Source organism: Mastacembelus armatus, chromosome 24 (genome assembly GCF_900324485.2).
Source record: "Mastacembelus armatus chromosome 24, fMasArm1.2, whole genome shotgun sequence".
In the NCBI taxonomy this organism is placed as follows: domain Eukaryota; kingdom Metazoa; phylum Chordata; class Actinopteri; order Synbranchiformes; family Mastacembelidae; genus Mastacembelus; species Mastacembelus armatus.
The window spans coordinates 16429382-16488509 of NC_046656.1; the positions used below are offsets into that span (position 1 = coordinate 16429382).

Here is a 59128-nt window from a genome sequence, read left to right on the forward strand (position 1 = left end):
GAGAATTAGGGAAGAGGTTGCCATGGAAATATTTGCTGGTTGCCATTCACCAGCACAGGTAATTGTTCCTCTTCACTGTCTCTCTCTTTCACACACATCCTTTTTCACACACTCATTCACCACTTTACTGACTGTTGAGGGTGTTTTTGCAAAATAGACAAAAATGTTCAAATTTGATTTGAACAGCATTAAAAAACACGTTATGCATATGTTGCATTTGTATTTCTTTTTTTCAACTCAATACTATAGTTGGGTGCAAAATAATATGCAAAATCTGTGTTGTAATCTTGATCCTGTGAATGTGGCTGTACTTAAATGCACCTACAAGTTTTTTATTTATTTTTTTTCTTACAGTAGTCTCTGTTTGTATATCCATTACCATTAACAACCTAATATAACCTTGACAAAAATTTGGTAGAGTAGACCTGCACTTGGACTGGATTTATATGTAGTGGCAGATTCATCCTGAGCACAAATGGTTTTGCAGTAACTTACATTCACAAACACACACAGTCATAATTTCTGACCAAGCTTCTTATTCCTTAACCTACACACCTGTTATGACATTTCCCTCATCACCTCCTTGCATATATTTACCAGCCCGGTTTCTCCCATTAGCTGCCAGACTGTCATGTTCAGACTGTCATGTAAAAATGCTGATTCTTTGGATGCTGAAAAAGTTGAAACTACTGCTGTATGAATGTGAAACTTCTGGTTGAGCATCAGAGTCAAGGTGACCTGACACAAGCAGCAATCACACCTGTCACAGCTACAGAGATGTAACTCTCAATTTTGCTGTGCAAGCCAAGCTTTACGTTTCCTCTTCCTGTTTTCAGAGTGATTGTCTAGATACTGAACAATTTTTAAATTCATTTTCACCTCCATTTACTATTTTTGCCCAAACGCAATATAGTCATCATTAAAAGCAATTTCCTTTCTTAATAACAAAGCTACATAACATACTGGAGATTTTGGGTTGAGGTAATTGTTTCACTCACTGAGACTCAGGCAGAAATATAAAACCTCTGCTGAAGCACACGACTGTGACTCACTTGTTTTTTTTTTTTTGTTTTTTGTTTTTTTTTTGTAGGCTGTCAGATGATTTGAGTCAAGATGAGGAGAACAGCTGGGTCTCTCTGCCCTCCAAACAAATTTCACCTGACAAGTCTGCATTAAGGACAAGACAGTAGCTCAGATCAGACAGATGTCTCACACCTAAATAAATATGAATATAATATAATATAAATATACAGTAAAGGTTAAAAACAACATTGTCTGCTTCGTGGTGTCATTTATAGATATACACATTTTGATTCACTTTCATCTACATATACATACATTTAACACACTACTCTATGACCTGCATTGTAATTGTAACCATGTTAGCAAGCTGACTTTTGGCTCCAATATGCCAAAGTATAAATCCATAGAACTGAAAGCATGGTGGTAGATTTGTGTTGTTTTGAATGAGACAAATAAGAAATGAAAAAAGCTATTGACAGATGAAGTGTGGACTGTCTATACATGATCTTCATCCCTGATTCTTATCCCGTATCTGACATTGTGGAATGACCATAATAGATAAGATTATTATCTTTATTCTTACTTCTATCTGAAAAAGGGTGAGGAAAAAAAACATTACAAAAGCTTACACATTGTGTCTCTGAAGCTGAATTTTAGTGTGAGAAAAAAGCAAAATGTCACATTGATTTTAAAAGAGGCCCAGTTATGTTGCAGGCTGTTTTTATAATTTTCCTCTCCTCTGGGGTACTTGAAATGAATTGAAAGGACTTTGCTTCCATCACTCCACATTAACACCATCACTCTGGTCCTTAGCCTCACACTTGTACCAGCCTCAACCCTGTGTTTGAAGTCAGCACTGAGTGAACTGCTGTGGCAGCTATAGATCCTGCTGTACAGCATCTGGGATACTTGTTGCCTAGCAACCATGCTAATTAAATCAGTCTATGCTTTGAGTTAATATGAGTAATAGTTACGGGAAAAAATCAAGTTGTTCAACACTTTCATGCTGCATCTATTTTAAGTCCAGTAAGTGGACACTGATAATGGCTCTATCAAGCACAGGTGGTTGATTTTCTCTACTGAAAATAAGCTTTGACTATTACATAAGAAAAACAAGCATGTTTCATTATTATTGTTTTGCATTTGAATGAAGCAATCACATGTAATGTTGCACTGTTGACTCTGTGAGGTTACATTCATTTTTATGAATATAAATGGGTGATTGTTTTGTCTAAAGAAACCTATGGCTTTGTTTTGAACTTTTGTACTGATGTTTCTCTTTTAGGAGCAAATGCGAAAGCAGTGATGATGTTGCTGTAGTGATGCATAGCCAGATGTTAGTCTGTGGGATATTTGAACATGCAATAACTCTCACTCTCAATTTAACAGCTCAAAAACAAATACTGGACTGTAGTTTTAATAGCAATTAAAACAATGTTGTGGACAAGAATTTCTATCTCCTTCTTAATGTGGTTTTATTCCTTTCCAATGCTACTGAATTAGTTGCATCCCATGATTTGGACTCCACCAGTAGTACAATATCATTTTTCATAGTGGACTTTCCATGAAGATGAAGATGAAAAAACAACGACAACACCAGTGACGACAATTCCTGATTAGATTACACAAAAGCAAATCTGATAACAAGCAGAGACTTTGTTCTCCTGCTTTTGCACCTTAAATGCTCCTCATGTGCTCCTTCTTACACAGACTGCAAAGAAGATTAAACCCTGCTGTTACAATCAGGATTGCAACTGCTCTAAATTGCAACTATGATTCTTTCTTTTCTATGTGAACAAATTAGCTGAAAGAGAGAGCGTTTGAAGCTGATAAAAGCAGGTTTGAAAGTACTCTTACAGCCTGAATTGAGAGTTTCATTGTTTGCATATTGCTAAGTGTCCAAACCTAGTGGTTGTCCTGCTGACAGACTACATTACAGCGTTTGCATTGGCAGTAAGTCTCTGATCTCTTATTAACACGTCTAGACATTCACTAGCCCATCAGTAACAACAACAGAATCCTTGAAAATATGTCAAAAACCACTGCTTTCCCTGAAACGTCAGCTGGGATGACATGTGCACTGATTCTCTGTATATAATACAATTAAATCTTAATTGGAGTCACAGTGATGTGGCAAACAAATACAATAGAGCCTATTTTTTGGTCAATGTGTTTAAATTTAAAAATATCTAATAATAATGACTGAGCAAACAATATCACCACAAAGTCCATTTAGTAGCTCAGAAGAAGCTGACTAAAGGCTTAAAGGGCCTTTAACATTAGAAATATCATGTCACTCTGAACTGTGAGCTCTTCTGATTTTTTTTTGACTTGGTATTACAATATCTCTTTTTCCTGAAACTATATTTTCAGCCAATTCATTGACTTTATGTGACTTTGTATTACTGCACTCTGTCTCTGTTGTCATGATCTGAACAGTCACAGGAGTGAAGAATGAACCAAGACCAGAGTATTTACTTTAACTTTGAGGCACTATATTCATTCATTGCTGTACAGTATATCTACTGTAGCAGCTACTGCCATAACTGTCCAAATGCTGTCATGACTGTATATACACATGAATATAGGCCTAAACATATTACTCACCTCTTTCCCAATTCTAAGAAAGAGGAATAGATATTGTTTGCATTCAGGTGTGACTGCACAATTTGCCTGATAACAGCATTGGGTTGGATGCAGCATAGATTCAAGTTCTTTGTGGACATAGCAGTGGATTGTGGGTAATCCTAGGGGAATTACAGCTTGACAAATATTTGAAGTGCAGCCCAGCCCAGCTCTGTTTACCTCAGCCAACGCTTCAGGTTGAGGTTGCTACAACTGAATTATGCATCACAGAGAAGACAGAGATGACAGCATCGAATTCAGAGAAAATTCAAATTGAAAAGCACATCACGGAGCTGCTGATGATGTACAATGTGGGTTTGTGTCTCTGGTCTATGGCTATATTTTGCAATGATATTCAGATAGAGAACTTAATAAAAGGGGAGTAAATGGATCCATGACTTTGGTGATATTCTTTTCTTTCTTTTTTCATCAAAACTCACCAGTAATATAGTTCAATTTTTATGTCTGTTGCCGTTTGGGTTGGAAAAAGCCAATCTAAACATGTGTAGCTGCATACTGTACATCTGCATTTTTCTTTTTATCAAATCCAACTACATTTAAAGTACAAATGACAACATCTACCACATTAGAAGAAATGCGAATATTCCAAAAACAGAATGCCAGCAAAGGGCAAGTTAACCCCAAATACTGCATTAAAACTTCAAAGAACAGTCACACGGGGTTCAGTGAAAGGACGGACATTGAGATGTGTTCATTTACAGTAAAACCATTTAACAAAATGTTTTTTTAGGAGGCTCAATAACCTCTCCTGATTATTTGCTAAGCAAATATATTATCCAGTATCAGTGCATCTCTCGGTATAACTGGATTTTATGATGTATTCATTTAACTACCAATGCCAGCTGTAATCAAAAATGGGCGATTCATCTGCCTTCTCAATCATGTTGTGCCATTGTAGTAGTCTTTAATTATAGAATTAAAAGTTGGACTGAGCAGACATGTTTATCACAGCATTGTAAATATTTGATATCAAATTGATTTTTATTCAGTAAGAAAAGTACAGTGCGTCAGGCATCTGCTTGTGTGCAGTGAAGTGGCCAAGAGTGCCTCTGGAAAAACCAGAAAGGTTTCATTTAAATCAAGAACACCCCAGCGTCTCACCAAGCAGCTTGACACGTCAATGTCCTGCCGAGGCCTTGTCGACCCAAGAGCCTTAGCAGAGCGTAAACCTGTGGTGCACTGTGTCAACTGTTGCAGATCGGAGGCCAGCAGGAACATTTCATGGGTCCACAGTTGGAATAGTGCTGACCTTGTTGTTCCTGCTGATTCTGCGTTCAGGACGTGGCTTGGGCAGTTTGGTCTGGATCAGCTCCTCAGGTGTGTTACCCAAGGGAGGCAGCAGTCTCTTCTTGCTGTTCCTGGTCTCAGGTAACCACTGAGGTGGCAGCTCAAATGGTCCAAAACCAAACTGTGTGGAGTCCTCAGCTTCTGTAGGTGTAGCTGGTGCCACCTGTGATGAAGAAGCATAGGCGCATGTGTGGACCGGAGAGGCCCGTGGTGCTGTGATTACAGGAGGGGTTTCTTTGGTGATGACCAGCCCTCCTCCAGTGCCCTGCAAAGGGTCATTTTTGGTGGTCACCTCCCCTCTGAGGCTCCCCAATCTTGACCTGGCCTTGAGGTTCTCTTTTGGTCCAGAGCAACTTCCTGATCCTTGAGAAGGGATCTCATTCTGCACTTCCTCCTCATCCTCCTCTTCTTCAGAGGGTCTGAAGATCTGCTGTTGGCCAATGTTAAACATCTCCAGAAGCTGACTCCCAGAGCGTCCAGTTGTCTCCAGTCCTACCGGCTCCCCTATCACCCCCTCTGCTCCTAAAGATGCCAGACCCCCAGTGCTGACCACATTACGGCGACTGTAACGTCTGTGAATCCGGGCCAGCAGATCCAACCAGCTATGACGTGCTGAGCGGTTAACAGTCAGAAACAAGAGTGGGTTGGTGAGCAGGGATACCTTGGGGAGCCAGAGGGCTGTTAGATACAGCAAGATGGGCAGCTCCTTGGTGTCTGCCAAGATGGTGCGATAAATGACCATGGCCCCATAAGGGGCACTGCAGGCAGAGAATGCCAGCACCACAGCCAGCAGAGTGGCGTGTAGCTCAGCCTCTCGCTGGGATACATACGGGATGGAGATGCTGTTCTGTGGAGTCCGCAGTGCTGCAATAATCACCTTCTTCTTTTGGCTGGCACTGAGCGCTCTGCGGATCAGCAGCATGAAGAGGAAGACCAGGGCTAGAGGCAGGATCATCGTGGTGATGTTGTAGATCAACACATAGACCATATGACCCAGGGAGCGGGCATGGTCGTCTGAGCAGGATGAGCTCACGTACACATCTGTAACATTGGTCACAGCAAACACAGGGAGACTTGCTACCGTTGCATGGACCCAGATATAGATGACCAGATCTCGGGATCTTGCATCTGAGATCTTTCTCTCTAACGGATACAGAACCGAGTAGTATCTACAGACAAAAAGACACTTTATTTCAGTGTAAATATTTCTATATAGGCCTTTTCAGAGGGAAACGTTTTGACATATCACTGTACAAACAGTACAGGAAAAACAATTAAATGGCTGATGTGTGAATTTAGTTTAGCTTTGTTGTGCATGCTGGCTCACTGTCACACTGCCATGACTTACTGAGACACTTGAATAGAGCCATCCTTAATATTATTAGTAACACCTACTATAAGAAGTTAAAATGTCTGCTGTGAAAAAATCTATTATCTGACTTGAGTGCTGCCTGAATGCAGTCATCTTAATGAAAATCCCTCTTATTAAGATCATTTATATTAAAATAAAAAAGTGAAATCAATAGTGGATACTGTAGCTGAAAAATCTCACCCTGAAAATACATTTCTACAAAACACACACATTTTTCTACAAAAAAGAAAAAGGCACAGTTTTTTATATAACCTGTAGGCAACAAATCCTGCAGCCTCTGAAAACAACTATGGTGTAACTATATTACAGGGAGGAGGAAAAATAAGAAGAGGAAAGGGCCTTTCCTTAAATTAGAGGATTTTCTCTCATTTATCTGTGGTGTAATAAATTATGCATACGTTGAAATCATGTGTGTGTAAAGCACACCAACAACAGTATAAGTAGATCTGCTTATACCTGTATTACACAATGACATGTAGATTGTCTCTCCTCCTATTGTTGTCCCTTAATCATTAGAAAAACAAATTGCTTCAAGGACCTTCTTATTTTCCTGGATTTTCTCTTCATCAGCACAGGCTAGTGTTTGAATATGAATATTTTCGCGTGTGCAGCAGTCAGTTACTGTGCTGCAGTCTCAGGATGCATCTATACCCAGCGCCTCAATTACTCTCCTTGAGAATAAATAATTCATTGGTTTTTATAGCATTCTGAATGTGTTAGCTGCTATGGGGGCAATGTCAACTTTGCAGCAGTGAAACCAAGGCTGAGATGAGACAACAAACCCATGTTTAAATGCTGATTTGATGAATTCCTAAATGAGCTTTAAATTTAGCAGAAAAAGACTTTTTTTAATTTCTAAAAACTGGAGTTGTGCAGTATAAATGTTTACACTGCCATTTAGAGGAAAAAGCAGGATGTTCATAATGTACATCCTGATGTTACAAATAAAATAAATATTCAGGGGCTTCTGTGCTGTTTTGTGCAGCAGGGATTAGGTAAACCTACCTTCCAGATCAAGTAAATCAGCATTACTTCTAAAGGTTAGTGTGTCAGTCGGCCAGTATGGGGGCTGCAGCAACCATCTCAAGCTGCTTTCAGCTGCAGCCTTTGGCGCTGCAGGGAGGCCTGGGATGCGGCCATTCAAGGTGACATACACATACTATTGATCACAGCCCCTCACCCCCTCTCATTTACGCCACAGGGTGTAGATGAAGATTGACAACACATCCTGCCCTACAAAACAACAATCTGTCAGAATTTAGCACCTGTTTGATGTTGCTCCTCTTAGGCTGTACAGATGTTTGTGCTTCCAAGAGTCAAGAAGGGAATTACTCCAGCTGACGGTACCAAACACTGGAGTGATAAAATGATCAGCGAATCAATTTACCTATCCACTTCTTACAAGTGGCACTTCCAAATCGTGTGAAATGAGTGGGAGGGGCCCACTAGCTCTTTTCAAACACATATTTTAAAAAAAAACAAAAAAAAACATCACTCATCCTACTCAGGGAGCAACAGCTCTACCTGTGTGTAGAGGCTTGGATTTTAATGTCAAGTGCAAGGACTAAAATTGTATGATCTCACATTGTTGTGACTAACTGTGCATATAAACTGAAAAACAACCTAATACCAAACAAGTTTTCCAAACTGACCTGTCGAGTGCGATGGCGCTGAAACTGAGCACAGTGACGGAGCAGAAGAGTTTATGGAGAAACTTAATGGTCTTGCAGAGCAGCAGAGTGTGAAGCCACCAGCAGCAGCGAGGGCTGGCTCCAAGTGCCACGTCGAAGGGAACGCACACCAGACTGGCACAGATACCCGAGCACGCCAGGTTCTTGATGAATCGATTGGTCACGGATTTAAAGGCATTTGTGCAGCAGGTGCACCACAGCACCGTGGCATTTCCTAACGTGAGAAGGAGAGAGGTGCAGATTTAACATTTTGTTTTCTGATTTCCAAACTTTAATAGAAAAATGTAATTTGTTGCATCATTATGTTTGTGCAGTTTAAGTTTTTAAGACCTACTTACAAGCCACATAAACTCACAAATATCCTGTTTATTGGACAGAGGTTTAGGAACCTGCTAGGAAGGCACGTACCCAAAGATATTTTCCTGGCAGAGAAGTTCAGACTGCTGTTTACCATTCCTATTTTTAAACCTTCCATGGCTGAGGACCTGCATCTTTTAGTTTTACTTTTTTTCCTCTTATAACCACCTGTGCAAAAAGATAAAATTCTACATTTTTAGAAATATTGACAGAATTTTTTCACCAAGTAAAATCATTGCTGTCACCTTTCCAACTGAATGTAAGGACCCTTCGAAGTACTCTGAACACTGATGTGAATTCTTCCTTTAACAACTAAAATATTTATAAAGGTTGAGCACCTGGATTTTTCATGCTTGTTTAGTTTTCCTCCAGACACTCTAATTTCCTCTCACAGTCCAGAAAAACATAGCTGTGTCGCCTGGAGACTCAAAATTGCCTATTGGTATAAAGGAAGGGTTACTGTCTGTCTAATACGTGGGACTTTAGCACAGATGGATGGCTGATTGATCTACCATGTCTGACTTGTATCCAGAGCACAGAGATCATGGTTGAATAAATTAAGAAATAAAAGGATAACTGCGGGATGAGCCTAAATCCGCTAAAAAATAAACTGAGACAGCACAGATAGTTAATTAAAAAGGTGCACTTTGTATTTTCTGTGCTGCACTGACTGCAATGTCAGGTCACACAGGGACGCCTGATCCCAGCATCTCCACATGTAATTACCCACACAATGTTGTGATGTGCTGTCATTGTCAGAAACAGCAAGATGTTCTCTGGTGACGAAAGCTGTTTCATTATTTCTCTTAAGGTTATCTTGAGATGCAAGATCCAGGGGGTCACAAAAGTCAGGAATCTTCATCCGAGCACTTTTCTATAAAAATTTCTATAACCCATAGTTGTTGAGTCTTTCAAAAGGTCTGTAATAGAATTGAAGTAAAGCCTGTTTAAACCAGTAACGGGGTGTTTTTCTTCTGAGGAAAGTCTCAAAGGTGCAGCAAGAAAATGAAAAGTAGAAAGAAAAGGTTTACACAAAGAAGTGAGAAAAGATGAATGGAACTTGCACTTGACATTAAACTCAGGATTGCAATACATGTTATGTGGGATCCCAGTTTCAACACAATACAAAACAACACAACATGTTTTTGTTGCATACAAAGAGTAAAAACTGAGATTGTAAACTTTTTTCCATATATTAATAAGCAACAAATGTTTTATGATATGATATTATTTTAGCTTATGGCTTAATCTAGTTGGTACGGTTGACAGTCCTATGCACAGCTGTGATAAAAGTGACAAGTCTAGATAAAAATGACACAAGTAATAATTGTAGTGGTCATTAATATTTGTGTTGCAGTTTTTAAGACCAAGTGCTTCACCAACACAAACATAACTGTGACTAATATTAACTAAACATTATACGTCCTTCATGGAGACAACATTTCAAACTCTTGCTCTTTGTCCTTTTCTGGCTGAAATAGTCACATGGCACTTGAGAAACACCTTGGCAACTATACTCACAGCAGCCAATGGGGAAGAAGAACAAGCACTAACCATGATTGCTTTTTATTGCAGTCCCACTATACGTAGCAGCATAAAAACAGAATACTTTAAAGCTTAAAAGTGATTTTTCTCTACCGCACACATGAAAGTAAGCTAGGTCGCCTCTGGACTGGTGTTAATCAAAGTTAAACACATAGTATTGTATCAAAGATTCTGACACCTCAAATGCATTGGCTCCTTGTGGAGATAGAAAGAGATTAAATCACTCCCCCATCAGGACAACAAAAGGGTCTACATACAACATATCTCATGCATTTCTGATAAGTGCTGTCTGAATATCAACAAAAGATGTATCCTGGCTTATATCATAGTATCAAAAAAGCTTTTTGATCAAATAAAAAAAGGCTTGGGAATTGAGGACATACATTTTTGAAAATATAAACCTCAAAGACAGCCTTCCATCATCACGTTTTTATTCAGTGTTTTATTCTCTGGGTTATTTATGTATTCATAGTCAGGTTGAGCGTCGCCTGCTGATGAGATTGCTTTGGAATGAAGTAAAAGCATCTCCAATCAGCAATGCAATGAGAGTTCATACTCTGCACTTTATTTTTAATGTATTCAGTCTCATATTCTTGCTTTCCATAATTAATAGTTATGCACTCACTGTTATGTGTGACAATGTAAAGCCCATTATTTTATTTTATTTCTGTTATATGTTACATATATCTGTCTAAATATGTGAGGTCATTTGGAGATATTGAATCAGAGCAATAGTTTTTTGCATTATTTCATAGATTTTCATCATGGTGCACCATTTGTGCAGCTGATACAAGCTCCAGCCTCTCACTGAGTCCATACTTTTCCAAACAGCACTAGCTCTCATGGCTGAGTGTTTCATGCAATGAGGAGATAGGATGCTGCAGCCACATTTGTGACACATAACACATTTCAATACAATTTGCATTTTAGGCAAGAGGATTATATTTATAGCTGCTCATATAATGGCAGAGAAGTCCAGCATGTGTGAGACACGTACTGGTCCAGTCTATCAGTTCACACCACTCCTTGTCACAGATCCAGGTTAAAAGTGTAGTAATATAGTAACTGACTGCAATTTCAGGCTAAAGTGACATTTACCACTACAGCTCATGCCAATGTGTCATTTTCTCCTTGGTTTGCAAATATAAACCATGTTTAATTGAAGATATTACAACACATTATACATTTTACCAAAACGTATGATTTTCTGACCTGACTCATAAGGTTAACGCTGTTTAACATCCATTAGTCCTGCTGGGTTTCTAATTCTAAACTAAATGACACTTAGCGCCCACATAGTGCTTATAATCGGTCAACTTATAACCAGTGTAGTTATCAACTGACTAGATCAATGGTAGCAATGGTTTGTGAAACTGATGCAAAAACACAGGCTGATATTTTGTTTATAACTTCACATCTTTTTGTTTTCTAGAGCTGATTCCATTTTCCATGCATTATTATTACATATAGGCTGCAGGGTAGAGATGTGTGTGAGGAAAACAGATATAAAAGCCTTGGTTATTATGATGGGACAATGCAATCGCGTTATAGGTCTCTAATGACAGTGAATGGGGGTCATGACTAAGACCCTTTTAGCCTACTTCCTTCTAGTCACCCAAAGAGTTAAGGGCATTCATGATTTGAGTACTTTTTCTTGAAAATTGCGTCAGTTATTTTAATTGCCCCATTAAAGAAGTCGAGTTTGTGTTTTAATCAAGTGGTTCCATAAAAACACTCAATAGACTGACCTGTCTAGCTTGAAGGATTGTGTGTGATTTTGGGCCTGTGTGTAAAGTAGTGTGCGCTATATGTCATTCAGTATAGCAGTCTTACCGAGAAGGGAACCTATGAGGATGAAGACCTGAATGGTGGTGGTGAAGTCCCGGTAGGCTTGCTCTCGGACGAGGCGCTGCTGCTCGGTCCCCTCTGCAGGTGGGCTGCTGTCCCAGCGGGTCGGTGGGCTCGAAGCGTTCAGGAGACCCAGCCAGAGGTGGGCTGTGGTGAAATTGGCTGCACCGTCCCCCACCGTCGCAGCCCGGCTCCCGCTATCCATATCGGTTCACCCCGAGGTCCCGACGGTTTTCCAGAAGGCTGAGGGGGTGTCAGAGTCCAGCATGAAAGAGGCACATCTGAACTGCTCAGTGTTGCAAAAAATTAAGGAAATAACCTACAAATCAGAGCGTCTGTGCACAGATGTCAGTGACGATAATGCAGCAATGACATGATGTGCTGTCAGTAAATAAACTGGGGGAAATATGGGGTAATAATTATACATCAGAGATCGGGGAAATGAAAAGCCTAGGCTGTGAGCATCATGAGCTCCCTACGCGGATGCATGGCAGAAATCAGTCAGCCTGTGAAATCCGTGCGCGGTGAGGTTGGTTGGATGCTTGGACCCTGACACCCAGCGCACCGAAAACCACATCGGGTTGCGAAGTGTCCATTGCGGGAAAGAGGCTTGCACACCACCTCACCGTCACCTCTCGCAGTCCAGTAAAATACCGAGCCTGTCACGCTGGTGCTCCTGCTGCTTCACTGGCAGACTGGTAGGCGTGAGGAGCCAGCAACTATTTCACAGCGTGAGGTGCAAGACTGGAGACACGAGCCCCTCCTCTCCTCACAGCACCAAGAAACACAATCTTATGAATGACCAATGAGGCGAGGGTGTGATCAGTAATGGGAAAATTAACATTTGGATAAGCTTATATGTTTTCACGCTCTAATAAAACGTATTTCAAGAGAATAATCTTTCTGAGATGATCGACCTGGACGTCACTTCATAACACTACTGCTGCTGTCTGGGCTCTGACGGGACTCTGTGACATTCCCCTTTGGTTCGATGAAAATACCAAAACACCAGAGGACAGTAAAACAACACAGCATCTAATAGTTAAGAATAACAGAGACAACAAGGATTAAATAAGTACAGCAAATTCATAAGAATAAGAATAATACCTTTATTTGTCCCACAATGGGGAAAGTGCATAGCTGTTGCAACCAGCAGCCGGCTCGCACCAGCGCTCGAAGTAATTAATGACAACTTTCATCAAGTCATAAAGTGCAAAAATACCACAATACAGTCAGCAAAGACCCTAATCATGATGATGAATGTAGAAGAAGAAAAAAATCAGTTTCTTTGTCTCCAAATTCAGAACCAGACAAAAAAAACAACACACAGATACTGGGTTAATTTTGGCACAGTGGCAAGGAGTGATTGATATACACATATCTGAAATAATTAGTGATCATATTCAACCACACATTATGTCCATGATATACAGAGTTAATACACAACACATATGTTGCGTTAGGTCTAGGAAAGTCATAAACTCAAGCTCTAGACCGGAAAGTAAATTTTCATTAGAAACCAAAGGCAAAGCTAAGCATAAGCTAAGCATTCTGCAATGCAGGACACACTTGATTCAGTTCTTGCTATTAGGTGCTCTGGTCCAAATGGTTCTTAAAGAACTCCTGAACTTTTTCCCACAGGTCCAGCTGAGAGTCACTGTGGGCTTTTGGCTCCCCACCAAACACCACATTACTCCCTACAGCTGCATGAAACCCAGATGGACAACAGGGCATGTGAGGGACTTCCAAAAAGTGCCCAGCTTTAGGATATGTGACCACCTCAAATGATTCTTTGCCACTGCTTCTCAGTGTTGCAGCAGCTTGCTTTGCAAATAAAGCACTGTTCCAGTTGTGGTCATCTTCAGAAACAGCAAACAGAAAGTGGCAGCTGGCACGTTCAATTGGAATCAAAGACGCCCTATTCTTTTCCAAAGTAGGATCTGGTAAGACATCACGTACATCAAAAAGCCCAGAATCTGTGTTTTTAATATTCTTTAGGTCTGGGGGAAGTGCAGGAAAAACCATGTCTTTGTAGTGTAATGGAATTATACTGTTTGCATTACTGCCATTTATGCAGACGGTTGCTGAGATCCCTGAGAGCAAAGATGACATTGACAAAGCCAAAGCACCACTATGAGAGATCGATAAGATGCCGATCCCAGGGCCTTTGACCTGTACAGAGAGATACTGTGTTAATAATAATAATGTTTAGACTATAGAAAGAGAGAGATACTAAAAATTACATATCACAAATTCTTAAAGGTCAAGGTAAAGTCTCTTGTTCTGCCTCACCAACAGTGCAAAATGTTAAAATGTGATTCAAGAATAAAAAACACAGCAATCAGGGCAGTCAGTAGATGATAACATGGACTGAGTATATACAGTTTAAATATGGACCTACAACTCTTGATATATTCTTACTTTATGTAACAAATCAGACTTAAACTTTCCATCATTAACATCACATGAAAGCATTAACATGGAGTTTGTAAAATAACTATTTTTTGCTTTGCATAATTTAATGTGCAATAATAACCTGTGGCTGTCTCCTCAGAAATTTTACAGCTTCTTCAAAGTACTCCAAGTCCAGGTTTGTAGGTTTCTTTGGTAAATCCTTGTAGCCATAATAGGCCAAGGCCAGAACAACAAAACCTTTATTTGCCAACAGGCTGGCTCTGGGTTCAGTTAGGCCTCCACCCAAAGTGTACAAATCTATAATTCCAGAGAATGGACCCTTTCCTGCAGAAAAAAAGAATAAAAAGTGAAAAGTTGAGAATACTTACATTGCACCAATTTCTTTCTCATCAGCACTAAACTAACCTGGTGGTATGAAGAGGACTCCTCGTATCCTGCCCTCCTGCACAGGTATTCTCTGCATCCCCTCTGTCATGTATCCTCTTTCATTGGTTTCAGAGGCTAAGAGCTCACCAGTGTCTCCACTCAGGGCTTCTATCACCACTACTGATGGGCTGAGCACATTCTTTTTCAGAAATTTACTGTGTGGAGTGACCGGAGCCATGGCCCAAAACAAACCCATTGGCTCCACTCCAGTGTAACTTCCTCCCAGAGAAGGTGCACAGCAGAGATCAACTTCGCCATGTTTGTCTGCTTCATATAGGGCAGTGGCTTTGAAAGTTTCCCCTCTGTCATCAACAAGTTTGGACCTCAGTTCTAGTGTTTTGTGAGGAGCAAGTCCCTCCACTTTTATCTGCACCACTTTATCAAAGAGACAACGAACACTGGGGAGAATTTTCAGACGGATCTGAGAGGCCATGTCAGCTCTTCAGGATGGTAACGGTGGATCAGTGTAATGCCCGAATGTCCTTTTTCTTTCTATCGACCTTTATTTAGGGTTGTTGATATAAAGCACAGCGTTGTCCTTGCATCAGCTAAGGGAACCAAAAATGAAATAAATAAATAATCTTATTTATTAATAATAATAAAACAATAAAGCAACACCTTGCCCTTGTTTTACATTTTTGCACAAGCTAAACCAGGGCTCACAAAATTTTTAAATCCCTGGTAGCCCTTCGGGCAGACACTCTTCAGTTTTTGGTAGCCCAAAATAAATGTAAGTAGCCCGACTAAAAGAGAGATTATTTTTAATGTATAATAATGTAAAGGAAACAAAACATCAATCAAAAATGTGTTAAAACAAATTACAATAACTGCATAAATTAGTAAAATTACAATAATCAACTTAAATATTTGTTTCTAAGTGAAAGTCCATGAAACCAAAAAGCTGCGCTTTCTTTTTGCCTCATAGGCTGATTTTTCAGAAGTTTTCCGCTCTGTGGTAGTCTGCTTTTCTTTGGCTGTCACTTCTTCACCCTGACCTGTCTTATTTGGCTCAGCAGAACTAAAATACTTGCGCAAATCCATGTACCGCTTATTTTTACACACGCACACACATAACGGTCAGCGATTTTTGAAATTCTCTCCACTGCGCAATCAACCTCTATCACACGTTTAAGCTTGCGGAGGGAGTTTTCACTTGTCACTTGGGGATAGGCTAATAACTGACAGGACGACGTCAGAGGAATTGGTGCGCAACTATTCCGTCAAACAGTACTGCAGTTCACGCGATCGTAAAGTGAAAATAAAAACAAAAAACAAGCACGAATTCAAACGTAATTTCAATACTTCACATATTGACACGTTAACTGGCCGAAAGGTCAAGGCACACATCAGTAACTACTTAGCAGCTAGCTACAACATGAAAGCTAACTACAACAATTTAACGTCACTTCTGTGTTTATGCCTTAACTAGCTAGCTAGTTAGTTAGTTGGCTAGCTAGTTAGCAAGGAAGCAAACTTGGTAGCGTTAGTTGATTATCATTATTGTCTTTGTTTACCCAAACGAAACAAACCCGCTGTGCACAAACTAATTCGGACCATACTGTCAATTCCCAAGAAAACTATATCATCACCCACAATCCACAAAAAAGACTGAAATACGTACCCTTCCGATAATAACGCACCAATACAACTACAAGGTTGGAAGCAGCAATGACACAAAGCAACTAGACGCAACCACTTTGCGACTTGAGGGGAGAGTGTCCGGTTTCAGGCCACCTGCATCTGGTGTTTATATATAGTGGTAAAGTGACTCCGTATATTCGTCGTGTATTAAAGTTTTATTATAAATGTGTGGATGTCCCAGTCGAAGGAGAAATGTATGCAAGTTTGAAAATAACCACATCTGCTCAACCTCCTGCAGCATGTAGATATTTTTGGTAGTTTCCACCATGTTCTTACCGTATCGTTTTTATATATCAGTGTTTAGGGTGTGTAGTCAACACCATCTAATATGTAAGTTTAAATTCGTTACCTTCATATATTAAATAAATTAAAGGTGTCTTTCAAATTAGTTATTGCCAATAAGTATGGTTGACTTACATGTATGTAGGACAGTGAAGTAACCACTAGATGTCAGTAATAGTACAGCGTATTAACGCTATTAAATATCAAAACATTAAAAGGTCTTTCATGGGCAGCATGGTGGCTGAGTGGTGTTGCCTCTGTTGCCTCACAGCAAAAAGATTGTGGGTTCACAACCCGGCCTTTCTGTGTGGAGTTTGCATGTTCTCCCCATGCTTGCGTGGGTTTACTCTGGGTACTCCGGTTTCCTCCCACAGACCAAAAACATGTATGTCAGGCTGATTGGTGATTCTAAATTGCCCATAGGAATGAGTGTGAGTGTGTGAGGTTGTCTGTATTTGTGTGTCTCTATGTGGCCCTGCGACAGACTGGTGACCTGTCCAGGGTGTACCCCTGCCTTTCACCCGAGAGAGAGCTGGGATAGGCTCCAGCAGATCCCCGTGACCCTGGCTTTCAGGAAAAAGTGGGTATAGAAAATGGATGGATGGATAGAAGGTCTTTTATGTACAAGATTAACATTTAATTTTGATCTCTTGACATTTAAAGTATGCACTTGTGTTATCTTCATGATAGAAAACCAATTCACACCAAGTGTTTCCAGGTGGAATAGATAATCTGATTAAATGTTAGACCACTTTGCTATTTGTAATTTAATTATGTTGTCCTGTGTGTATCTTGTCAGCAGTTCTTTATAAGACTTGATGGCATACAAAGGTATTTAGCTGAGCTTTTATTCTATTCATCACTAAATGGTTAGTGCCAAGGCGTCAGAGCCTTTGATACTCCCAAAAGAAAGACAACCAAATAAAATCTTCCCTCAAAAGAAGGTAAATAAAGACAGCAGGTATGTATAGGCATGGGTTAGGAAGTGAGCCAAATTTAATTGGAACTGAAAAAAAGTGAAAATGGATTTAACAACTATGCAGAACTACCAAACATGCAAACATCTTCAAAAGAGTGTTTGGGTCAGTAAATATTTTGCTTTTAACTAACAGTGATCTGTTTTTGGACACTGAGGTATTGTGACAGCTTAGCCTTAAAGGTGATATTTGTGTTTAGAGTAGCACTAGGCAACATTTATCTAAAATTAACCTGATTTGAATGCCATGACTGGTCTGCATATCATGAGTCCAGAAAATCAATATCTTATTAATTTTTTAATAGAACAACTATTATAGCTGTACAATGTGATTGATTAAATGCTTTCTGGTCTCTAGTTTTGACATGCTGCAAACATATGAGATATTTGCAAATTTTTTATGTATGGGATTAAAAAAATAACTCAATGTCTCTTTTGATGTTTCATTGCAGTGCTGCAGTATGATTTGCAAGGTTGCAGTGCAGACTGAATAGTGGTTAGGTATCGAGAGCACTCTCATTTTCTTTCCCCTATATGTCAGTGAAAGTAAAATTTCCACCCACTGATTCTCTACTTTTTTTAAATCTGAAAGTAGCTTACAAACACAGCTTTGTGCTGTATATTATACAATGGAACTTACACATTCTGTTTTCACACATACGTCATTTGTTTTTTATTCACAACTTTTTGGGTTTCACAAGTACGTAATTATAGATCTAATGCATATGCACAATGTAGTTGGTCCAGTAGGAGCACCTACAAAGAAAATCTATATTAAATGATCTAATGAAACAGCCAAAGCTCTGTGAACAGTTAGAAAAGAAATAGATATTGCAATCCCAGTAAAACCTTTCAGGTGATATAGCGATAGGTGTTGGCAGATACATTTTTCTTTGGCTTGATTTATTGAAAACATTCCAATATTTATAAAATAGGAGAAGGAAACACGAAGTTCTGTGTTTGTTTCCATCTTTGTTCTTGGTATTTATACAGTCCATCAAGAAGGTCTTGATTACATTATCACAATGACAATTGAGTAAAGTTGAGTTTTGTTTCATTAGCTGAAGTAAAAACATCTTTAATTAACCACCTTATGTGAGGTGATTGGATGAAGATAAAAAAGCATGATGCATTTATCATTATGATTCTCTGCAAATACCAACACTACTCCTTAGCTAAACCCTCTTGCAGGTTCTTTGTGGTTATATGAGGGGATTTTGTTTTGACTTTATGTCAGACAGTAAAAATTTGAAGTTGCAAATGCTTTTATATGTTTCTATAGCTTCCTCCTGTTTTGTAGGCATCATTTAGCATAAGTTTATATCCTCATCCAGTTTGTTAGAGGAACTCATGGTTGTTAAGGGTCACCGCAAGAGTCAGAACATTCAAGTGCTCTGTAGGTGTGCCAGAAAATCCAATAAATATTCTAGAGTTGGAATTGTTAGTTGATTAATAGAATAGTAGATTGACAGAAATCACTTGACAAATTAGATAACGGTATTATAGTTTGAATGGTTTTTTAAAAGTAAAAATGACAAAAATAATACCAGCTTCTTAGATGTGTATACTTGTTGGGTTTCTATAATACTACACTCAACATGGCTGACTAGCCTATAGGTCTGACAATAAAAGACATTAAGATATGTTCATTTTTGGGATTGTGGAACAATAATGGCTGCTTTAAAATATGTTCTGATATGTTCTATGTTCTGACAGTGAATAAATAAATCGTTTATTAACGGGAATATTTGTCAGATGTATTATAATAAACATAATTGTTGGTTTTAGCCATACACTTCTTCTGTAAGGGAATAATAGGCTACTACCTTGCCTGATGTTCTGTGGGGTAAATGCCTGGAACACAGAAAAAAGCACAACTTTACTTAAGGTCAATATCAATTAAAACAGGATCCCATAAGTACCTTATATTTTTCTCAGAACTGGTGTATTTTTTTTCTTTTCTTTTCTTTTTATGAATTCTTTTGTCTGCCCATCAAAGTGTGTGCTTTTATTTTGAAGCCGTGTTCCGTCGTTGTCTTGACAGTTTAGGACCCGCCCTTCCACGGAGGTAGCCATGGAGACCGCGCGAGAGCGAGGCAGCTGGTAGAGTTCTCACAGCGAGAGTTTCCGCTCACCTAAAATAAAGAGCTGGCGAGCGGAGGACGAGGAGCAACGCAGCAGCATACGCGGAACTAGACGACGAAACCATAAGATTTTTCAATAATTTTGCCACATTCTGGCTTGAGTGTCTTTCCGTATACAACCGTTAATGCCTCGAAAGTGAACGAGAGAGAGGAGGGCTTGCTGCTGGTAACCTTTACGTTGGTGAGTGTGTTTTTTACCCCCGCAAGCTAAGCGCAGATAGGCCAATACGAGATACCCTGCTCTCTCTTTCTCGCTCCTTCCGGCTTTATTTGTTGACAACATAATTATAAACAACAGAAAATGTTGTCTAATCTCGTGTAGCCTTAAATTAATCGTCAAGGACAACAGTGCGTCGTCAGGTTTCTGTTTGTCAACTAACGAAGCCTGTTGTTAATTAGGCTAGCTGTGAACGATGACAAACGTTAAGGTCTGTTAATGTTAGGACAAAACGCAGTATTTTGTCTCACACAGGTCTACCGTATTTTCTGGATGTAGTTCCGAGGAAATATCCCAACCTGACAAAGTGCTTAGAGACAACATAACAAAAAACCGGTTCGAGTGGCCAGATACCCCTAGCTGTAACGCTACCGTATTGTTAAATTTTGGTCATGTGAACAGCAACTGTAACAAGAGGTTTGCCATAATACAGTTAAAGGTTGTTACATAATTTTCAACGTATTTATTGTTTATAAACGTGTAAGTAACTGAACCAAAGGGGCAACAATTGTATGTGTAGCTACATGACTTTGTTAGAATAGTGTTGCTTTGTTTTTGTAGTGTTGGCGGTGCACCATACTCTTTGTTTAAATAGCTCGCAGTACAGTGCACGTGTCGAAGCGTGTGACTGTGTTGGGGCTGCTGCGAAGACAGCGACCACGTTTAAAACACTTGTACGGATTTCTTGGTGAGTTTTTGGTTGTCTCTTTCACCATAAACTGCTAACATTATAATTGACACCTTCCCTGGTTCTGTTCCGATAAAAGTTTGAAGTCCTTCCTAAGGACAGGAAAGTCCAAAGTCCAGGAAAGTGCAAATGTGAGCTGTTCTTTGTCGTCATAATTCAGAACAAACATCAAGCATACACTTGAGGAAATCACTGAAGTCGGAGAAGTATCCACTTTTAATGTTCCTCTTAAAATAGTTTAATTTGCTGTGCCCAGTTGGAGGTTGTCCAATGTTTTGATCACCACATGTTGTTGTAAGAGCTGGGGTAGACAGCATGATAATGCATCGTATGTCATTAGACAGTATAAATTTGAGATATGAAAGTTTATATTACTTGACTCCAGTTTGTCGGAAGGGCTGGTTTTTGCACACTGTATACAACGGTTTTCACGGAGTAAGTAGCAGATATATTCCATGCAGCTTTAATGGTTCTCAATTTCAAAAAAACAACATTCAGTGGCTGTTTCTATTTCACGACATAGTTTAGAGAAAATATCAATCTGAGTAAAGAAAGAATGCTAGTTGGCTATAATCCCAATTGCAGATTTTCCTACCTTTAACAACATTAAAAAAAAAAAAAGTTTTTCTCATTTGTAGCATGTGCCCCCTTTTATTTGTGTTTCATCTTACTCTCATCTCTCTCTGCTAATTTTCTTTCCTTCTTCATTCTGTCTTTTTTCCCTTCTCTACTTTCTATTTCTATCCCCTTCCTTGCAGCAGTACAGAGCAATGCTCAAGCACTGTGGGCCTTAACACTCCATAATACTTCATAACAAAGGGGCCTTTCTGTGCTGCCATGCAGAGCCCCATCTCTGGGCTCCCTCCACAAGTCCAGACGGGCTCTACCAGCAGCAGTAGCACTGGGGCCTATCGAGTGGAAATCTCCTCTCGGCTGTTTCTTTGGCACACTGAGTGCTCTCTGTTCCCAGACACATGCCTGTGCTGTCGCTCTCTTTGGCTCCCTTTGCGTTCCTGGAGCCCTGGGCAGCTGAAAAACTGCAGTAGCAGCTTGCTGGCTGGCTGGTTGTCTCATTGGTGTCTGAAGTGGAGAGTTACATAGTTTTTTCCCCAAGTGGGAAGACTAAACAGACAAAGTATTAATCCTATAAAAACCTTGATTGTCTTAATAGTGGGTTAAGACATAACCTACACAATTGACATTAGATGATGTCTACAGTATTCTCATGTGCTTGACCAAAGGCTTGTCTGTTGTCTTTTGATAGAAAGCAATGGATTGATCATAATCATTTTTATAAAGCATGCCTTGCTTTTCCATCTGAGTGATACAGAAGCTAGAACTGACAACACCAGTTGTGTTGCATGGTTTGATGGCCAGTCATGCTTCTTGCACAGAATGTTGTTTTGGATTGCACAAGCAGGTTTATTATGGTATATTATATTACACTTAAACTGTCACACATTCTGACATTAAATCTTTATGTCATTTTTATAGTTTTGATGATATTTTGTGAAACTCGTAATCTCTTGAACAATTAGAAATAGGACTCAGACATACAGAGCTTTATTTAGAGTAAAAGAGGGAAGTTGTCCTGTTCTTTTGTTTGAAGCCAGTTTGTGTCTGTCTTGCAACCTCTGTGTCTGTGGGTTGACATGCTTCATGTCTGTACATCTTCTTATTAAATCTGGTCAATAAGTCGGTTTACATATTTTTTTGCTTTTTGCTCTTTTATACATTAATTTTAGTTCAGTTTTTTGTTCATAGATTCTGTTCAGTAAGATGCATCATTTTGTGAATTATCCCATTCCATTGCTACTGATATAATCTAAAGCAGTCATTCTATGATAATGACCTAATGTCAGCATTTTTGTTAATACTGATATATTTAAACTTGCTCAATTTGATTGTACATATCAGTATTATTACGTGTCATGAGTTCTCATTTGGCTAAACTAATGTTACCTCGCTTCACCCAGCTGTATGCAGGAAGTGCTTGTTTGCGTGGTTTGATACACAGGTTTGTTCCAGGAAAGAGAAACTAAATCGTTGGAGCAGCAGATTATTTAATGTAGTGCCTTAAGCTGAACAACTTTGATGGTGTCTGACAGAAAGCCTTCACAGATGCAAGTTAGAAAGTTGACATTCAAAATTATTTCTGTGCTTTTGCTATACAACCACCTGCTAGGTTAATAATCAATAAAAATGCATAAATATAGTCAGCACATTACTAGATCCGCAAAAATTTCTTTAAGGCTTTGAGCTATCTTGTTCTAACTAATTTTAATGCTGTGTTTTGTGGTATACCCTACTTAACTTCGATTTAATGAATTTTTACTTTCTCAGACATTTTCGTGGGAAAGCATTTAAGCTAATTCTGCTTAAGTTTTCACTTTGCAAACATACTGGCCGGTCAATACTCTGCCCTCAGCTTTCCCGGGGGTCGGTTCTGCATAATAAATGCTATCTCAAGTAGTTATTTGCATCCCAACCCATTGAAGTGCCTTTGAATGAAATATGTTTTGTCCTGCTTTTGTCTTTTGTTTATCCTTGATATTTCTGAGACATTTATCTAACAGAAACATTAGCTGAGTAAATGTAAAGCCTATTTGTAACCCAGGCCATAGCTTCTGTGTTTTTACCCCATATGGACAAATGAATACGTGTCTATGGATCAAATGGCTGGCACAGGTCCTCTGCATGTGTCTTTGACTATCTGCCCTTTGGCTCAGTGCAGTCCCCAAACTGTCCTGCCAAAACCAACTGGCGTCACTCTCTCCCACTGGCTTGTACCACATGGTATGCAGGTACATTTCTTCATCCTATTCTTTTTTTTCTGTAATGGACGTTTTCTAGCATATTAACTTATTTTGATCTTTGGTAATTTGAAATGTTGCTAAATTTTGGGAATGCACTGCTAGTTCCAATAACTTACCTCAGGATATCTTCCAGTAACAATTAATGATTGAACTACTGAAATAATTTTTATATATGATGATATGAGGTCATGTGGTCTGTTGTGATTTAATGAACTGTAACTTCTAACAGAAACACTACATTTTATGATATTATCAAAGGTTGTATTAAATATAGATCTGTCATAATTGGCTGATATCTGATCCAATTAATGCCCCTGTTGGCCTTGATGCAACAAAGCCGATTCATCGTCTTGGTATGGAGTGTATATATGCTAATGGTGAACCATGTGTGCTTCTGTGTTTATGTTTACTTCTTTCATCATAATATATGATGAGACTGTGCCAGTGGCCATGCAGCAGATCTGCAATCAAATTTGTGGCTTTCTAAGTGCAGACGTACCATTACTGTAGCCATTAGCTCAGCAGCCTTGTGTAACTGTAATGGGCCCTCTAACCTCTCTTGAGGGTATGCTGCCTGCCAGCCACCTACTTCCCAACGAAACACAGCTACTGCTACTTTATCCCACTCTCTCTAAAGTAACATAACCAACACCATATGCATCTGAATCTCATTTACATAGTAACAGTGTACGCTTCGCTATATTGCCCCAGTCAGCCACCAAATCCATTTAGGAAGTTAGTTAAGTTGGTATCATGGAGAGAGAATGTGGGTGTTATTGTCTGTGTGCATATGGCTGGTTTTTGTCCCACTGTTGCTTCATAGAAACTCTTTATCCCTTCCACACTTTTTGCTGCTGTTTTCCAGCTGTTTTGGGAACACAGTGTTTGAGTTTGTATTTAAGATATTTGGCACAAGTTTACAATTTACACTGTGGTTACAGTGAAGACTAGACTATTATTGGCTGATACAGGCCATATAAAATATACTTACTACAGAGAAATTGATACTGTTAAAATTGTCATCAGATTAGATGGTATTTTGCCAACATAAGTGGTTAAAAATACAGGGGATAATTTCAAAACGTAGCACCTGATGTGGTTGCCTTATCTTTATATTATTTGTCTATCAAACTCTATTGCAGATAATAATGTGCAAAAAATAGGGCAGAATAACATCACAGTTGAGCGGACCATGGTATGGCATCTGTTGATCATTCAACTTGAATGCACTGTACCTTCTTTATCTTAACTCTTCAAGAGCAATATTGTAGGAATCCCTGCTTACAAACTGTTTAGGTGCATTTATAAATGTACAAATGAATTAATATCGAATGAAAAAACTAACAAATTTTTGCTGATGAGCAACACTTGCCAACCACCAGGGAGCAGCCCAAGTTATAAACTTATTGAAATTTAACTTATTTTGTGATGAGGCTACAGTTATATGCAGTTTCTTGAAAAAGAGCCTCTCCTAACCATCAGGATTTTTGCAGAGTTTGATTACTATCACTGTTTTGTTTGTGCCCTGGGTTCTCTGCCACATGTTTAGCCTCTCTAACCATAATGCTTCTACCTCATTGGCAGGGATCTGTTTCCCTATTACATCATCAATGGCTGGTTTATTCAGATAGATCCAGTGGCAGAGCCAAGAGTTGGGATTGAGGGGCGATCAGAGGAAATTTCCTGCTGCTCCTGCCTGTCTAGAATCTAGGATCTAGGATGTTTAGGTGTGGTTTAAATAACAGGATGCTCTTGGAGAAACTAACACATAAGGAGAGGAAGTACACAGAGTAATTCATGCAGTTATTATTACTGGTAAACCAACTGTTAATTGATGATATTTCAGAGAAGGCCTCGTATCTTTTTCTGTCTGTATAGCGCTCTCTCTCCTCTGTTTCTTCCTGTCTTTCTGTTTTGCTTTTGGTTACGTAATCCTTGCTGAATGTTGATAGTAATCCGCGTCCTCACTCCCCCTCCCTCTCTCTCTCTATGTGGCCTGGCCAGGTTAAGCCGTAGAGGACTCTCGCTGGTTGCCGGAGGAAAAGATGTGCGATGGAATGGTAGCGTTTCACATGAGAGCCCTATCCTCTTCTTCCTCTTCTTCCTCCACCTCCTCTCTAGCCCACAGGCTGGCTGCCTCCGCACTTCTCCTCCTCTTCACCCTGCTCCCTTATGGTCACGCATCAGGTAAGACACAGAAAAACACACATTCTTTCTGCTCCCTCCTGGTACACTTCCACTAAGCCTGCCATCTCTTGTGAATTGATTGAGGTTATTTTCCCCTCATCTTGCAGGTCAGTTCGATTTAAATTGGCTTCCGTTACTCTTGGGTCATTCAGGTTGCTCTTCCCTGTGTGGCAGCCAAGAGCTTGATCCTACATACTGTGAATCCAAACCATGTCCTAATGAGTCACAACAGTTTTCCTCTGCTATTGAGTGTAAGAGAGATTATGTTTGTGGTCACATTGCTGTCATAAGGCTTTAATCAGCCATGACTTTTAGCCTCCTCTGAGAGCTTCATCATGGCCAGGTAGTTTTATTCATTAGCCCACAACAATCCTCAGAACACATTTTTAATTCAGCCTGTGATCTTAATTTATTATCTTTAGATGTGAGGAATTGGGTTTCAAATTGAACTGAATGCTTTCTATTGGAGGAAAATTTGCTTCACACATGAAAGTTAAAAGTTAACACAGATAATATAGGTATTTATGGCTCACAACAGGGCCTGTAGATCTTGTGTCCTTTGTTTCTCCTGAAGGAACACAGTGTTGATGTTGTGGACTCTCTGAACCCCTTCACTCGTGCCAGCTTTTCTTTCAGTTCAACCCTCCACTGTTCCTGTCCCCTCCCCCCACACAAACACACACTGCTGCTGCACATGCACTACCTACACACACTCGCACACACTCGTCACATGTAGCCAGTTCGTGAAATGTGCCAGATGTCCTTACCACAGAGAGCAGACAGTGTGTGTGTGTGTGTGTGTGTGTGTGTGTGTGTGTGTGTGTGTGTGTGTGTGTGTGTGTGTGTGTGTGTGTGTGTGTGTGTGTGTGTGTGTTTGTGTGTGTGTAGGTAATTGGGATGTTTTAAATGGATTTTCTTTCTTTAATGCCTTAAATAAATGAATGTGTATGTGAGTGTGAGAAACCAGAAAGAATGGAAAGAGCGAGATGAGCAAGGGAGGAGGGCACTAGTAATCTCAAGTGTATCATCTTGCACTCTCTGTCTCTCTTTCTTTGTGTCTGTCTGTCTGTCTGTATCTCTGTATCTGTCTTACACACAACTCGTGTTGTGCCTAGAAGGGTTGGTGTCATATTCATGTTCTGTGTCCAACACACTTGCACATATTGTCTACTAACACCAAGGAAAATGTGTCCTCAAATCCCCAGCCCATGTTCCATTGTCTTGTGTGTTTGTGTACACAAAACATCTCTTTCTGTATGCCCTACACACTGTTGTTATTTATGGATGTGGTGATGTTGTATTCATAAATTTTGAGCATATCAAAAGGCAAACCCTGTGTCGAAAATGTTTGTGGCAGTTGGTGTATTGCGTAGGGACAAATGTGCTCCCAAGAGTTTCTTTCCAGTACAAATGATGCACCTGTGCTTTGAAGACTATGATTCAAGTGATGGAAAAGGACAGATAGTTCTCCAGGCTACACCACTAGAACTGTTTTTAACGGACTTGGTTAAAGACAGTGAGATTTATGAACTATGAAATCTTTCTGGACCAATTATCCCATTAGATGCTTGTGAGATTCTGAGTGGACATAACATCCAATTAAATAAAATTTTTGTTATTTTTAATATAGTTTGTTTTCATATTGAGACCTAGTTTCAGGGACACAATGTTACATTATCTGACTAAACTGATGACATTGGATGACATTGCAAAGGTTGTTTTTAGGTGTTGTCATAGCTGTGTATTTTTAGAATGATTACTTCCTTATAGCACTATAGCACTCATAGGACTCAGTTCAGGATTTCTGGCCCTACCGTATGATATTAAATATATAATTTCAGATATAACAATAAAGGTGAGGCACTCATTTTAAAGCTATAAAGTCATCCTGTTTTTAGTTCTCCTGTTCACTGGCCTCTCTCTGCTGCGCAACATACATAATTCACATAGGTAATCCCTTGATGTGTTCTGGGGCTAGAGATTGCTCTGGAAACGTTTATGAATATGAAATTTCATCAGTGCTGACAGGCTTATTTCAGACACACAAATAGCGTTGAGTGGTATGAATAGAAAAATATGAAATAGCTGCAAAAAATATATTGTACAGCATTTGCATACTAGAGTGAAGCCTTCCAACACCAGATACCAGAATATAGGAAAATGCAGAGCAACATCAAACCTCTATTTTTGGTCTGTGGAGGGGTTTTTTTGTGGATATTGCTCTTTTAGGAATTTTGACATTTAAGTGTTGGCAAGTGTTATGACCAGATGATGACCTTAAAGGTTGAGCTATAGTTATGAGAATGGCAACACCACTTTCTAGCCCTACCTACAGTGCTTTAAAACTGACCTAACATACTTTTATTTATTATTATTTAGGTACTTTCTGCTCACAATATTTCTTTCTCTAACAAAAAAAGAAAAAGCTTTAAATTTCTGCAGTGCTGGCTTTGTGGCTTTAGGTTTCTTCTGGACCTATTAATTTATTATGTTAAGGTGCATTTACAAAGCCTTTTGGAGCAGAGATATTTTTAGAGGCAATCACAGTACAAGTCATGTCTTTTTTTATCTATTGTTCTTCCGTTCATTGTAAACAAGATTACCATCAGGGTATCTGCTGAGCTAATGTAAGTGGCTCCCTCAAATGTGTGTTTGTGATTACTGTGTATAATTACATTTGTGTCCTGTGATTCAGGACATTTTTTCAAAAGTAGAAAACATGCTAAACAAAAACATCCTCTGCATTCAAGCAGGCGATCAGGAAATAAACACTTTTCTGTATGCAAATGCCATCAGTCTGGAGGATTTTTGAAAATGCTGCTTGTTTCATGTTTTTTCTGAATCTAACATCCTCAATTCCTAATATGGTGTAATTTCCTTACATTTAGCCTTTGTGTTTTCGTTGAGAGGAAGTGGGCCTAGACAGTGATTCATAGCTGAAAGATTAAAGAACGTAGAACTGAAAACATGGTCTGTGCTTATGTGAATAGATCCTTTGGTGCTCCAAAATTTTTATGTCCCAAACGGCAAAAACACTCTCACTATCCTTGTGGGTTCAGTTAAATAGATAAATGATGGTCTCTGAAAACTCTATTGTCCCATGAAGATGAGGTAAAGCTCTAGATGAAACTGTCAGCCAGGACCAAATGTCTCCCGCAAACAAGCCTGCTGTGTTCTCTGGCTGTGCCATTTATATGTTCATGTATGAGAACGGGAAATGGCTTTTCCTGAGCCTAGAAGAGAAGTGGAGTCACAGGGTAAATAAGAGGGCAGGGGGAAAGGGGAGGAGAACAAGAAAGGGAGAAGAGAGCTGTCTTTTTAATTTACTTTGAGGATTAAGTTTGTTTTTTAGAAACAACTGTCCATTTTTGGTGTGAGTACAATACATTTTTAGCAATCCCTGTGCAACTTGCACAGGGAAAGAGACTCGACAACTCCCTTTTCTCTTTAATAAAAGAGTAGACTCTAGTGGCAAGCATAGCGTCATTGCTCTGACCACAGAGGAAAATATCTGAATGAGCCATGCCCTGCTTGTGGTATCTTCAGACAGATTTAGTCTTTGAAACTTTTTGCCTTCTCTGGCCAAACAAAATTGTGTGTGCGTAGGGACAAGAAACCCACAGTGTCCGTTTCTGCCTGTTTCCAGCACTTTCAAAAAAGTTTGCTAGATAGGCCGGGTTTGCAAACAGTGAGACCTGAGGGCAAAAAACAATGGGTCCGGTGCAATTAACAGTTTAACTAATCCTCTGAAGTCCTTTTAGCAATGCGGTTTGGGGGGGGGGGGTGCAAGTGACAGGCCAAACCTCAGCAAGCTGCAGCTCCACTAGATCACCCTACTGCAATTAGGACTGCTAACTCACCCTGTGTGTCTGTGTGTGACTAAGTATATTGAGCAGAGCATGGCCCCTTTTCAGTGTCTCTGCGCTTTCTGTCTTTTTCTTTCTCCCTTTCTCCCTTTATCTCTCTCTCTGGCACCAGCCATTAGGCAGGTGAGGTTGAATCCCATTAGCAACAGTCTGGTCGAATCCATCAGCCTTTCTCTTTCATTACCTGTGTGTTTATCACTTGAGCCATCACTCTGTGCTCTCACCCTGTGTCATTTAACAGCTCTCCAAGCCAATCAAGCCCTAAAAGGAAACTTTAAACGCCTTGCCAAAGAAATACTCCATGGAAACAGATACTGCAGTGCAGAGAGGCGATGCAAGACCTTTTCATTCACTTTAAACAGTTGACCAGACGGTTCCATTACTATATGAAGATGCCAGATGGCCTGGATTATTGTAGGCAAAACTACGCTCTCACCTTGTGTGCTAACATTAAACTAAACTAAACTAGGATGTGATTTTCATGTTATTTTTAAGTATGGGTATTTATTTTTATTCAAATGCATTTCGATTTGCAGCTTCATGTATGCAGTAATTGGACTGCACACTTATTTATCCACTGATGACGGGTGCTGTACGCTAAGGGTTAATGAATGTCAAAGCAAGGAGTGGTGGCACTGGAAACACCAGGAACAACAACGGTCGAAACTGATAACATGCAAAATGAGTTAAGATACATGAAAGGTGCAGCTTATGTGAAAAACACTACGCTATTTATTGTTGTTCAAAGCTTTGTTTTTGGGTCTCTCCCCAGAAACTGAGCATTATTTTAAAGCTGTATTTAGGCTGGGGAGAGAGGAAGCAGTTTGTAAATTGTTTTCTAGTGAAATGTGTTTGGTTGTCTGAAGCAGCAGGCAGTCATAATGATTTCCAAAGGGCCTCATCTGAGGGACCAGCCTGCTGAGTAGAGGACATCTCTGACTAATGAGCTGCTAAATATATCCCCCAGTCTCTCCTGTCTTCTGCTGCTTTTGCTTCTGTTTTTTCTTTGTCTTTTATCCATTCTTTTTTCTTACTTTTTGTCTTTGATTTACTTTTTGCCATCCTTGTACTTTGTGTCTTTTTATATTTTTGTAATTTTCAGTGACAAGTTGTCTCCTCACAAACTTGTCAACGTATATGCTAATCCCTCTTTTTTTTTAAACTCTGTCCAATCTCCCATTTTCTTCATCGTTTTCTCTCCTTTCACCTCCACTTTGACGATTTGAAACAGTGTGGGCTGATTTTTCATCATACCGTTAGTCAACAGCAGCATCCTGTTCAAACAAGCTCATAAGCTTACACATAAGGCACCAGGCTTCCTACACACATAAGCTGAATGTGGCAATGGTTGAGACATCCACGCAATGCCTGACTGAGAAACCACGATCAGAGCCCATGATCCAGGTACAGCATGAATGATTTTCTATACAACAGTATAGTGTGACATGATAAGTTGAAGGCTTAAGGTTAATTCGTGTAACTCTGTGCTATTTACCTTTTCCCCATAATATCCATGGGAATTTTCTTAAACTGTAACCTGATCTGCTGACAAAAGTGCCAAAAACATCATTCCAGAGTTCTTCACTAAAAATTGGTGACAAGTAAAGCTTCAAAATAAATAAAATGTTTGACTTGTATTAGCACAACTGCAGTTACAAATTAAAACCACTGAAATTCTTAGGTTAAACAGAAGATAGCAAAGTGCAGGAGACTGGATATTACAAGACTTTTAAAAATGTAACAGCACTTCCTCTTTAGCCACTTGCAGGGCCATCAGTTTAGCCCAACAGAAGCTCAGAAATATCACTGGTCAGCATGGTTATCATCTGCTGCAGTGGAGTACATGGAGTATAGTGCATATTTTCATGCCTCAGCATGTCACAGCTGTAGTGAGACAGTGGAAATGGGGCAATACTGCACTGCGTCATCCACAAGCCCTTAATCTGTTGATTCAGTATTTACCTTTTGCACAACTTTAGGTGTGTCAGAAGCTCTGGAGAAAAATGCTACGTCACTTGCCATATAACTTAATAACAAAACTGTATATAGGTTAATCAGAGACACACAGTATTAGCAGCAAAAGGAATAGCAAAATAAAGAATAACAACTTGATCTGACAAACCTGCTGATACTGAGCTGAGGGGAAGGGCTGGGCTGTACATGTGCTATCCTGCTGCACTTATGTTGCTGGTTGTCATGGGTGGAGATGTACAGCTGTTTCTCTTTAACTGACTGTATTTCAACAGACTGCACTTCCTGCACTGCTGTCCTTTTTTGGCCATTCGTAGTTTAATACATGTTTAATAGAGGTTGTAAACAAAGAGAGGAAGAGGTATAGTACATCCTAATTCATGATTCTTAACTGATTGTCCTCACAGCATAGAGGTGGATTCATAACAGCAACCCTGAAGCAATACTTCAGTATTGTGCGCGGTTGCCATCTTGTTGACCTGAGCCTGCATCTTCACCTGAGTCTCTGAACCACATTTAAAATCTCAGTAAAAGCTGGATTTTTGTACTGCAACTCCATGTTATAGACCCTGGTCTCATTTTTGCCAGTGGGATGTCCTAATTATTATTAAATGTTTCTGGTGTACTTCTCGTTATTTTTCCTGTTTTTCTTCTGTACTGACCAGTCCTGTCCTTCAAGCTGTAACCAGTCCATTAGATGTCATGTTGAGATATTTAGTGGCCAGTTGGCTTAGCTCCACTGTATTGCCCTGTGTCCTTATTACATCATCTGTAAACAGCTCACTGTAACAAACAACAGCCAAATGGCAAAGGTCTTTGTACAGGCTTCACTAGAGTCCATTTGGATAATTGTGTTGGGATTTATGAGAAGCGTGCATGTCTCTGCATGCCTCATCTATATAGATTTGCCTATCTATTTGAAAAGGACAGTAAATTTATAAATTATAATGAATGTATGTTAGCTTAGTCTGACTAGCTCAAATCACCTTACAATGAGAAGAAATGCCAATTAGGAAAGCTGCAATCAGCAAATATCTGGTGTTTTTGACTAATTAATGATTAGAATAATTGTTACAACTTGATTTGAGGAATGTTTTTGTTGACAGTAAGAGGTTACAACAGTTTTTTAAGCATGTCCTTGGCAGCCTGGGATTGTATCAGGGGTATTGTCATTGTTACTCTAAATGTTATTTCAGCTTGAGTCACAAATTTTATTATTTATAATGTACTTGGCACATTTTAAAATAACTCAAAACTTGTTGACTCGAGCAATGACGACTTTGAAATGTTTATTTTAGTATGTGTAATAAAATGACTATATTGCCTGTTGTTTATTTGCTGTGCTTCTTTTCACATTTACTTGTTCACACAAATTAATGAGTTTTTAATATGTGTTTGTGTCCTCAGTGTTTTATAGATCTAGCCAGCAGTTTAAACTGTGTATTGTATCATGATAACAGTTGATTGTTGGAAACTCTGTCAATCAAAATTCCCATCATCTAGTATTTTATCCTGAGTAAACTCTGTCTGACACTGTCTACTTATTTCATTGTAAAAGCTGCCAGGTTTTGGCAGTGTTGCAGATGCTGTGTTTGCAGTGTTTCTTTAACTCTGTGTTATTCAGCAGTGTTGAATATATATATATATATATATATTTTTTTAAACTTAAGTTGACCAGATTTAGAAATTTGTCCAATTTGTCTGGAAATAGCTTATTTGATTTGACTGATTTTTAGTGTAATTGATAGTTGTCAGGGAGCCTGGTATTTTTTTTTATTGTTCTGCCGTCCTTGACAAATACTGGTAATGTCCTTATCACTTTTTAGCCTGTGATACACATTTGAGTTCGTTGATATTTAGAGTGTAAATTAATTTGTATATTTAGCTTTTCTTTGCTGACATTTCACTTCATGTTCATTAGTAGAGGGACCCACTATTTTGGGAATTAAGGTTGCATACCCAGGGCAAGGAAAGCTTCCCCTAATCATAACAAATAAGATACAAGGTATGTTTGCCTACCATAAGCTACTTGAAAATATGGTGCACACCGACAGCATACAACATATCATTTCTTTCAGCAGAGCAGGCTACATGTGTTACAGAGGATACTGATGTTTCCTGCCATTTGTTCACTCTCTTGGTGACATGCATGAGCAGTTGTTAATTTCAAAGTCCAGTTGGACTTTATTAGACTGATGATACTCATTGGACTGTAGGTCTGCGCCTGAAACATGCACGTGTGTAGAAGGTCCCACACACTCTTTTGTTTTCCTCTGAAAGCTGAGAAGAAGGAATGTCTGCCTCCCATCTGTCCTTGTGAGTGAGGGTGATAGAAGAGAGAAGGGGGAGCTCAGTGCCTCTGCTAACCTCCTCCCATCTGTTACTCCAGGCAGAAAGTGTGTGTGTGTGTGTGTGTGTGTGTGTGTGTGTGTGTGTGTGTGTGTGTGTGTGTGTGTGTGTGTGTGTGTTGGCAAGAGGGTCACACAATGGTGGTACTCCCCCCTGCCCTCACCTACTTTGGCCTCTCATGCATATTTAACCCCTCAAATGCAAAGTTGTCTGTTGTCCTTTTTGGAGGCCTGCTGCTTAAATCTGTCACTGTGCCCCATCCCTCAGTAAATGGGGACAATAGAGTGTAATGGCAGCACACGTGGCTTGATAAATGCATTGCAACAGCAGGGGAGGAATGGGTGGAGAGAGGGAGGATGTTTCTGTCAGTTGAGAGACTTCCTTCACTCTGGGTGTATGCAGCGTGTGTTTGTTTGTTTCTGTGTGTTGCAGCTGCAGGAAGAGATGTAACGAGTGCTTGGCTAAGTTTTCCGGATATGCTCTTTTGGAAACTCACAGATGTTGGACTGTCAAATTTCCTGTTTACTGTAGGAATGACACTGTTGACTTCAGCACCATTGTACAATACAGACATTGGTTGGCCTTTGGAGTAGTGTGTGGTGATGAAATGAGTGCCCGCTGCTTTCTGACACCGTAACCATTAACACAACACAGATAGAACGTCTGAGCAACACAAACCAAGTGTTTGCAAAGGCACCTAGGGACAACTTACACTTACATAAGTAAACTGTCTGCATATATCTGTGTCTACTCAGGCTTTTGTAAAAATGTGCCCACACCTCTGTTACACTATCTCTGCCTTCATCTTCCTCCTCCTCCTTTTCTCTTCTTCCTCAGTTGGGTTCCTCCTTCCCCCAGAAGCTCTGGAGATGGAACAACATTGCATCTTTAAAAAATGGGTTTTATGCTTTGAGGTTTCATCTTTCATCTTCTGCATTTTTTCTACCATACAGTAATAGTAAATTTGTAATCTTCACATTTTCTTTTCCATAATCTTTCCCCTGGTTCAAAAAAATTGCTTTTGTTGTTTCTTTCTCTTTGAGTCAGTGGACAAAAAAAAGCAGAAATGAGTAGGACTGTGTATGTGTGCATGTGCGTCAGTGTTACAGCATAACCACATCTCACTCATTCACAGTCGAACATGACACTGCTAGTATCGCTTACGCAGATGTGTTACAGTGCTATGTCACGCACCCAGGTCAGTGTACAGAGTTGTGTTAACTTATACAGTGAGGTGTCTCCCCAGTGAAAGTGAACGTAGGAAGTGTACTCTATATCTTTATGCAAATGGTATCATATTTTACAGTTGCGCTATGACTGATTTAATGATCGCTGTTTTAGCATCAGCTTCACCAGATTATGTTAGAAATACTTTCACTGTCCAGAATTGAAAACAAATCATGTAATAACTGAGGTTTACTTGTCATTTGGTGTTGTTTATAACACTTCACACTGTACTATACATAATCTTAGGGCATGAGAGACTTGTGTATCCCAAATAATATTTCCCCCTTCACTAACAAAGTGATTTGTAAATTATAAAGAAGATGCCTTTTTTCTTGTTATACATACATCTGTAACAAAGAAAGCACATACAGGACACACATTACTGTAGTATTAGCCTTTCTTCATCAGCTTCTGATGAATCTAGAATAACATATAAAATAAGAGATATTACCAACAGGACAGTACATCAGGTTTGATCCTAAATTATGTTTGCTTAGTACACTAAAGTTTCTCAGGGCGGCAAACCAGTTTTCTTGGTGATGTTTTTCTGGCATCTGTACAATCAACATTTGATTGCAGCTCAGGACCTTTGTTAGATACTGTATCTCTTTTTTCCTGTCCATATCTGCACTGTCACCTGTCCAATAAAGCCAAAAAAAGTCACATAGGTAAAACAGAAAACATGCCCTCTCTACAATTTAGCAGTGGCACAAATTAATAGTAAGCACCCGTTATTCTTTCCAACACTATTACACCATGGGCTCTGCTACACTGTACTGCACTCTAATAACAACAGCTTGGCAAAAAATCCAGTGGATTAGTGGGAGAGACAAGGGAATGTGGCAAAAAACAAAAACACCCTTGTTGCAAAAATGACAGCAACATCATCAAAAACATCAACAACAGAGGGCTTGGAGGGAGGCCAGCAAAGGAACAAAAACATATTTTCCAGGCCAAAGAGAGCATCAGCATCCTTTCGGTCTTAAGCTTAATCTAACGCACAGCCCCCCTTAGCATATATTCACGCACACAAATTCCCCTGCTTCCCGACACACTTGAATGAGTGTACACACACTAGAAAACACACCCTCTTTTATGGCGCTATTGTTTTATAGATTGACCAAACAGCTGGCTTCCGAAGTTATCAGTATCTGATCAGCGTTAGAGCGCTCCCAGCTTGTAATGGAGGATAATTAGATTTTTAATTTGCTTGGGCAAAAAGGGCTAAAACCCTTGTCTTCCCCCACCATTGTTTTCCTCACTTCACCCCCCGCTTCCAGCTCTAAGCAGGCGAGTGCCATTGGTAACAGATGGGGAAAAGGAGATATTCACAGCCAAGCAGGCAATTCGGAGCAAGGCTGGAGATTTTAACACCCTGACACCCCCCACACCCCCATCCATGGCCTGATTGTCCTTAAAGCACTGAATGCTGGGATAGGTAGTCAGCTTCATGGGTGCTCTTTGCTGGCCCAGTCCTCCCACTACAACAAAGCAATTAAGCTGGCTGATAAGCTTACATTTATATGCCCAAAATATTTCTAATAGTTTAACCTTTTGTTATATATCCACATTAAGTCAAATGCTAGTGCTTAACAGTCTTCAGTGGGTACTGAAAGCAAACATGGGATGATTTCTGACAAATCTACTGGACATTTCTGTAATTTTTTATCAAGGTAAGAATGGTTTTCTTACCATTTGTGTTCACAAGGCACTTGTGACCCTGTTTTGGTCATTATTGTTTTCAAAATTTCTAAAAAACCCATTCTCTTGAGCAAACTCATCACAGCAGACCAGTGGGAGAACAGCTTGTATTTAACTGTGACTCATTCCCTTCCTCATAAGCACAAAACATGGTGTTCTGAAATCCACTCTGGCATAGCTTAGTGCTTTAATCAGTTTTTTTCCCCCATCTGTGTTTTCAAAGCCAATATTCGGTCTAGGCTGAGAGGGTAATGGAAAAAGGAGAGACAGCAAGGTTATACTTCTTAACCACTCCAACATCTCTGGATACTGAATACCAGAGTGCGTGGATACTAGGCATTCATTCCTTCCTTTAACACTGTGTCTCAGTTTGTACTAGCCCAGCCCACAGTGTGGTATGTACTGTAGCTGAGTGTTGCCTCCTCTTCCCATTGTTGTCGTACTGAGCTTCTCCCTCACACAAAACTATCGGCCGACCTGCCAAGACATGTCTCTTTTTGGTTTGTAATTGCTCAGGGCCACAGTGCTCCATGATGCTGTACTCTTTTTGTCTTTTTCTTTCTCCGCTCCCCCTATCTCTTTCTGCCTGTGAATCAGATGAGTACATTTTTCTATCAGTACTAGTTTTTTTTCTATTTATGTTAAACTCTCCACTACTGTCTATACTCGCCTCTGTTTGTCTAGTGATTTGCAAAAGTCGTGGGGTTTTTTTTCAGCTGAGCTCAGTTGTTTGAAGTTGAACATATTTATATACAGGCTCCAACTTCTTTTGACAAGTATAATTCCATTGGGAGTTGAATCAGTCCAGTCAGATTTCTTCACTGCTCTTTGTTGTTTTACAACAACTTTAAAATTTCTTTTTGATCCTTCCATATTTTTTGCAGTATTTTTACTTTTTAAGCCATCCCAAGTCAGAGGTTCCCTAACCCTATATTTAACATGTTCTCAAATTTAAGCATAGAGTTTTAACCATAAAATGTTTGACATGTTTGTTTGAAAAATTGCTGAAATGAAAAGCTGATTTTCAGCTGGTAGTTACTTTTCAATTAAAACATTAAATAACTGACTGATCATTTCAGTTCTAGTACAGTGAAACCACTGTGCATTAGGACCAGCATGAAAAGTTGCTTTCAGTATAACAGGTACTGGTTAAAATCTCATTGGTACATTGTGCTGTTCCACATACTGGAGCAATGTACCCGACTGCATGTGTTACCTGGCAAGTAAAGACTTGCACCATAAAATTCTAATGCTGTCTAACCAGACAGACAGTGTAAGTACTTATGTAAGTGCAATAGACGCAAATGAGATTTGGAAATCTCAGATAATGGAAGTAGCTAGTTTAGACTGGGCACATGGTTCTCCAGGCATGAGAGGGAGAGCCTAGTTTGATGTGCTTCTGAAACTACTACATGTCTCAAAATGAATATACTGGTTTTACTGACCTTGTGGTTCTTTTAGACTGATCTGACATCAGTGACCTCTGTTACCTGATCCCTTTCTGAGCATTAACCCTCCACTGGGTTAAGCTCAGTAGCATAAGCAGTTCTTAGTGCTTTATCAGCTAACCTCATGATAATGAAGTAAGGTTCCTTCTGAGCCTAAGAATAACATGAACAACAGTGGATTTACTTAACAGAAGAAAAAGCAACTTTTCCATTGTGTATTTAAAATTGTTGGGGTTGATGAGGTTGTTGTCTCTTAAAATCAGACTGTGTTTTATGTTCTTTATATTGACACTCAATGTCTGATCTCTTTTATTTTTATCAGGCTGTACGTTCATATACAGTATGCCCTAATCACTGAGCCTGAAGGAAACTTTTGTTAGAGAGATGTATTTAGATTTGGCATGGTATCCTGTATAATTTTGCATCAGTCGTTATTTAACAATACAGTTGATCACCATATTTAAATGTGCCCAAGCATTTTGTTTGCTCTTTCCTTCATTTTTGGGACAATTACACAAAAAGGAAGGCAGTTCAAAAGCTAAAGCTGATGAATATCATTAACAGTCTCCAACAGTTCTATTGACTGCCTTGCAGCTCCACAAAAGATCATAACAGTGGCTGTTGGCTGAGACCTGTTGTCCTAAATTGCCCCCTAAGACCTTTTTTGCCCCCTACTGCCTCCCAGCCTGGGGTCATTGATTCATCACCTTTACTACCTCCATTAACAGCAACTCCTCCTTAGTGGGCTTTTATGCACCCTGAAGAATCTCAGCAAACAACTGGTCAGGTCATGGTGTCAAAAAAGTGTGAGTGTGGACATAGTGTTTTTGTGTGATCAATGAATTGATGAGTTTTGAGGGAGAAAGAGCAATACTAGTTCAACACACAAGGTGTGTGCCTGTTGTGTCCTATTAAACATATGCTGTAGTGTCAATGCAATATCTGATTCTGCAAATTTTGCTCTTTACATATCACAGCCAGACCGCTGAATTATCGGCAACCAAGTAATCATGTTTTTAGGGAGCAATGACAAATATTCTGAGGTTAATTTGTCCCAGAGAAATCGGTATAGGCATTTTTTTAATGTTCTTCTGACATTTATAGCCAAAATGATTAATTGATAAACCAAGAAAATAAGCAGCAGTTGAATCAGTAATAAAAATAGTTAGTTGCAGTCCTATTTAGTTCTGTCTCCTAACAAAGTATTTTGTAATCAATAAAGAATTTGAGTAGACTACCATCAATATCCCCAGTTACATCAAAACTATAGCTTTCACTAAATCTGTAGTAACTAAATGATGTTCTGTTTAGCATTTCTTGATAACATACACCAAATCTGTCCTCAGAGAAATTCAATAACACAGCCTTTGGTATCACATGCCTTAGTCCTGGGAGTGTCTGTTTGTGGGTGTTGACTTTGCTTCTGTGTGTGTTTGAGAGTGTCAGAGTGAGTGGGTAGGCGCTCGCACATTTGAGTGTTTGCATTTAATCTTGTGCTGCCAGCTTAAAGCAACGTTTCTCCCCAGAGATAAGAGGATGTTAGAGGCACTGCCGTGGAAATAGTCTCTTTCAATCTCTAAACACACAAAGAGGCATGACAAAGTGGCTGTTTGCAGTGTTGGTGTGTTTGTTTATGTCAACCTAATGGCAAGGCACTGCAATAGGCCATAGCTAATATGATATATAAATACCCAGGACGAGGATTAAATAATGAGCCATATGCTCATTAGTGATAGGCTATTAATGTTCTTTGTTATGGGGGTGTTTTTTAAATTTACTTGTTTGTGCCTTTTTACTGAGAGAACTAAACCAAGCAAAAGATCTGCAGATAAGTCACTGAAATTCTTTCACTTATTAAGATAGACTTCATTTATATGTGACAGCCCAAAGAGGTTTTATTAGAGTTAGTACTGAAAAATGTTCTGCTGAAGCTAAGTTCTTGTATAATCACTTCACAGACCAGTGGTAAAATAAAATTTTGTTTGTTTGTATAAGTGCTTTCCATACAACAACAGGCAGTTCTTAAGATCCATAATGATGAAAGTAAAATCGACCTCCTGCTGTTGGTTCTCAGTTTACACAGGTGCTGTAATGTTCTGTTAGGCCTGCTGGATCTACGTAAATGCTCTGTTCTTGCCAGATTGCAGCTCCAAATGCGTGTGCTGATTAGCGTGTGTGTGTGTGTGTGTGTGTGTGTGTGTGTGTGTGTGTGTGTGTGTGTGTGTGTGTGTGTGTGTGTGTGTGTGTGTGTGTGTGTGTGTGTGTGTGTGTGTGTGTGTGTGTGTGTGTGTGTGTGAAGAGTGTTTGGAGCTGTGGGAGTGCAGCACAGATACACATAATTTACTCTCACAATACGATGAAACACTAACAGGCAAAAGCTGGCGTGACACTGCATCATCATAGAGTGAGGTAGGGAAGGTGGATCAAAGCACAATTAACGTTAGGTTTTCTGCCTTATCCTGTCTTTATTGGCTGGCTTAGAGTTTCAAGTCTGTCATTAGAGCAAAGTAAATGAGCCTTACTAAAGATTCTGTCTCAATGCCAGACAGACGGACCCAATACTATAGTGGGATGAAGACAGTTTACTGAGCAAGAGATAATCGAGAGAAATTAGATCTACATGAAGCTCCTTGTGACATTTTAATCCACTGTAGGCACTTAAGGTATTATCTGTACTGCACATCATGGCTGTCTCACCCTTCCTTGTCATGTTGATACAGTGCTTCTCCCATCCCTGTATAAAATTCAGCTTAGTTTCAAGTAACAATACCTCTGAGCTTTAATTATCAGCTCAACCTGTCAACTTGACAGAATTTCCCCATGAAAAGTTGTTTGACCCAGTGGCAACTGCCTGCAGAGGAGACCAGCAGACAGTTTATGTCAGAGTAATGATAGAACAGCACAATATTCAGCAGTACCACATTACTGTAATACTAAATTTTAGAGTAACTGGAAAACCAAAGTCAAGGATCTCTACAGAATGTGATAACGTCAGCTGTAACAGACGTTGTTAGTGATCATAATACTGCGTTTATTTAGTCTTCACATTACCAGGCCCCATTTGAGACATGGAAATCAGCACATATATTCAAAACTAAGAAGCTGGCCCAGAAGCACTCTCAACTCGTCTAAGTTTGCTTACATACCTTCTTATAATTAACTGGTTACCTAATGTTATTAAACTTGTAAATTGTGAGGATCTCAATTGCATGATTCTTGTATAAGTAGTACAGCCAGAGGAAGAAACGTATTATTTTGTCTGCTTCAGAAAACAAAATCTGAAGCACTTTTTTAAGCCTTTAAGTAGCCAAGTAATTCTTATTCTCTTTTTTATTTTGTTTGTTTTTGTTTTCAGGCTGTGCACGACCACCCGGCGTGCAGCACGGGCACTTGCTGAACCAGACCGAAGCTAACTGGGGATCCTTTCCCCCGGGTGCCCAGCTGACCTATGGCTGTGAGCCAGGTTACACTGCAAATGGACCCACCAACATCTTTTGTACCAATTCTGGAGCTTGGTCTAATCAGCCACCAAAGTGCATCAAAAGCAATGGTGAGCAAGATTCGAGAAAATATACACACAACAAAAACAAGCAACATTAATTGTTTCCAAGTTAACGTGTTTAACTTTTTGTTTTTATATAGACAATAGTATAGAATATATAGAATACAGTATATTCAACCAAATCAGAGCATTTACTGAGCCAAACACACATTCTGTGCACAGTATAGTTAAACATCTCTATTCTCTCTCTCTCTCCAGTATGTTCACCCCCCACTGAACCAGAGAATGGGGGATACCGCTGTCACCCATCTCCCTGCCACCTCCTCACCCAGAAGACTGTCATTGAGTACTTTTGTGATGAGGGGTATGCTCTGAAGGGAGACTACAAATTCCTCACCTGCCAGAATGGCGAGTGGGATAATCCCATGCAGATTAGCTGCCGCCTCACACAAGGTCAGTCACCTCATCTTTTGTGTATTAGGCAGGAAATGTAGAATCAGAACCACATTCTTACATCATTGGTGTCTTCTTGTGCCCCTCAGACAAGGAGCCAAGTTCACCACTCGGAATACCAGCTCTGTCTATTGTGGCATCCACAGCTAGCTCTGTGGCACTCATCCTGCTTTTAGTGGTCCTCTTTGTTCTTGTACAGCCAAAACTCAAGTCCTTCCATCACAGCAGGTAAAACACACGCACATTACTATATTCTCACTCAGTATCTGCGAAATCCTTAACTTTACCCCAACTGGTCTCTAACTCCAGCATCAAATTTTATTTTAAAAAAACTGACAATTTGTAAACTCTATCTCATACTGGCAGTTATTAGCGCTGCTGAAACAGATTGCCATTTCTTACATCCATCCATTATCTATACCCGTTTATTCCTAACTATGGTTAAAGGGATCTGCTGGAGCCTATCCCAGCTCTCTTTGGGTGAAAGGCAGGGGGATACCCTGGACAGGTTACCAGTCCATCACAGGCCATTTCTTACATCCTAGACTTTATTTTGATTGTTCAATTAGTTTTGTTATGATAACATTTCACTTATAATCATTATAATCACTCCACTTAGCATTTTGTTCATTGACATTCAACCTGTCAAATGGTCTGTTTGCTGTTCTATTCTTTAAAATGGAAGATTTTTTTCCCCCGTGCGACACTCCTATCCTCTGACTTCTTGTTTTACTTGCCTGAATAAACTCCATGGTGAGGTTCAGTCTAGGGAGGCCAGCACTTTCCCAAATCACATTAGTAAAATAGGTCTCCAGTTATAATTCTTAGAGACTACACTTCTTCTTAGTTTTTGCCATAAACAGAATGTTTTGCAATTGACTGGCAGAAATACTTGAAGACTTTAGTCCTATTTGCTGTTGAAGAACATTGGCCTTTCTGTATTGGTGCAATATAAATGTAACCTTGTACACACCCATTATTCAGACATTTTAATTGAAACTAGTTATGTAAAGTTTTCCGCCTTAGATAGAAACTAGTCAAACAAGATGGCCTTTTTTAAATACCTGACACATGAAAGTAAAAGTATGAAGAAGAAGACAATCAGATCACAGTCACTGTCTCTGCTGTGGCTCTGTGATTAAAAGGCCAGAACAGTTTGGTCTAATGCTCATTGGCACTTGTGTTGATTGTGTAATGGGCCTGTGGGCTTGAGGCAGTCTGCTTTAAAGGGCTTATACAGTCAACACTAATCACCTCTTCTCAGAAGTTCTGCTGCTGCACAAAATATACAACTGCATTATGCTTGTCAGCTTGCACCCAGTGTCCCAGTCCATGTGTCCATGCTCATCCTTTCTCTCCATCCATCAGGAGGGAACAGGGCATCTCAGGCCAGGGCAGCTCCATCATGGTGGAAGGCGTCCAGGTGACACTTCCCTCCTATGAAGAGGCTGTCTACGGAAGCAGTGGACCCTGCAGTGCTTCTGGTCGTCCTCCTTCACCTCCACCACCCAATCCTGCTTCTCCAGAGTCTCGAGTTCCCATTGTGCTTTCTGAGGGGCTTCCTCAAGGGGCCACAAGCGGCCCCAGCAGAACCCGCCACCACAGAGACTTAGATTTCTGTCTCCCATCCACTTCTTCCTCATCATCCTTCTCTTCCCACCGTCATGCAGAGACAGTGCTGGTTCATCAGGCCCCCTCTTCCTCCTCCTCTTCTTCATCATCATGGGCTAGAGAGCACCCTGGGGGTGCATGTGCTGGCCCCTTACCTCTTCGTAGAGATTCTGAGAGCAGTGACCAGCACAGTCTGCTATCTGTTACATCTACAGATGAGTTTTCTGATGGTAAGAGGAATTATCGCTGACAGATTTGCTTTATAAAAACTATAGTCATACCATACATGAATTTGAGAATTACGAATACAGTATAATAATACATCAGCATCAACATACAATTTTATTAAGAGTCTCTTTGTATGGTATTTCTGTGCAGTTTCATTTATTTTTAAAGTATATTTATTGAACAAATATCTACCAATTTCTACTTTAACCTTAATAAGTCGCATAATGCCATGTAAAACATCTCCTGAAAACAATAATTTCCTTTTTATTTGAGTATATACTTAGCAGTGCTTGCCCTGCCTGCATCAACACCACTGCTGTGCCCTTAAACAAGGCGCTAAACCTCACCTGCTCTTGTTGTGCTGCTCATTGATCAGCAGACCAGACTCTGGTTATACTAGGCAGCTTCCAGGTGTGAGTGTGTGGAACTGAGAAGTTAGCATTACAGATGAGCAGTGAGGAGCCTAATATAGATGTTGCTTTTATTTGTTAAGCAGAAAATATCTACAGCACAGACAACCATAGAGAATCAGTAAATGTGCTTATTAAAAATGGGTCAAACACCTAAATCTCTGATAATGTAAATGCATATCTGTGCAGTGTGTAGAGTACTGCATCAAACACGTCTTTGTAACACCTGCTCTGCATCTAAAATGTCTGCTCTGTTTCCTTGCAGATATTCCCCTTTTGAAGGAAGCATGAATCCTGCCAGCCTGCTAACAGCATCAGCAGCAGAGCCTCTCCCTATTACTCACTGCTGACCAGGACTGACTATGGCTGTCAACCCACGTTCCCCATCTCCCCTCAACAGCCAGCAGAGAAAGATGAAAACTATGCCCATTCCCCTGTGCAACCTCTTCTGCCATTGCTACCCATACAGAGCAAAGCCGACAACTGATAGTCACTTCTCCATAATAAATGATGGAGCACCACTGGATTAAACTAAAGACAAGCGAAACAAACAAAGTGGTGCCAGCTCAACATAAATCCTGTAGATCCTATATATATTAGTAAAACGAACATACTAAGTCAAGGTTGTGTACTATAGGCTATGTAATACCATACACTTGCCTCCTCCCAGGTGTACTTCTCTATATTAACATTGCTAACATAGGCTTCATCAGAGAAGGCTATAGCAATCTAGACACGTCAAAACTGTCTGGGAGTACTGCAGAAAAAAAAAAAAAGAAAATAACTTGTGATGTTCGCTCCTGATGCTGCAGTGCTCAGAATCAGAATCGTCTTCCCGCTGTACTTGAAAAGTTGTGAGTGACAGCAGGGCTTTTGTGGCCCTCTTAGTGGATGCTGCATGTTGTTTTTAGTTATTGCTGTCGGAGCACCGTGGCCCACTCTGAATGAAGCATGAAGCCTCCACTGTCTCGCTCATTAGCTGTCTAGCTATCTGTGTATCTGGTTGGCGTCTATCATATGGATTAGTGGGCTTGAGAACCACTTCACAAGAGCTAAAAGCAGGGTGCAGCATTTAATGAAGCACCTTATCACAACTATAAAAAGACCTTCTCCTTTCTTTTCTGTTGCCAGCAGCACCCAGTATCTGGAAGGCACTCCTTCTTTTGCATGTGTGGGATTGATTGGTATTTAGGTTCCAGGACTGTGCTCCATATCTTTCTTGTATAAGTAGAGGGAGACCTAATGTCACATTTTGTGTGAAAGCTGCAGAGAGGGTTGTCTTATGATATGGTGATTGGACACATGACACAATGTTAAAGTTGTATGTGTATGTTTTAACTTTCTTCCCACTGTATTTATTTTTGATGTGTTGCTCAGTTCGCCTTGAGTTTGCTTTGAGTTGCTGAATCTGTGTGTGTGTGTGTGTGTGTGTGTGTGTGTGTGTGTGTGTGTGTGTGTGTGTGTGTGTGTGTGTGTGTGTCATCTAGGCAGGAAAGGACATGTGCGCATTTGTTAGGACTCAATACAGCCATTTCCTGATTTGCCTCTCTTCAGATCAGAGGCTGGATTCACAATGTCCCTGTCTTTCACCATAGGAAAATATCCCTCCCAGCACTGAATAAGTCACAGGACAATTAGAGTCACTTCAGGAAATGAATCTTCTACACAATTTGTGTATTACTAATTTATTATTCTGCTGAATGGCTGGAAAACACAAATCTCCTTAGAGGAAGTTGCTCACACCCACCTTCAAATTGAACTGAACACTCGCCACTTGCGTTATTGACAAAACTGCAACAGGTTGCAGTAAAATACATTTTGTTATATAGCACCCCACCTCCTGCCACTTACACTCAGTCACACCTGTAATGCTAAGTGCAAATTTAAGAGAGAATCATGTTATTTTGGTAAAAGTCACCCACTGTTTTATTGCCACTTGAAAATCTTTAGTGGTTGAGCTGGTCACCCTGGAAACAGCATGACTCGGGTGCTCCGGAGAATTATTTTCACAGCTTAGAAAAAACACAACCTTTGCGGTTGTCTGTCAATGGCTACATTATTAATGCAAACAGATTGTTGCCTTAGACTTGTACTTTTTTTTTTAATGTATAATCATAAGCCTCAGCTTTGGTTGCTTTACAATATTGCAACTTGTTCTTTTCCCCCAAAGGCCTTACTCTATTCTTTTCTATTCTATGCATAAAACTGTCTTTGTGTATTTACCAATGAGTTTACATTTGTTGGGGACACGACTAAACGAATGTCCATCCCTCTCTATCCTCCCCTTAGCTTTTCCAGCTACTGTGATGATGATGATGAACCTATAAGCACCTATATTTCACAATTCTTTTGCTTCTCTTTTGCTAAGAAGGCATTAAAATATCATGGGATTGAAAAAACAAACAAAAAAAATAATGTTTTCTTTAGGAGCACTGTTGTACGGTGTTGCTTCCCTGAAAATAACAGGTTGAAAAAGTACACATCCTGATTCTTAGTTTCATTGCTTTCAAGCTTTGGTTTTTTCCTCTGTACATGGCAGTGGGTGTGAAAATAGTAATTTAATATTTGTATAAAGTTTAATTTAATTTTACAGTGTGTATATAACTTTCTAATTAAAGCTTTCTTTTGAATGTGGAAGATCATGTGTTTTTTATTTAAGCCAGTGTGAAACTGGAAAACTATCTTCTGTGCTGGTATAAAGTACAGATAAACAATTAGCTTGTCAAATCAAATCAGTCATTAAATCTGAACTGTGGAAGTTTCTGTTTCCATATCAATTTGATTCAAGCACAGCACTAGGCTGTATCCCTGCAGTGTGTAATCTGTAATGTCTTTAAAGCTATTTTTAAGGTATTTTTAAGGTATATGCTAGTACATTAGTCACATGATAAAACCTCATGATACTAAACCAGTTATGAGATCACTATAAACCCCATTGCAAAGTAGGACATGTGCTCCATCAAATAAAAGAAGTCAATCATTTACCAGTGTGAAGTGGAGGTATGTGTATTCTTGGACAAAGGTTGCCTTACAGTTTTACCATTTATTATCCAATCAAAGCTACTCCTTGTCATACTGCTCTTAGGTTTAGGCAAAATGACCTGTCGTAGGAATTTGAAGACCTTCAAGGCCATAGTATCTTTTAAAATACTTCTTAAAACTATGCATTATGTGGGAAATTTTTTTTTTTCTGGCTCAAAATGTGATTTATTGTCTGTCCTGTCATAAAATGCTGTTGCAGTGCTCGTCATTCTACTGTTATTGTAGTGTTTGGGTGCCACCTAGTGGTCACAAAAGAAACTGCATTGGTCGGCGAGTAAGTGACGTCACATCCGGCAACCGTATCGCCGTGCTTCGGCTTTTTTCGTGTTCTGCGGTTTCTGCCTTCGTCATATGTGACCGTTTTTTTTTTAATCCCCCTCCTTGAACCGCGTAGACTCCATTTTGTTTGACTGTGGAGTTTGCCGTCGCTGTGCATATTCATCAAAAATCATCACTTCGATAAGTAAAAGGTGAGTGTACGGGGACTGGGCTGCATTATGATGTCTAGCGTTACACGCAGTTCTGGTTTTGTTAGAGTTAGTATTGTCTGTCATACGCATGCAACGTTAGCTTAAATTAGCACAGTTGGCTAACTAACTTAGCTAGCTACTGAATACAGGTCAGGGAGCGTACGACCGGCATTTGTCAATTCTGTGTGGTTATTTTTGATCCTAAACAAGCAGTGTTGATACTTGTATTGTTTTAGAAACGACCGACAACATAAGCATGAGTGGATGTCGTATTTTCATCGGCCGACTGAGCCCCTCGGCCAGGGAGAAGGACGTGGAGAGGTTCTTCAAAGGGTACGGCCGGATCCGAGATATCGACCTGAAGAGAGGCTTCGGGTTTGTGGTAAGTCACATAAATAGAGGTCATGATATATCTCCAGAACATGCTGAGAATATCACCCAGCTAAACATTCAAACAAAGCAATTACCGTTGCTTTTTATAGTAACAGGCTTATTCGCATAAATTGCTAAATTTGACAATGCAGCTATCACGTTTTTGCAAAAGGTCCAGAATGATAAGCATTAGCTTCATTGCATATTATCCATTCAGAAATTATTCAGACCATCTTACAGATTAGTTGATTAATCGATTAGTTCGACAGAAAATTAGTTTGTATTCACTTTGGTAAATGAATAGTTGTTTCAGTCATTGAGTCCAGCTTCTAAAATGTAAGAAATTGCTGATTTTTATGATATTGTATAGAAACTAATTGTAGAATTATCAGTAACCAGTAGTGAATTATCAGTTGACTAAATCACTTCCCATTTTGCACTCTTCATTGTTGTAATGCAGTGGGTTTTTTTTTTTCTTGATGTAGGAGTTTGATGACCCCAGAGATGCTGAAGATGCAGTGTATGAGCTTGATGGCAAAGAGCTGTGCAATGAAAGGTAGAAATTTCTATTGTCCTAAATTTGAATCACCTTAGTTTCCCAGCACCATTTGCCGCCAGTCTGTTTCCATGCTGCCAGTCTGTTTCCAAGCTTTCATTAAACCTTTGTCATTTTAGGGTGACCATTGAGCACGCCCGTGTTCGACTGCGAGGCGGCCGTGGCAGAGGTGGGAGCGGTGGAGGAGGACGTTTCAATGATCGCTATGGCCGAGGCTCCCAGAGCAGTCGGAGGTACACACCACCATCAGTTGTAGGAACAACAGTTTACTGCCTGATTGATGTTAAGTTGTCAGTATTTTACTGGTGAAAGATCAGTGGTCAGATTATTATAGTCCATGTTCATGTGTAAAGCAGATCAGATAAGTTATCATGTATTAAGTGAACTACATGGTGGAAATATTCAACATCTTACTTAAAATGCAACACACATGCTATCATCCTTATCATATTCGCCTTATTATTATTGATCTTTGTTCCTGTGCTAAAGTCTGTATCTCAGTCTCTCAGTGCCATTATTCAATTCTTTTTTTTCCCAGTCGAAACCCTCCTCCGATGCGCACTGAGAACCGCCTGATTGTGGAGAATTTGTCCTCTCGTGTCAGCTGGCAGGTTAGTATTGCCACGTCTTTAAACACATGAACCGCCTGAAAGCTGAAACACCACACCATATTACTTCCCACACTCTGCCTCCAATAACATACACACAGGTATCAAAGTGATGCTAAAAAGACAATATAAATATTCAAATCAATAATAGATTTGGCTCATTAATATGTAGAAATACTCTTGTGAATAAACCCAAATTAGTTCAAAATCAGTGCTCTTATGAATCTGCATTAATCATGCAGTTAAGTAATGAATTAAAGAGCAGTAAAAACAACAAACACATAATTTGTTCCTGTTTTCAAATTTTAACCAATTCTCCACCCCTTTATTTGCCAGCCTGACTGTTGTGTCATATGGAAGAGCTCGCTTATGGTGGAGTTAACCCCTTCTGGGTCCTTCTATCTGGGTTGAGCCTGTGGTGTCAGCCAGTCTGTCCTACTCCTAGTTGGTGCCTGCTGGTCATGTGAGCACACTAGAGGCGCTGGCGGCCCCTTCGTTCGCTCGCAACGCCTGGTGTGTGGTTGAGAACGAGAGAGAGGAAACAGAGAGTTGGCAGAGAGAAAGAGGAAAGAGAGTCGATGGTGATGGTGGTGGCGTATTGATCGATGGTTCGTTAATTTGAGGGGCTACGATCGATCGATATCCCCCCCTCCCTTCCCCCCTCTGGTGTTCCCGCACATCGCGAGAGAGTGTGAATTCCTCCCAGGTGCCCACGGATATAATCTGCTGTTATCCCGAGGTTATGGTGGGCTCGGAGAGCCTGCGGCCCACCCCAAAGGGTTTCGCTCTCAGGTAGTAGTTTCCTCTCTTCCACCCTGTTCACTCTCTTTATTGAGGTGGGGTGCCGAGACAGGGGCGGTCCCGGTGCGGAGCCCTGTGACCTCCTTGCCAGGGAAAATGGGGCTCTTAGTGCCAAATGCTGCCCAGGTGGCGCCACTGCAGTTCACTTCATGAAGATGATGTTCATCTCTCTGTAGCTGTAATGAGCAGTGAGTCCAAGTGTTTCTGAACTGTTGCAAGTACACAGCTTGTCTTGTCAAAATTGGTGGATCTTTAAATTGTCACATGTACCTTTTGTAATGTTTTTATTTGTTTTGAAACTATGTTGAAAGACTAGTGTGTTGATGATGGTTTTTGAGATTCTTGGACTCATTCTCATCTGCAGTAGCCTGTGTAGCTCTCTCAGAGAACCTAACCATCTCTCTTTTGGGTAAATCTGCCCTGTTTTCTGTCTCTGCCTGTGCTTATATCCTGAGCCTCTAAATTAACTGATGTTTGTATGTGTAGGACCTGAAAGATTTCATGAGACAAGCTGGAGAGGTGACATTTGCCGATGCACATCGGCCCAAGCTCAACGAAGGGTAAGACCATTAGCTCTGTTAGCTTTAACTGGCTAATGAATATCACACAATGTGCCAACTTCATATATTATACCAAGCCTGCATTAGCAGTTTGAGTTAAGTTACCATCCAGTTCTTGACAAACAATGTAAGGTTTTAATTAATGTCTCGTTGATTTTCAGGGTTGTTGAGTTTGCGTCTTACAGCGACCTGAAAAATGCCCTTGAGAAACTGTCTGGAAAGGAAATTAATGGCAGGAAAATCAAGCTCATTGAGGCAGCCAAGAAGAGGTGAGTTGTCTGCTGTAACCTCCATTTACTGAGATGAATTCAATACATGTTAGACAAGTTGGCTGACTGTGGCTGATCCAATTATTTTAGGTCACAACTGGCACACACTGTTACCACTTTCCACCCTTGTGTTTTTTTACACGCTGATATTAATTAAGATGACTTCAACTTGAACTAACAAATCTGCTTCACTTTCTTCCTCTCTTTCTCCCAGGTCAAGAAGTCGATCCCGGTCTGAGAGCTCGTCTCGCTCGCGGTCTCGTTCTCGTGGTCGGTCTGCATCGCGCTCACCCAGACGCTCCCGCAGCCCCACCAAAGCACATAACCGTTCTCGCTCCCGCAGTGGCTCTCCTGCAGGCGGCGCTTCTTCCCCAACTCCCAAATCAAAGGAGCCGACCAAACGCCCCTCCAAGACGAGCAAGTCTTCCACCTCACCTTCCCCACCGCCTGCTCAGAGAGCCTCGGTCTCCCGTTCACGCTCTCGTTCGCGTTCCCGCTCCCGTTCTCCTTCTACTGACAGCCAGCGCTAAAAAGCTGTGTTTAGGTCTAAAGCAAATCAAAAGTAGAAAGCTTGTTCCAGCAGTAGAGTTATCATGGAGGTACTGGCAGACTGGGTCTCCATGAACCTTTCTGAGAGCTGAGATGAGTTTTCCTGAAATAAGGTTTAGTTTTCCCTGTCTGGATTTTTTTCATCACTGTCCTCAGACTTTTCTCATTAAACATGCATGTTGTCAGCCAAGATTAATGATATTTTATTGTCATTGTAAGACATTTCAGATTAATAACGTTAAACGAAGACAGTTAAGACTGTTGTTTACATGCCACCCCATCCCCCATTAAATGTTATGTATGTTTACACACAGTGACTCCCAGTGCAGGTCTGGCACTGCTACACCATCATTGTTTTCCACAGAGTCACCAAAATGCCCAAGTGAGCCAGCGTCTTACTGGGCTTGTACAGTTGTTAATCTCTACACTCTGGAAAAACTTCAACCAGGGAATCTGTACTTTTCAGCAGTACTGCAATGCTTTTGATAAGTTGTGTGACCATGTTCTTTTTGTCCTACATGTACTTTGTGATACTTTGGATTGCCAGCAGAGGGAATTTTCAAACACTTAGTATTTTTGTTTTGACCACTTGTGATTTCCAAGCCCTTACATCTCTCTTCCTTTGTTTTCTGATCTCCTGTACATACACTGCTGCTGTGTGTGATATCTAGATCTTATGATACCTGCATGTGCTTTGATTCGGACAAAATTAAGAAACTATTGAAAATATTATTTGTTGTTGAAGCTTGAGTCTAAAATACCATTACTGGTGTTGGCAGCTTTAATCTCAAGAACATTTATTTACCATCAAGCATATTGTCTCATCGGCTCAAAAGCTACGCAGCAAAGTAATTTTATTGATCTTTAATTTTAAAATTTTTTTTTCTGTTAAATTTGGGAAATGTTTTTTTTTTTTTTTTCCCCTCTCTTTGATTTAGGTATTTGTGTACGGCATCGCAGACTTTGTTTTACACAAATGTATAAATGTAATTCTAAGAATACTTGTTGGTACTGTGACTGGTGTTGCTGTGGTTCAGATGAACATGTAGACAGTTTGAAAGATACTTTTTTGACCTTGAGGATTTTTTTATTTTTAGTGAAAAATTTGATGGAAATTATTTGTATGGTAAAGGAAGACTGGACTCAAACACTTCAACTAAATTGTGACTTTTGTGTTCATCTGTACTTTATAAGGAAAACTTTACAAATAAATTTACAACTTATAAGTCAACAATTGAGAAGATACTTAAATGCTCAAATGCTCAGTCTCAAAAAGTACATGAGACACAATGGCTGTCATGCAGATGGACAGTTTCCCCTTGTTTCATGTAGTGCAGGAGCCTCTTTAGTGAATATCAAGGCTTAGGCTCCTCCAGGCTTTGATCAGTGAGGGTTTGTTAGCAGAAAGGAGCGAAATGTTTTCAGGTCCACACGTTATACCGTCCCCTCACAGTGCTCTTTCAACGTGTCTTCAGCTGCTGCTGGCTGGTATGTCTCTGTAGTTTGGACAATAAAGTTATTTGGACCAAGCGTTGTATAAAGCACTGAGGAGGCTGGAAAAGCCAGGAATTGGGATTTTCTGTGCACTTTTTCAGTTTTTTAGTGAATTTAGGTTTCTTGAGTTTACTTACAGTAGACTGGGCTAGTTTGATTCTAGGAAAATATTTTATCTGCAGTGTTACAGACCAGACTATAGTGGGTTTTGATCTTTTGTCTTAATCTTACCTTTGTCTTTTTTTGTGAACCTCTGGTGACACCTGAACAGCACGATAAGCGCCAGCGCCTCTAACAGTTGCAGGGTCCCAAAGACCAGGGGGAACAGAAAGAGAGGGCCAATCGTTGGGGGGAAGGCGATCTTCAGGATGGTGGAGCACAGCTGGATGTTCTGGCAACCTGTTTCCATAGCAACAGTCCTCCGCTCCCTAAGAGAAGGGCACAGACTTATTCATAAAATGGCTCATGACTGTCAGAGCTTCCATTTGACCAAAGGCTTTATATGATGTAGTTATGGCTTTATTAAAAGTTAATTAGTGTTTACACATCAGTTAAACCATTAACCTTTGGGCTGCCAGAGTGAAAGATCTTTCTGTTTACTATTACTATAGTTATTAGTCTAGCAAATGATTTGAGGAATTAGCAGTTTGAAAAAATCCATCTGAAAATGCCATTTGTTTTTGTTTGGGAGTGAAATGATTATTTGGCACTTGAAGGGATTTTTGTTTTGATTTATAGAAAAGCATATCAGCAGACAAAGAATATTGTTTCCATCATTATATGATATTTTATTAGGTTTGCTTTCTCTGGGAAACTGAGGTTTGTTATGTGGCTGTCATTAAGTGTCATATAGCCTGTAGTTACAAATAATAGTTAATAAGCATTTTATAAATGGAATATGGCCCTGAAGCCCTGCAGCCTTTTTCCAGTGTGACTTGTACACAGTACATTGTAGGGGTCTCCATATTTAATTTCATAGCTAAATCATGCTGGAGGAAAAAAGCCTCTATGGTGCCTTACTGAAAAATGGTACCCAAATAACTCCTGGCCTGTCTGACTTACGCTTGGTTGAGCCTGAAGAGCGAGGATATGATGTATCCGAAGGCATAGCCTATCAAGGGCATGAGAACACTGATGGCCATGAGTGGAGGAGCCAGCACCGTCAGGATGGAGCCCCCGACTCCAATGCTGGTGAGGATGCCGACCGCTAAGATACTAAGCATCATTATAGTGAGGCCTACCTGAGCACGGCAGGACAGGAAACAAATCAGTAGAAATGAATATATCTTATTACTGGGGAGTTTTAAAAATTAGTTAATGTATTTCTCTCAACGAATTCCATGAAAAGAGCAATACCAACCAACACTTAACACAAAAAGATCTGCCTGTGCAATCAAAGCCACAGACAAGGCAGAGACGTGTTCAGCCTTGGGACATTATTAGTGTATGTCAGGGTCCTGATGTTTGTACACTAACCTTTGTGATTGTCTTGGCATACTGTGGCCTGTAGTAGTTGATTAGGATGCCAGCTCCGCAGGGTATAAGGATCATGACTAGCGATATGACAATGTCGACATAGGGCACACTGTTCTGCAGGTCAGCAAAGCCCTGACAGTAGATGTAGAGCAGGAGGGGCATCATGCCGAGAGCCAGCAAGGTGGAGCAGGAAGTCATCAAAATGCTGTGGGGCAAAACAGCGATGAGTCTGGTTCATTAGCTGGTGGTAAGAAATGTGTATCAGGAATTCAAGTGTAGTAGCAGGCAACAGCAAGCAAACACATACTACTGGACTACTACTACTCCTAATACTACTGCAGACCAGAGAAGACCCTGGCTTAAACATTAGCCAGCAGCACTGTCCTGAACAACATGACTACACACCTGCTCCTTTGTGTAAACTTGGACTCAATGTCCTAGTGGTTACAGGGAAAGCGACTCTCACCATAAATATTATAAAAATATTTTTATCATCCGACTTGTAGGTCGTTCAACTCTACTAATGATAAGGAAGTGTTTCACTGATATTCAGATCTCAGGATATCTGAGTGGTGGCGTCATTAATTGTAGCTGTATACTATCACACTGAACCTTCATACAGTTTCTTATCATGCATAGAGATTCAGTTTTCTGTGTGTTTTGGGGTATTTACCATTGTAATACTGAGGTCAGTCAAACACGCAGCTGGTTTTTATCACAAATCCCTGCTACTGATTCGAATCCTACATATATTATTTATGATACTTCTGTGACGTTAGATGTTTTTAATCTGCTTGTGATGAAATGTGTATCTATAAAAGCTTTTCTAACCTGCTATTGAGCGCACAAAAGACTCAGTCAGGTTACAGTTCGGGAGCGTACTTGTAGGTCACATGTACCTGAGGTTCATGTCCCCCTGCAGGGCCAGAGCGAGGATGTTAGAGAGATTTCCTCCAGGACAGCAGCCACAGATCAGAACCACCACGGCCGTCATTTCATCCAACTGGAACGCCTACGGCAAGAAATTATAATAATCGCACCCAGAGTGCTGCCACTCACTGACACCAGTGCAGATTCTGATAATAATGATGGGTCATGAAAAATAGAAAATGAGTACAGCAAAGCTGTGATGGGATGGGGTTCATGAGCTTTCAGCACATTTGAATGTGCAGTAAAGATTATACATCAGCAATGTATTCATAAGCAGGACAAGTGTTTAAGTGAGTGTTATGGAGTACATAGGTTTATACTGAACTTAAGAGCAGAGCTAACCTTAGCTAAGCAAAAGGCTGTGAGAGGCATTATGCCATACTGGGACAGAACTGCTATCGCCACCCCTTTAGGCTTCAGTATGTGACCCTGCAAGGAAGGAAAAGGATGGTTTAGTACAGAAATGATAATAAAGTATTTTTTCCCCTTATTACCAAAGATTATAAAAATTATGTATAAATGGGAGTTTCTGAAGTCACCTTGATCTTGGACACCTCCATGGTGCATCCCAGTGAAACCATGGTGATGAATAAGACGGTTATCATAAGTATGTTGACAGCTTTGTCCATTACTGGCGACATAGTCGCTCGGTAAACAGAGCTTGTGTTAGCAGTCGTCATGTTGAACGAGAAGCTGTCGTTTTGCCACAAATCTGGCTCAGAAAACAGATACACTGTGTAGGCCATGGTGACCTCCTTGTTCGAGAATTAGGCCCTGAGCTGTAATCTTACAACACAAACACGCAGTAAGATAAATGGAGTAGAAATTAGTCAGATGAATTTTAAACCATATAATTTGATGTCACAAAATGTTTCTCATCTATTAGTCGTGGACAACACTTAAGTTGCTCTTCGTGGGAAGTTAAATACCCCAGAATTTTTTTTTTCTAAGGCACCGCCTGCTCTTAGCTCACTGACACATTTTGACAATACTAACACTAATTACTATTTACACACAGTTTCAAAAGAAATATCAAGATCCTGAGGTCAGATAGTTTTTATAGTCACTGTTGTGAATATTTTATTAAATAAGGTTAATTCCTTACTGCTTTCTTATCTAGGAGTCTACTTCATTTTTTTTATTCAGTTTTCCTAACCAGCAGAAAGTTTGTTGTTGTGATATTAAGCAATACTTTTCACCAGACAAGCTGAGTTATGGCATGTAATCTCTAAGTCCACAGTACACATTATATGGTCCTGAGAACCTTTAGTCTAGTACTTCGTGTTATAGCTGCACAGTTTGAAACATGCTCAAGGATTCTTGACCAGTAAGAGCTAACAGCGTGTGCCCCTGCTGTAGCTGTACAATTATAGTGATCCTTTTAATATATTTCTATCAAAAGTCACAACTATTTCTTCAGTTTGCTGAAAATCTGTCCCATTCTTACATTTCGAATTTTACAGTGAGGTTGATGCTTGAGACTCAATCAAAAATGCTGAAGTACAAGATGTTTGAACTATAAAGATGCCACATTTTAGTGCATGTCAGTTAATCTGTGCATGTCTGAGGATAAATGCACAACATTCGCTTTTACTCCAACCCACTCCCCTTTGTGCTACGATGCCAACAAAACCTCTAGCTCCATTGTTGACAACCACATCCTCCCTACTGACATGCTCACATGCTGTGTGCAGACATTACTTTCACAGGATTTTTCATATCTATTTTGCACCTATAAAAAGAAGCACATGGGAAGAAAAAACTAAAACATCACGAATCTTAATAAAAAATGTGTCGCAACTACAGCGACTGGTCTGAAGGTGAGAATTGCACACGTTCTTAGAGTTTGTACAAAATAGAAGAAAACCCCGAGCGGATTATCCAGAAACAAACACTTATCCTTGTTTGTAGTGTGAAACTAACAAATATATTTGCAGCTGTGGTACCTGTTAGTTCAGAGGGTCCTCCTCTTCTTTCTTCTCTTCTTTCTGAGACTAACTCTAGTCCTTGTGTGTCTTTTTTTTGAGTCACACAAATCACACATGAAGATTAGTAGTTGTACAGAAGTGCCATCTAGTGCACAGTTGGCTTCTGCATCTTGAAAGGAGATAGTGCTTATCAGACCTGATGTTAACTATTGTAAAAAGGAGCATAAATTAACTATTGTCCAAAAATATGCATGATGTGAGGAGAGAAAAATGCACCTCGTGTGTTGTAGTGTGTTATTTCTGTACGTGGTTATGGTTGGTATTGATTTTATTTGAAGAAATCTTACACAATTTGATTCAAATTAAAGACAATGTTGTTCAAGGGACGAAGTCTGGGACAGTTATTTGTTTTAGCTTATCACTGTGTTTTTAAATTCAGCATTCATTTGAGGTGAGACATTATTTGTCATTAGTTGACTTTAAGTTCTCCACTCTTGGATAAGTTTCAGTGGAAGACTGAACAACTGCTGGAGAGTCTGCACTGTGGAAATCTCAGAGAAAGACGTTCCTGCATGAGAACATTCCCCAAAGCTCTTTGAATGTTTTCTGTTTGACTCGTGAGTCATTGGGAAAAAGAGAAGACAATCTAAATGATCTTTTCTGAGAGAGTACACTTCACATGTGCTGCAACTTTAACTGCAACTGTTTGAAGAGGATTCAGACCTGCTAGTGCCCGGACATGCTACAATTTTCATTACACTTCAAAATACAGTGGGTACGGAAAGTATTCAGACCCCTTTAAATTTTTCACCCTTTGTGTCATTGCAGCCATTTGCCAAATTCAAAAAAGTTCATTTTATTTCTCATTAATGTACACTCAGCACCTCATCTTGACAGAAAAAAACAGAAATGTAGAAATTTTTGCAAATTTATTAAAAAAGAAAAACTGAAATATCACATGGTCATAAGTATTCAGACCCTTTGCAGTGACACTCATATTTAACTCACATGCTGTCCATTTCTTCTGATCCTCCTTGAGATGGTTCTACTCCTTCATTGGAGTCCAGCTGTGTTTAATTAAACTGATTGGACTTGATTAGGAAAGGCACACACCTGTCTATATAAGACCTTACAGCTCACAGTGCATGTCAGAGCAAATGAGAATCATGAGGTCAAAGGAACTGCCCAAGGAGCTCAGAGACAGAATTGTGGCAAGGCACAGATCTGGCCAAGGTTACAAAAGAATTTCTGCAGCACTCAAGGTTCCTAAGTGCCCAGTGGCCTCCATAATCCTCAAATGGAAAAAGTTTGGGACGACCAGAACTCTTTCTAGACCTGGCCGTCCAGCCAAACTGAGTGATCGTGGGAGAAGAGCCTTGGTGAGAGAGGTAAAGAAGAACCCAAAGATCACTGTGGCTGAGCTCCAGAGATGCAGTAGGGAGATGGGAGAAAGTTCCACAAAGTCAACTATCACTGCAGCCCTCCACCAGTCGGGGCTTTATGGCAGAGGGGCCCGACGGAAGCCTCTCCTCAGTGCAAGACATATGAAAGCCCGCATAGAGTTTGCCAAAAAACACATGAAGGACTCCCAGACTATGAGAAATAAGATTCTCAGGTCTGATGAGACCAAGATTGAACTTTTTGGCGTTAATTCTAAGCTGTATGTGTGGAGAAAACCAGGCACTGCTCATCACCTACCCAATACAATCCCTACAGTGAAACATGGTGGTGGGAGCATCATGTTGT

At 40.0% G+C, this 59128-nt stretch overlaps 5 protein-coding genes across 6 annotated transcripts; 2 read left to right on the top strand and 3 right to left on the bottom strand.

Annotated features, from left to right (window-relative positions):
* Positions 1 to 4888: 4888 nt before the first annotated feature.
* Positions 4889 to 12451, bottom strand: gpr176 (G protein-coupled receptor 176). Its single transcript, XM_026319035.1, has 3 exons — positions 11755 to 12451; positions 7981 to 8233; positions 4889 to 6125 (listed from the first exon to the last, which is right to left on the bottom strand). The coding sequence occupies exons 1-3, from the start codon at positions 11972 to 11974 to the stop codon at positions 4889 to 4891; spliced, it is 1710 nt and encodes a 569-aa protein (XP_026174820.1). The 5' UTR covers positions 11975 to 12451.
* A 407-nt stretch (positions 12452 to 12858) lies between these two features.
* On the bottom strand, positions 12859 to 16332 carry LOC113137684 (acyl-coenzyme A thioesterase 1-like). Its single transcript, XM_026319536.1, has 4 exons — positions 16232 to 16332; positions 14590 to 15158; positions 14306 to 14508; positions 12859 to 13941 (listed from the first exon to the last, which is right to left on the bottom strand). Exons 2-4 carry the CDS (start codon positions 15041 to 15043, stop codon positions 13357 to 13359), a joined length of 1242 nt encoding a protein of 413 aa, XP_026175321.1. The 5' UTR covers positions 15044 to 15158; positions 16232 to 16332; the 3' UTR covers positions 12859 to 13356.
* A 3260-nt stretch (positions 16333 to 19592) lies between these two features.
* Positions 19593 to 45103, top strand: susd6 (sushi domain containing 6). 2 transcript variants are annotated; one of them, XM_026317980.2, is made up of 7 exons: positions 19593 to 19834; positions 25379 to 25561; positions 41479 to 41673; positions 41884 to 42078; positions 42168 to 42306; positions 43447 to 43919; positions 44593 to 45103. In XM_026317980.2, the coding sequence occupies exons 2-7, from the start codon at positions 25420 to 25422 to the stop codon at positions 44616 to 44618; spliced, it is 1170 nt and encodes a 389-aa protein (XP_026173765.1). In that variant the 5' UTR covers positions 19593 to 19834; positions 25379 to 25419; the 3' UTR covers positions 44619 to 45103. The 2 variants fall into 2 exon arrangements, with proteins under 2 accessions (XP_026173765.1, XP_026173766.1); XM_026317981.1 differs by lacking the exon at positions 19593 to 19834 and adding an exon at positions 23277 to 23362.
* Positions 45104 to 47706: 2603 nt separating this feature from the next.
* Positions 47707 to 52785, top strand: srsf5b (serine and arginine rich splicing factor 5b). Its single transcript, XM_026318737.1, has 8 exons — positions 47707 to 47839; positions 48076 to 48221; positions 48697 to 48767; positions 48887 to 49000; positions 49306 to 49378; positions 50663 to 50736; positions 50898 to 51005; positions 51220 to 52785. The coding sequence occupies exons 2-8, from the start codon at positions 48096 to 48098 to the stop codon at positions 51533 to 51535; spliced, it is 882 nt and encodes a 293-aa protein (XP_026174522.1). The 5' UTR covers positions 47707 to 47839; positions 48076 to 48095; the 3' UTR covers positions 51536 to 52785.
* A 143-nt stretch (positions 52786 to 52928) lies between these two features.
* slc10a1 (solute carrier family 10 member 1) lies at positions 52929 to 56213 on the bottom strand. The gene is made up of 7 exons (XM_026318738.2): positions 55994 to 56213; positions 55797 to 55883; positions 55424 to 55536; positions 54525 to 54729; positions 54111 to 54289; positions 53280 to 53476; positions 52929 to 53050 (listed from the first exon to the last, which is right to left on the bottom strand). The coding sequence occupies exons 1-7, from the start codon at positions 56198 to 56200 to the stop codon at positions 52989 to 52991; spliced, it is 1050 nt and encodes a 349-aa protein (XP_026174523.1). The 5' UTR covers positions 56201 to 56213; the 3' UTR covers positions 52929 to 52988.
* Positions 56214 to 59128: the final 2915 nt, after the last annotated feature.

What these genes read in the sequence shown, in the direction of transcription:
- LOC113137684 (XM_026319536.1), bottom strand. Translation starts at nt 15,043, where the DNA reads ATGGCCTCTCAGATCCGTCTGAAAATTCTCCCCAGTGTTCGTTGTCTC. An exon ending in AGTCCTCTTCATACCACCAG is followed by an intron (nt 14,509 to 14,589) that starts GTTAGTTTAGTG and finishes TTTTTTCTGCAG; the next exon opens with GAAAGGGTCCATTCTCTGGA. An exon ending in TTCTGAGGAGACAGCCACAG is followed by an intron (nt 13,942 to 14,305) that starts GTTATTATTGCA and finishes CTCTCTGTACAG; the next exon opens with GTCAAAGGCCCTGGGATCGG.
- slc10a1 (XM_026318738.2), bottom strand. Translation starts at nt 56,200, where the DNA reads ATGGCCTACACAGTGTATCTGTTTTCTGAGCCAGATTTGTGGCAAAAC. An exon ending in TGGAGGTGTCCAAGATCAAG is followed by an intron (nt 55,884 to 55,993) that starts GTGACTTCAGAA and finishes CCTTCCTTGCAG; the next exon opens with GGTCACATACTGAAGCCTAA. An exon ending in CAGCCTTTTGCTTAGCTAAG is followed by an intron (nt 55,537 to 55,796) that starts GTTAGCTCTGCT and finishes TTCTTGCCGTAG; the next exon opens with GCGTTCCAGTTGGATGAAAT.
- gpr176 (XM_026319035.1), bottom strand. Translation starts at nt 11,974, where the DNA reads ATGGATAGCGGGAGCCGGGCTGCGACGGTGGGGGACGGTGCAGCCAAT. An exon ending in CCTCATAGGTTCCCTTCTCG is followed by an intron (nt 8,234 to 11,754) that starts GTAAGACTGCTA and finishes TTCTCACGTTAG; the next exon opens with GAAATGCCACGGTGCTGTGG. An exon ending in AGCGCCATCGCACTCGACAG is followed by an intron (nt 6,126 to 7,980) that starts GTCAGTTTGGAA and finishes TTTTGTCTGTAG; the next exon opens with ATACTACTCGGTTCTGTATC.
- srsf5b (XM_026318737.1), top strand. Translation starts at nt 48,096, where the DNA reads ATGAGTGGATGTCGTATTTTCATCGGCCGACTGAGCCCCTCGGCCAGG. An exon ending in GGCTCCCAGAGCAGTCGGAG is followed by an intron (nt 49,001 to 49,305) that starts GTACACACCACC and finishes TTTTTTTCCCAG; the next exon opens with TCGAAACCCTCCTCCGATGC. An exon ending in ATTGAGGCAGCCAAGAAGAG is followed by an intron (nt 51,006 to 51,219) that starts GTGAGTTGTCTG and finishes TCTTTCTCCCAG; the next exon opens with GTCAAGAAGTCGATCCCGGT.
- susd6 (XM_026317980.2), top strand. Translation starts at nt 25,420, where the DNA reads ATGTGCGATGGAATGGTAGCGTTTCACATGAGAGCCCTATCCTCTTCT. An exon ending in AAAGTGCATCAAAAGCAATG is followed by an intron (nt 41,674 to 41,883) that starts GTGAGCAAGATT and finishes CTCTCTCTCCAG; the next exon opens with TATGTTCACCCCCCACTGAA. An exon ending in TACAGATGAGTTTTCTGATG is followed by an intron (nt 43,920 to 44,592) that starts GTAAGAGGAATT and finishes GTTTCCTTGCAG; the next exon opens with ATATTCCCCTTTTGAAGGAA.